We start from the raw sequence: 65155 nt of genomic DNA on the forward strand, positions 1-65155 counted from the left end.
ACAAACACAAATGGTAATCACAACTTTGTTCAAACTAAGACAGCACATCTGTTGATATAGTTAATATGACTGTAAAAGAAGGTTTTCCTACACGAGTGGTCTCAGGCTGACTGTAGGTCTGGTTCTCGTAACTCTTCTGGCTCCTCTGCCAACAATTCTGAAGTGTGAATGTTCACCAGAAGTGTACAGGGGTTAGTTGTTGGAGTGACAGTGACACCAGGTCTTTCTGATGAACCTGAGTGCGGTCAGATTGTAACCTCTTCAGGTGATGGTGCTAGCCTCCCAGTGCTCCTTCTGGTGAGGTTTTCTATCCTGTTAATTGTTTTATTGGCACGTAAAGGTTTTTGTTTTCTGGAAGTTTTCATCAACTTTAACTTTAGACCGTAAATGCTAAAGTCTGTGATTCAGTTATGATTTAACAACTTTTTTTGTGGTCTTTCTGTTGTGTTTGTAAGATTGGTTTTCAATTGGAAAGGTTGAAAACATGAGAAACAACCAAACCTCTTTATGTTTCTGTTTGTGTGTGCAATCAGCCAAAATTTTGCGGGGTCAAAGCACACACGTCGCCGTGAATCAAGCAGCTGGATCTTAGTAGTTTCAGACCAAACTTGGCAGAGAAAAACAGATGAATTTGTGCCTTTGTTTACTACATTCATTTGTTACTCTTAGTTAAAGAATTAATTATATACTGCATGTGCTCCCTGTCACGTACACAACTTTGTTCTGAATCTTATTTTATTTAATTTTTTTAAGTGTATAGGAGTCCGTTGGGAATATACTACATGATGTTTAAATGTGGCATGCTGCCTTTCTTTACCTCAGAAAAAAAAAATCTTTCTTTCCATAAATGTTATTGTTGATGGAGTCAAATGTGAAAATGTCTGGGTGAGAGAGTAGCTAAGAGAAGGAAAAACTTAACTTTTTACAAAACTTAGACACAAATAATATCTTACGTTACTTGGTCAATCTTACAGGTATTATGATATGACGTATAGGTCTAAGTGTATTTAATTTTGGGGCATGTAGGAGTTTACTTGAATTTTGAATATTTGTTTGTTTACCTTAAATGTGATCATGTTATTTCATGAAAATAGGAATCATATTCGTGGGCACGTGGCTTTCTGGGGGATCTTTAGACAAAAAAAATGTATTAGACTTTGCTGCATTTTGATAAAATCCTGCATGTTTCACAGCTAAATGGCAACATATTTACTTCATTACTTCCTTCCAAATCCCATCAATCCAATCCATTTCCATCTGTTTCTATTCATTTATGTGAGTTTCAGTACATGAATACTGTATCAGGTTGTGGATTATGTCTGGTTTCTTTCAGATCTTCTGTCATTACAAGGGATGATACTAAAACTTGCCTGTTTGCTTTATTTATGTCATGCTTATCATAATTTGCCTTGGCTTGTATAGCAGCCACTTTTGCTGATATCCTGATTGTACATGTTGTGATGCTTTTAACAACTCTTTTGGTGACACTAAATGATGTTTCTAAATAATCTTGCAATACACACTGTCCTTTGCTTATTTTCTTTTGAGTCAGAAATGTGTGATGAATACAGGCACCTATTTAGACACTATGAAATGTATAACAAGGACATGTTGAAAAGTGGTTAGGATAACAGGATACAACAACAAAAAAAGAGTAAATTAAAAATGTATTAGTCAAATTATGAAGCAGCTTATATTTTAGCAATAAAGGTGTGCAGAAAAGCCACATTTTCAAATGTATTTCCGGTTTTAAAGCTGCTATTTCGGTGTACTTCTTATTGTTTTAATATGGAGAAGTCCTTTAGTTTACATTTTAACAATAAGGATTGTCAAACCATAGTTTAAAAGATTAACTCTGTTGCAAATATTCACTGAATTGAACATTTTGGAATTAGGAGAATTGAAGGAACATCACAGTCAGGATTGTGGTTGTAGTAACTTGGATTCTAGAATGAGTTCCTTCTTAAGAAATCAGTGTCTAAAATGTTCTTCATTCATTTAACAGTATTTTGTATAAATGTGATGTCCATAAAAATGGTTTGAATGCTGTTTGGCCCTGGTCACAGTACAGCAAAGTAGCAATTGCTGCAACGATATATTTTCTCTTAGTTGTGTATAAGCAGTAGCTAATAGTTTTAACATTTTAATGGGGGATCATTTCTTAGTAGGGTGGGGTTGCATTGGGGAATTTGGACTCATGACCTGAGCATTTCTAAAATGGTGTTCCTTCAGCCCTCCCAATTTAATCAGGATTAGGCAGTGGTGGAAGAAAGGTTAAGGTTAGTATCAAAATACCAATACTACAGTGTTAAAAAAAATACTCTTGTTACAAGTAAAAATCCTGCATTCAAAACATTCCTTAAGTAAAAGTGCAAAAGTATCAAAGTATCAAAATATACTTAAATTACGAAAAGTTAAAGTACTCATTATGCAGAATGGACCATTTCAGAATCACACATAATCCTATTATATTATTGGATTATAATTAGGCTAATGATGCATTGTGGTCATCGCTTTCATTTTGCAGCTGGTAAAGGTGGGGCTAATTTTCATTACTTTATATACTGCTGTGTAGCTTAACCTATAACAATATTTCATAATGTATTAGTTGATTTATATTTTGTATTAATAATATATGCAAAGTAACTAGTAACTAAAGATGTCAGATAAATGTGATGAGTAAAAAGTACAATATCTGCCTTCGTAGTGCAGTAGCTCTAGTAAGTATATATTTGGTATACTATAATAAGTATAAATTAGCATACAATGGAAATACTCGAGTAAAGTACAAGTAGCCTACCAGAAATAATTGAGTAGGGAATATAGACTGATGTCTGGTTACTCTTTGTTTTTGTGCCGCTTCTTCTTCAGTACGGCGGGCGTGGCCTCGAGTGTATGACGTACGTTCATTCCTTTCCAGTGATTGGTTGGATATGACTGATGTTCAGATTTGGCGCCACATTTCCAACACGGAACAGCAAAGAAAGCTCCTTGACAGAAAACCAAAACAACCCGTTGTTCATGCCATTCTAGCGTTATTTTACCCGGTCTGTCCTCATCTTAAAACATTTTAAATTTTGAAAATGTTTATCACGGACATAAGGAAGGAATTTTATGAAGTTGTTGCCAACCAGGTAAGTTGTTATCGAGCTACCGTTAACGTTACCTAACTGTAACATAAGGTTAACTCAACTAGCTAACTTGAACCACGAATGACTGTTTGCTAACGTTACTTAACGTTAGTGGATAGGTACCTTATAGTCAGTTATATTTGAGACGCAAAGTATTTATTTTATATGCTATACTTAACTAACGTTAAACATGTTGTACGTTACTTTGCTTTCAGAGAGTCGCACTCCTGGTGGCGTCAGACATCGACGCTCTTTGCGCCTGTAAGATACTACAGGTAAGACAGCCAGCAGGCAGCTAACGTTAACCGTTAGCAAACATTGGCTCATGCTACCTCTGTTTAGACAGGGCACATACGGAGATCCCCTCAAATGAAATGTACCATATGCCATGCTCTATTAGAAACCACTAGCTTAGTATTTTTGTTTGACGCTATCAATAAGTAGCACTCTTTAGCTATAATGTAGTTGTGTCAGTGAGTTATTTTGTGAAACTATAGCAGCACCTTCCTTGTATAATGTATGTTATGTACAATAACTGATGTGACACAGGACTACAGGATCTGTTGAAGCTTAACATGAGAACATAGTAATGAAATACCTCTAGTCATGTCTCTTACAGTTATGGTCAGCAGATTGTACTTAAATGACGTAAAAGCTGACATTTAAATCATGTGACAATGCTCATTTCCTGAGATAAAACTAATGGCTACACACATTAAATGCTGATAAAAGTATTAATATTATTTATACTATAGATTTGTCTGTAAATTTTCTTACTAGCTTCATTTTCAGTGGCTCAAAATTCACTGTTCCTGTGTGTGTATTTTTTTTAGTGAGCAACTAATGATGAATTAATCAATTCAACAATATTTGCTGAATCTTTTTCTCTTATTACCAGGCACTGTTCCACTGTGACCAGGTCCAGTACACACTTGTGCCAGTTACAGGCTGGCAGGACCTTGGCACTGCCTTCCTTGAACATAAAGAGCAGGTATGATCAAATCAGACCTGAGCTTAGACTTGACTAAATGGCAGAAGGATACACAAAGAAGAACTGTTGATGTTTGCCACACTGTCACTTTACACTAAATGTAATATTTTGGTGTTTGGTGTGTTGTAGTTCCGGTATTTTGTTCTCATCAACTGCGGGGCAAATGTTGACCTTCTTGAGATGCTGCAGCCGGATGATGACTCCATCTTCTTCATCTGTGACACTCACCGGCCCGTAGATGTGGTCAATGTCTACAATGACACCCAGGTGATGGATAATGGTCAATCTAAGTCTTTATTAGCTTGTTCAGAGGTTAAAGTGATGGTTCGGATTATTCACCCTAGGGTCCTTTGCACCATGACCTCGAGCCAAACACCCCCCCAGAAGCTTTTTTCACCTGGGTCTAACATTGGGCGAGTTAGCGTAGTGTAGCGTTAGCCGCTGAATAGCTTAGCGCAGGGGCTAATGGACCCACGTTTGTATCTCGTAAATGACCCCACTAATAATGCCCGAAATGATACCAAAGGTCTACACTAGTACAAATAGGTTATGCACTCATAAAACGATGGATTGGAAAGTTTGTAAGTACACCAGAAATTTATGAACACTTGCCTGCTCTCTGCTCTCTGCTGCTGCTGCTACTGCTGCTGCTACCTGCAGTTAGACGAGTGCTTAGGGCTGTCTACAAATTACTACACCGAAAAGAGATGCAACAAAAATATGTATTAATTTAATGATTAAATAAGGTAATGTCTCTAAACTTACCTCAATTATTACTTGTCTCCTGCTAGTTATATTACAGCACTTACTTTAAAAAGTAAGTTAAATGAAAAAATATTTTTGTTGCATCTCTTTTCGGTGTTGTAATTTGTAGATGTCCCTAAGCACTCGTCTCACAGCAGCAACAACAACAGCAGAGAGCAGAAGCCAGCAGGCAAGTGTTATTTACATAAACTTCTGGTGTACTTACAAACTTTACAATCCATCGTTTTATGTGTGCATAACCTATATATATACTAGTGTAGACCTTTGGTATCATTTCGGCATTATTAGTGGGGTCATTTAAGAGATACAAACGGGTCCATTAGCCCCGCGCTCAGCTATTCAGCGGCTAACGCTACTCTACGCTAACTCGCCCAATGTTAGACCCAGGTGAAAAAAGCTTCTGGGGGGGTGTTTGGCTCGAGGTCATGGTGCAAAGGACCCTAGGGTGAATTACTCCGAACCATCACTTTAAGTACTTTCTCCTGTTTAGCTCTTGAAGTTTGTTAGCAAAACATTAAACCACATCTCAATTGAAACTTTGCTGCCATACGTAAACTTCTGAAACTTAACATTGTATTAACTCCTATCATTTCATCCACAGATAAAGCTGCTAATCAAACAGGATGATGACCTTGGTGTGCCCCCATATGATGATATATTTCGAGATGAAGATGACGAGGAAGGAGGTGACTCTGGAAATGAGAGTGATGAAGGCTCAGAGCCGTCTGGGAAACGGAGAAGATTTGATGAAGTACGTATTGTACAGAATGAGAATACATCACTGAAATTAATCAGAACAGTGTTGTCGTGACTAATGATTGTGTGACTGATCTTGTCATTGCAGGGGGCAGTTGAGAGGAGAATTGAAAGACAGCGAGCGAAGAGGGAGTGGGAGGCACGAAGGTGAAGTGTTTTTTAAGGAGGTGTAGGGGTAAGGTTTGTCATGTAGCGATTACAATTACTAAACCGACACTAATTTTTCACTCTTCTCAGGAGGGAAATCTTGTTTGACTATGAGCAGTATGAATATCATGGGACTTCTGTGAGTAGACAGTTTTTAAATTCATGCGTTTCTTTTCTTTTGATTTCTGGAAACCTTAGATGAGCATGTGGAATTAATTTAATTAAGTCTTAAACTTTCACAAAACTGTTAAATTGTACAGTGTTTTTATATCGTTATACACAATTAAGAGTTAATTATTCATAGCTCTATGTTAACTTTCATTTCACATATTCTGTTATTATTCCTGAATGAATTCTTGAATAATGAACATTTTTAAGTTTCTTCATGTGTCTTTTGTCAGGCATCAATGATGTTTTTTGAGCTGGCATGGGTGTTAACTAAAGACACAAAGGACATGCTCTGGTAAGCTTTGTGATAAAATATTTTTAATGACATTAACTAAACATTGTGGAAATGCACCGCACCCTGTACAGACTTCTAGATGTAGACTCTGAAGGTTTCCTCTTTGCAGGTGGGCCGTCATTGGACTAACAGACCAGTGGGTTCATGATAAAATCACACAGTAAGAATATCTTCAATACTTCAAAACCTAATTCTCAAAAACATCAATTGAGTCCCTTAGAATTAAATAGGGGGACTCGCTGCTGTAGTACAGTCATTACAAGATGTATTTACTTCATGTTGTTTACCCACACTGAATTATTCTTGTCTGCCTTGTTCCTTTTAGTATGAAGTATGTAACCGACATCGCCACAATGCAGCGACACGTTTCCCGGCATAACCACCGAAACGAGGATGAGGAGAACTCTCTCTCTATCGACTGTATGAGGATCTCCTTTGAATACGAGTATCCTTAATTCATATGACATGTTGTCATTGTGGATCTTTTATGTTTTTACCCCCAAAAGTGTCATAGTGGTAGAAATCACTTTCTTTTGAGTTTTCTTAACCCTCGTCTTCAGCCTCCGTCTAACCCTCTACCAGCACTGGTCCCTGTACGAGAGCATCTGTAATTCCTGTTACACGTCGTGCAACTTCAAGCTCTGGACGTTAAATGGCCAAAAGAAACTCCAGGAGTTCCTAGCTGACATGGGGTAAAGACATCAATAAATATCAACAGAAGCACTTATTTCATTAAATGTAATTTAATGTGAGCCTGTCATATGAAATGGAGCTCCCTAACTTGTTTTAATGGCTTGATATTTGCTAATGATCCTTTAACAGGCTACCTCTGAAGCAAGTGAGGCAGAAATTCAACTCAATGGACATGTCGATCAAAGAGAACCTGAGGGACGTGATTGAGGAGTCTTCCAATAAATACGGGTATGAATCCAGAAATGACCTGAACACGCTTAGATGCATTTGTTGACAGACCGCCTGAAATTATTTGTGCCCCCTCCTCTGCCATCAGTCTGAAGGACATCCGCATCCAGACATTTGGTGTTCACTTTGGTTTTAAGAACCGTTTCCTGGCCAGTGACATGGTGCATGCTACTGCTGCCCTGCTGGAGAGCACTGAGAAAGATGAGAGCGACAGTGACAACTTCATCAAGGCTCTGGACTCTCTTTCCAGGTTTGTTGCAGAAACTAAACCAAAATCCTGAACCTCTTAGAGTTCTCATGTGTCGATAAGATCACCAGAACAAGGGGTTTAAAGCTGTGAAATGTCCCCTCTTGGTCTCTCTTTCTGTGTAGGAGTAACCTTGAGCGTCTACATTCAGGCATTGAACTGGCTAAGAGGAAGCTGATGGCCATCCAGCAGACTGTGGCCAGCTGCATCTGTACCAACCTCATCGTGTCACAGGGACCCTTCCTCTACTGCTACCTCATGGAGGTACGAGTGTCTAATTGACCTGCAGGTGTGTGTGGCTGCTTCTCAACAGTATATCCTGCTCAACTCAAAGCCTCCTGCTGCTCTTTCATGTGTAGGGAACACCTGATGTGAAGCTCTTTTCTAAGCCCATTGCCTTGACTCTGCTCTGCAAGTACCTCCTGAAGGCTTTTGTCCATTCTGTAAGTATCTTATTGCCGTCAAACTGGATTCAGACTGTCAGAGAAGAAGCTTTTAATTGCACTGAAAACACACTGTTGTTAGTGTCACTCTTTCAATCGTGGTGTTTTTTGTCTGATAGACGAGAAATAAGCGCTGCAAATTGCTTCCACTCATCATGGCTGCTCCCAAGGACGTGGAGAAGGGAACTGTGATTGTTGTGGGAATCCCACCTGAGTCTGAAACATCTGACAAGAAGAAGTAAGACTAGAGCTGTAACTATTCCAAATTTTGCTGTACATTTCATTGTCTCAGAAATAATTGCGATTAACAATATAATTGTCTCTTTCATTCAAATTTAAAAATATTTATGTACGTATTACTTTTGCAAACAAATTTAATGTTTTGAATGAATCCCAGAATACATATTTTGGTTTATCATGGTTATGTGACCCAGATAATGTAATAACACAGGTACATAGCCTATGAAGTAAACCACGCCTCTTTATTATCATAAAACATTAGATTTTTTCCTTAAGTGAACATAAAACTGTCAGTTACCATCAACAGTCATACCCATTACGACCTTAGCTAATGTTAGCAATTAATTGCGGTTAAACAAAGAATTGGTGATTATGTAAAAAAAAATTGTGATAAGAACATTATGTAATAATTGTTATAACCCCGGAATCCTGAACTTTTTACTATATAGTCAAATATATAATATCAAATAGTCAAAAAAAAACATGACTCTATCTATCTATCTATCTATCTATCTATCTATCTATCTATCTATCTATAGTATAGTTTTTTGCTATTTAATCTTCAGACCTGCTGATGAGTATACGTTTCCACCATGTTATGTGATACTTTGAGAGAAAATAATACTTAGACTTAATAACTGCAAGAAACAATTACTTTTTTTATTTGTTTGTTATAAAGTAAGTGTGTTAAAATAGAGTTCAATGTTATCTCTTCAGACTGCTTTTTTATTTTTTTTATTTGACCAACAGTTCAAAACTCAAAGATATTCAATCAACAATGATATAAAATAGAGAAAAGTCTTCACATTGGAGAAGTCGACACCAGAAAATTGTTTGTTTTACTTGAAAAATGACTTATTAAATGACAATATAGTTGCTGTTTAGTTTTCTGTCGATCGACTAATCAACTAATTATGTGTTGTGAGCTGCCAAAATTGCCTAATTTTCTCAACTGTCCTTTTCTCTGTGCTCTAAAAGTTTCTTTGGTCGAGCATTTGAAAAGGCTGCAGAGAGCACCAGCTCCAGAACCCTTCATGACAACTTCGACACTTCGAGTAAGATTGATGATGTTGTTTTTCTAATGTGCTGTTTTATTCCTCATAAATGTTTTATATCTGGAGCTGTCCAACTCTTCATCAGACACTAGGTGGCAGCCTTGTCTTCATTTCTAGCAGAGCTTCTAGCGCCAAACATCATGAAAAGAATAGGATTTTTGTTCTGTGCATTATTTGAGGTTCTTCTTGTCACTATCGGCAGTGTCACATTAGTCATGTTTCAAATGCAGAATAAAATTTGTTAAATATTTCTGCACCTTCCTGTCCCAAACATTTATCCCAAACTACCTTTTTGCTCCTTACAGATGTGTAAACTGTTTCTTCGAGCATGTATTCATTCTTACCTGTGTTTTGTTTCTCTGCAGTAATTGAACTGAAGACGGATGACAGGAGCAAGTTTCTGGATGCACTCATCACCCTCCTGTCATGAGAGGGATTGGAGCATGAGTTTTGGGTCTTGAACAGTGTAAGTGCTGCTACTGTTCACATCTTTATGTCTGACATGTACAGCTTCACCAGTACAAGAACTTTATCCATGATTTTAATGTTTTTGTTTGTTTTAATCAATTTTGTGTGTATATTGTACAGTCTTTCTGTAAATGTGTGTAAGTCTTAGTTTTGCTTTTAAATTCTTGAAACATTTGTCTTTTATTCCTGAGTGGTTCATCACATTTTTACATTTTAAACCAATTTAATAAACCATAGTAAGTTTCTTGAATGCTTTTGTTTACTTCTTTGTCTTGCATAAATAGGACTTGACCTTTGGTCTTTAGATTCATATTGTTACCAGGTACTCTTATGTTTGTAGACACGCCTTGTATATGTTTTATGTGCTCATGCTGCCAAGTCTCCAAAGGAGAGATCCCATGTTCCATATGGATGACCTGTTTTAATTTATTTCACTTAGCAGGATAGATGTTTGCTGTCAGAGATTTTAGACCGAAGTTAAATCACAGGCTAATTTCAAATACTCCAAATCATGTCCTTTTTCATTTCCTAACCACTAATGAGTGGCCTAGAGACCACACTGCTAAAAGAACAAAAATTAAGTTGAAACTGACATCCTTTTAGAAATTTCTGTAATAAGGAAGTTTGAGATGACCATATGTCCTGCCCTTCAGTTAAAGATGGCCTGGTGTATTACAAGCTAACAGAGATAAGAAAAAAGAAGTACTGAATCATCTTTCCTCAACATTTAGAGGTTGCGCAAAAGTTTTTCTCTGCGGATACCGATTTTGATACCTCACTCAGGGTATCTGCTAGCATAATTAATGGTCAAAAAAGCCCCAAAAAGAATCTATAAAAACAGAAACAAAACATAGAAACACCTGTTTGCAGTTCTGATTAAGAACCACCATTGTTGGTTTGTTGGCTAAAAGACCACAAGGACCTAATCTATTCGTCAAAAGAGAAGTTGAACTTTCTCTTGTGTCATTTAACAAAGATCTGGCAGAGTGTTGGCTGTTGGCAGTCACAGCCGGTGGTGGCAGAGAGTGATCCAAACTGATTACAGTCTTTTCATCTTGATCCAATCTTTTGTTTTTTGCACAACTTGTGGTTCCACAGAAAGTATAACCACTCTTATTGTATTTGTGAGACTTCTAGTAAAAGTATTTTAGATGTAATGAACTTAACTTCTTCAGAACTCAGCCTGCTCATGTGGGGCAAAGGTGAGGGCTGTGGCCTTGGCCCACATTGGAGAATGTAGGCCAGGCCTCTTGGTGGTGATTTAATGCCGGCCCAGAGAGTGACTGGAAAGGTGGAGTCTGGGCTGCTCTCTGCAGAGTGATTAAGATGCTTATCACTCTTGGATCGGGATGCGATCGTGACCTCCACAGTGGAGTTTTTTTTTTTTGCTTTTGCAGGAAAGTCCGGACTGAGTGGCAGCAGTGGGACTGAAACATGCCGTTATCTACATCGAGCTGCAGCAAGGGGATGTTAATGCAAATGGTTTTATTGTCACCAGTTGAGGTTTTGTGCATCATCATCATCATCACTTAATTGTGTATGTATGAATGTGTACATCGCGCTGCTTCCCCTGTGTCAACTGTTTGAGAACTATTTACATTCATAATGATATTGTTTATAGTCACAGCAGAGTGATGTTATCCAGGAGAAATAATCTCCCAAACTTTGTGAAAAAGGAAGACACGTTTATACAATTAACAGGGCGTAGAGACTGGTTAGTTTGAGACATAATTATCATGAATTGCTGATAAATGCCTCTTCAGCGGCCTCTCTGTTTTTCACTTATCTCATTTTAGCTACTTGTTTTTTGTTTGTTTCCGGTGAGTGTGCAAATTTTTAACATATTTAACATTACTGCTTTTCACAAATCATAAGAACCAGCTGCAGACTTATTTCAATGAGACTTGGTAATTTAGCAGCATGAGTTTCTGATTTAGAAGTTTTGATATCTGTATCATGATTGATCATAACAATTTTTGCTATGGGTTAATTTTGCTATGGGTCAAAAACATCTTTTCCCTATGCGTTTACAGATAATGTTGGGGAATATAGAAATCCCACAAGCTGAACATTAAGTAAATATTAACTGACTTTAGTTCTATTAGTCTACGTTTTCAAGCTATCAATTAGGTTTTCTTAAACTATCGGCTAACAAATATGAAAGTAATTTATTCATCTTCTCCAACTGCAACGCATTGTGGGTGACCCACACCTCTGGAAAGGCCGTCGTTCACTCGCTCCCTCAGCCCTCCGAGGGTCGATCTCACCAAGTTGACTTCTGGTTTTCAGATAAATACAACAACACTTACTGTATGATGGCGGCGTGGATTCCCCTGAGTGGAAGGGAACGAGGGCATGTTGAACAACTAATAAAACACGGCCTTAGTTTAGTCTTCTCCCTGTCGGCTGTTGAGAACAGGATCAAGCCTCAACAGCTGTTGTTTTAACTCACCTGACACTTACCTGGTGGATGAGCAGAGACGGTGGTAGCGTCAGTCGGTCTGTTGATAGCCCAGTGAGGAGATCCACCTGTTCAGCCCTTCATTTGGCCTCCTCCTCTCAGCCGTCAATCACTTTGCTCTCCATCCCCCCTCTTGCACCTCTGCTGAAGTGGAGCCACGGCCCTTTCCGCCACTCTGCTTCTGAGGAATGTGGCATGCAACAGACCCAACACACACACACACACAGGCACACACACTGAAGTAAACATACCCCCCCAAAGGCAGGATCATACAGCCAATGTGTAGATGTGCAGAGCGGTATTTTTGAAGGCCTCCCACTCAAAAAGTCATGTTGCCTTTTACTCCTCAAGGGTGAGCTGCTGAGTGGAGCTTTAATAGGAGTAATGATGTGGTGATGGGGTCACTGATACAATATGTTCTGGCTTATATGATGCAGTATTTTACCATATTAATCACATTTCAATCGGTAGAAACTTCGTTAAAAGGTGCAAAAATAAATAAATGTATTCATCACATCACACAATATTGAAATGTACAGAGTCTTTAGCTATTAGATTCTATCTCTATGTAAATCATTTTATAAGGGATAGAGAAGCCAAGAGTAGGCATATCCCCCGATGGAGTCTAGACACTGGTGGTGGTGAAGGAGCCTGAAGACTGGACAGAAGTACAGGAGCGGTCTTCCGAAGGGGGACCTAGGGTGCCGTAGATGACGATGACCGGAGGTGAATGGGGAGGAAGTGGGTTGCACGCTTTGCCTGAAATGACAACTGACAGCAGCAGAGATAAGAACAGATTTAAAGCAGGGATGCTATGATGTGATTGGCTCATGGAATTCATGGCCAATTCTCGTTGGTTTAACTGAAGAGTGAACACACAGAATCAGCTGATCAGTTTAGGAAAGAGAGAGGTGAATGAAAGCTTAGAAGTCTAATTTACGCTGAGATTCATAACTACCTGTACTTAAGCTTTGATGTCGTACATACATACAGTAGCTGTTATACATGCAACTCACCAAGAAGCAACTTGAGATATGAGCATCTTATGATCCTTACTGTTAACTTTGTTTGTATTTCGGCTTTCATATTTTATAATTGCACATTTTATTAATATTTATATTTGAACTGTTTCCTACTCTGTACATACAAATTCTGTCTTTGTCTCTTATTCCTAAGGATTATTTATTGCTTGCAAAAAACATCCTCCATGTACGCCAGGGTAAGATGCACATGAGAGTAAAGGGAAATTGGTTGCATTGCAGCTTTTATTTGAATATCATTCTTTGTTACAAACAGGTGCATATAATCAACAAGGTCAGAACACAGGCTACCGGTCTCCCCTTTCCGGGATACTGTTTTTCATAACACTTTGTTACACTTTGAAGGCCGCTCTCTGCTCCCTCCGCCTTTACATGCTCACAGTCTTCACCTGGCAAAATTGAAATGGACTACTTTTACACAGTGTTTCACAGAAACACAGCAAGAAGCCTAATACTTCTCCTGGCTTTGTTACAGTTTCACAACAGTCCCTCTTATTTAGGCTATACTTCATTATTATTATTATTATTATTATTATTAGTTTTCAAAGCTACAAGCACATGAGCATTTTACCACAAGAATACCAATAACAAAATAAAGTACTATCTTATTTTATTTATGGACCAAAAATGTCTTGACTTCCTTTTCTCTGCTTCCTTCTCGAACAGTTCAGTTCAGTTGTTTTTATCCCTCCTTACTGCCTCTCGTGTCTCTCTGTCTCTAACAATCTCAGATTCCAGATAGGATTAGTTTTACCGGACAGCCGGAGACAAAGAACTACAGCTGACTGTTTCTGCCTGCTGCCTGTCTCCCCATCATGCTGTGAGAGGATGCACACACACACACACACACACACACACACACACACACACATACACACTCATACACACTTACTCACACACTTACACACAGTCACACATATATATACACTACACTCACACACACAAGCTCAGCATACGGGAAACCCCACACAACTTCATAGACAAACATTTCACTAAAAACCTCAAAAATCAGCTTCTCTTCAGACCTCCTGCTACTGGCAGCTTTATGTCAGCCTGTCAGCCTGTCAGCCCACAGATGCCCTTAACGATCCCTAACCCTTGTAACCTTTAACCCCTCGAGACCTCTCACAGTTGGGGGTTATCGCCCGAATCGCTTTCCTCTCTTTCATTGTTTTAAAGTGCTTTCAGCAGGCAAAAGAGATTAGTATTGCCTGGGAAATATTTGCATGAATTTGATACTTATTGACTGAATTCTGTGGCTGAATTGGCTTAATTCAGACATACTGCAAGTTCACTGAAATGAGTTGTGTAGGTGTAATTTATTTCAATACATAATTACATATTAAATATATACTGTACTGTATATCATTTATTTCATTTTTATTCAACTGCATATTCATTTCCACTGTTATGCACCATGCCATGTGACTGGCGTCATATTTTGAAATGTTGTAATTTAGAGACAAGCTAATGATTGAAAAACATGATCCACAGACTTGTGAAAAGGACAAGCCTGCTTCTGCTTAAATACTGTGACGAACATCCTCTCACCCATCTTAGACATAGTAGTGTCATTCTTCTCATCTAACATTTGGCAAGAAAGCAAATAAGCGCATTTCCCAATGTATTGACAAACCTTAAACCTTTATGCTCTCAACCTGCAGGCAATCCAAATGTTTTTTTTGTCTTGCAACATCCTGATGCATTTCACATTAATATCAATAAAATGATTAGTGACATCTTATATCTCCTGCGCAAGTTATCAGTCCTTGTGTGACCAGATGAACGTTTTTCGTAGCATCAATAACCACCCACCCCTCCCTGCCTCTGTAAATAAGATTAGACTCAAGACATAGACATAGAAGGCCTTTATCATGCCAGTTAATATTGTGCTTCTGTGCACAATATTCCCATATTTTCGAACAGAATTATAATTAATTGATGGAGCTTTTTAGGCTCCTGGGGCAGTTGCTGCCTCTGTATTGAAGATGGCATACAGTATGTTTATGTGTAAATATGTTTTCCACAGCTTGCTTTTTAAGCCACAGTGGGGGGAAACCTCAGCTGGCATGTTGTTCACATTTCATTTTACACAGACACTGGGATGCCAGGGAGGAAAACTGAAGGAGGCCAGGCTGAAAACTCAACAGCTTCATTCTGCGGTCGGGTATCTTTTCTTTCACTCTCAGCGGTAGGTGTCTTAGTCATGCTGGACCCCCTTTAGTGGATGACATGCACAACAACTTTCATTCTTGAAAATACACTGCGGTCTCATGCACAAAGACAGAGCTCAGAAAGAGAAAGACAAAAACACTTTAACATGGGTTTGTTTTGTTATGTATGCGAGTTTTTTCACATATCAAGTGTTGACTTATTTAACAGTCCTGAGAATAATAAGCAAGAGTTTTCCTGCAAGATGCAATTAGTGTGGAAACAATACACTTAGTACACCTCGAAATCCTGTTTGTGTGTCTGTGTTTTAGACAGGGTGTTTGTTTACTTAGCCACTGATTGCCATATCCTATGTTAATATGGGACTCCAAATTACCAGAAGAGCCTGAAGCTAAAAGCAACACCACCTGTGCTACTGTGATTGCAAACATGGTGTATAAAGGAAGGGAGTTTTTTTTATTTTGTCCTGACTTGACATCACATACATCTTACTAACCATGCCAAATCAGAAATGTCTCCTAATCCCACCCAGACATTCCTCATGCTGCCAAGCCTCCTCTTCATCTCACCAGAGGGCTGTCATTCACCTCTTTGTCTGCTCCAATTTACCTTTGGGTCTGTATCTGTGTCTGTTTGTGTGTGAGTATCTATTTGAAATTTCCAATGATATACTGTATGGAAACATGATCTCACTCACTCAGGCATGAAAGGAGTTCAGACTCCCTTCTCCTCTCTCATGTTTTTTAGATAAAACCTTCACTGTGCACTCTATTTATTACTCTGTTAAGAATCTGTTGCTTTAAAACTGTTGTTGGCTTGTCTCAAATTACACAATACTTAAATATTGTGTAGTTTTGGGAAAGTGTGATTGAATACTTGGCAGCAGTTTTTATAAATATTAAGGTTATGTTGGGCTGTTTAGGTGTGATGCTACAACTGTATCAATATAAGTGACACTGCATTAAAAAGCAGCACTTTTAACCCCTTACTGTTCGGTTTACAACCTTGAGGTATACCTTTAAATAGTTATAATAGATTTTTTTAGGCCACTTGGGGACATCGGAAAACAAGTTGTGAACACAACATTGACATATAACCTTTGAATTTTTATATGACAAACCTGATAGCAAAGAGATGCTTTTTTTTTACATATCCAGCAGATACGGAGTAAAATAATTTATTTGGAGCCGTGTTTCTTTTCACCTGATGAATGAAGTCCAATATTCACTCTCGTTTTGCTCTGCTTTGGTCTCCATCAACTCCTGAGATCTAAATGCTCCACTATGTTCACCAGATAGTCTCCAACTGTGTCTGTCTGCCATTTGGTGCTGAGCAGTAGTTCCATGTACAGCGGGTTTTTAAGAGGTTTTTAAGAGCTTTTTCCCTTTAGTTAGAAGTTACATACATAATTCCTGTGTGTGTGTGTGTGTGTGTGTCCGTGTGTGTGTCTGCGTCTGTCTTTGGGAGTGCTTTAACCAGCAAACTTCACATGCACCCCTCCTCTCCCACACCCTCCATGTTCCTTCCTGTTTCCTGTTCCGCTGTCCACTCCACAGGAAGCCTGGTCGTGCTGCTTCGACAAAAACCTGTGAGTCATGGAGCCACAAACTTTGCGAACATGCAGGAGAAAAGAAATGTGATGTTTTTTGTTCTGATCTCTTACCTCTAACATTGTTTCTCAAACAAACGGCTCATTGGGGCTTTAACTCTGTATACAAAGCCACTTTTGTTCTTCATGTTTAACCACCTGCTGACTCTTGGCTTTGCTATCTGTTAGTAAGCTCCATCCAGCTGGGACGTCTGTGGACTGTATGCATCTGCTGGCTCTGGTGTAAGTCTGAGTCAATCAATAATAACATTGATCAAGTCTCAATTATCTTATGACTCACTGCTACATTCATGGTTGCTTTGAATAATCTATGTCATATGAAATTAAAACTTCAAATTGGCAAACTTTCCATAAGTTGACCGTGTAGCTGATAGTTTGAGAAGCTCCGGGTTGTAGGTTGTGTTGTATTCTGCTTGGATCTGATCATGCCTGGTCAATAGAGGGGAGTGACTTTCGACTCATCTGACCTGAGGCCAGATTCAGAGTTCAAAGTTCATGTCATGAGAAAAAACTCCCCAGCTCAACCACACCAAACAAAATGCACAACGCTCACTGGCTGCAGCACAAATCTGAAACCAGTACGCAACCTGACCGACTTCTGACATGACCTTAACCATGTGGCCCTCGCTTCGCCGGGCTCAGGGAGGTCAAGTTTACAGGTCTGTTTTGTTATGTCATTTATTTCTGTGAGACGTTTCTGAGATATCAGCAACATTTATTTCTCATTTGTTTATATTCATGTTTTCACTCCTTTTGACCAGTGCTAGAGTTTTTTAATGTGCAAATTTATGGCAACACAAACAACCAACAACATTTGCTCTTAAAATGAAACACAATGTGTTTCTGCTGTCACAGCTCTTTTTGCAGTGACCATTACAAGCTTTGAGTAAATCCCTTCTTCCTCTTCAAGACTGATGTGTGTGTGTGTGTGTGTGTGTGTGTGTGTGTGTGTGTGTGTGTGTGTGTGTGTGTGTGTGTGTGTGTGTGTGTGTGTGTGTGTGTGTGTGTGTGTGTGTGTGTGTGTGTCCATGTGTCCATGTGTCCATGCTTGCAGGAATGTCTTTTATTAGGCTCATCCATACCACCACATTATAGGCCTCCGTAACCAGGCAACTGCAGGTTCTGGCTGGTTACCATGCGGCAGTGAGTGACGTTGTGTGCCCTATTTGCCTCTCTCCTTATTGGAATGAGGGCCTTTTTAAAGGTGCACCCCCTCAACTCTTTCAACACACACATACACTCACTTAACCTCTTGCTCACACACACACACACACACACACACACACACACACACACACACACCCTGCGCTTCGTCACCCTCTGTGTGGTGACTAGAGGAGTGGAACTAACAATCCCACAAAAACATCTCACTGAGGCAGACCAGACTGGACCTTACAGCGAGAGTCTTTGTGTAGAAAAACCCATACAGATCCCAAATTAGGAACGCCTACTGTAGCCAACTGTGCTGAGAGTGCTGAACAGTACTGACAAAATCACATATCCTAGTATTCTTGATAGCATTACTATATGTAGTAATTTCACTCAGTTACAACAATCTAAATAGTTTATAAAACATTATATGTCAGTTGACATAAACATGAAAGTATATAAGCAATTATTTTCATTACCAATTACTCTCAATTAATTGGTTATTTGTTTGCTTATGTCAGATGTTAGAGCCCAAGTTAAAATAATAAAAGAATTTTGTTCTATCAATGACCCCAAACCCCAAAATATTCAGATCAATATCAAATAGGACTAATAAACCAGCAAATATTCACATTTACGAAGCTGGAACCAGTGAATTTTTGCCATTTTGTCTTTATAAAAACACTTAAATGATTGCTGATTAATTTGTTGTTGATATATATTTAATTAATCGCCTAACTGTTTCAGCTCTACATGAAAGATCATTCTTGACCTTGGAAGTATTAGATATGTAGTTTTTAATTATGATATAATTTGACACTTACTACACTTTTTTCAGACCTTTCATCCAAATTCACATGGTAATCAGCGCATGGAGGCCAAAACACGTGAGAAGTCTTAAAAGTGCTGTGGGTGAAATCATGACAGATCCATCTCCATCCACTGCTGAAAGCTGTGTTATATGATTGAAAGCTCTAGAAAATGTTTGCACCATAAAGTGGAGTTAGGATTTTTTGTTAAACCTATATCTTAATTTAACGATATGACATAACAAATGTAAAACAGTAACTGGGCAGTGAGTATTTGTTTTGAACGGGGAGGATATTTTCTGGTAAATAATACAATTAGCCTACAGAAAATAAGAATGACTGATTATTGATTTAATTAGAAATGATCTTGTGAAGTCCACAAGTCACACACTCCCCTGACTGTATTCAGACTTTCTGCACAGCAATGTTTTCAACTTTTAAGAAGGCATATGACCTGCTAAGATTCTTAAGTGACCAGCAAAACAAGTATTATAAGCTTTTGTAATCCAGTCCTTTGTTAAATCAGAGGACTGATACTCATAAAGTGAAATATGTTTTTCTATTGATGTTTTATTGATGTTCCATCTTGTATATGTAATACCTATATCACAATATTGTAAATTATCTCCAGTGTATGGATATATGTGGGGCCCATGAAGCAGCTGTGGATAAACTAATTGCTTCAAAGTGATGGTGTGTAATCTTTAGTGGTAAAGCCAATCTATTTTAGCACCGCCCTGATGGAGGGAGACGGGGTTGTGACGACGAATGAATGGTGACTTGCGGGATGACTATTCCAGCAACTTCTCCATGGCTCTAATTTGAACGCCTTTCATTGACTGCGGACAAGGGGGTGGGGGTGGTGGTCGGGGGTTGTGGAGTATTGTGAGTTGAACAGCAGAGCCCCACTCTAGCTGAATGGGCATTGTCATCTGGATTTCTATGGCTAACCAAAATACTTTCTCCCGCCGTGGGGGTTTATGGATTCACGGTGGGAACGGCATGCATTACGCACAGCCGTGGAGAGTTCTCCTGCTTCTGCAGACTATCACAACTCAGTTGTCAGTTGTTTAGTTTAAAGGACACACTTTGACTAAATATTTCAGACAATATATTCAGTTTAATCTTAATAAAATGACACAATATGGCATCTTCATATACAAGAATAATGAATCATTACATCAAACATCAACAAACCAACAGAAAACAAAATTTATTCCTAGAATTTCTAAAAAGAAAAGACTTCCGACGATGTAAAAACGTTGCAGGTGTTCAGTGCAGACGAATAACGGACTGTAACATTTCAGGTTGTGATCTACAGATCCTAGGCTCTCCGAAAGCTACAGGTCCAAAATTAGACTGCACACTGCACACTTTAAAGTCACCGCCATCAATTTCTGAACAACAAAAAAGCCTGCCCGAGATTTATTGGGACTTTAACATGTCTAGACTTTTCTTTTTCGGTCTTTATTGCTTTTAGACATTGTTGGAGTCCTCAACATGTTGGCGTAGTTCCACTAAAGGAAATAGGTCTTTGAATGTGCGAGAGTGCAATCATTCTCAGTTACTGTACAAGTGTGTGCTCACAATGAACATCAAAGCAAAAGAACAGAACAGAGCTATATATTCGATGGCAAGAGTTCCTCAAGAAAGGAAACACTTTGCAGTTACAACGGTAAAGAATTTAAAATAGCCTATAATAATTTCGAAGACTTACAAAAAGCAGGTACCTAACACAGATACTCCCTTTGTCGTGTGCTGCCTTTTATAGTAGATAGTCTTTTTTTAATCTCCTGTAGATGCAAAAATGATTTTTGAATTTGTGGTCCGAGCGTATTGAAGGGCCAGTGTAAAAACAGCATTTGTGCTTCCATTGATTTTCAGAGTTCATATTTCTAAAAACAAAAACTGCAGGTGCAAAGAAATCCGTCAAAAAACAGTTTTTCAAAAGCTGCAGGTCACTTTTACGCACCGCCTGCTATGAGCACATAGCTACACATAATTCCTCTTATCATAGTCCCCGTTCGGCGTGGCTCTCTTAGTCGGTGCGTACTTTACCGAGTATCCAGAGTTCCCGCTGGAGGGACAGGAGCAGCACAGCAGCGATCCTCCGAGCAGCAGCATCGCTGAGGCCGCCCAGCCGATGTAGAGCGCAGCGCCGATCTCCCTCTTCTTTGATGCGGGTACCTGCGGGTTGTAAAAGTCCGATATGATGCTGTTGGCCATCCAGCAGAGAGGCACCAGCACAAACACACCACTGATGATGTAGATGACCCCTCCGGCGTTCACCACCCGGGCTTTGACGTACTCAGCGCGGATACAGTTGGTGCACTGCGCCCCCGCAATCACAACCATGAGCCCCAACACGCCCATCACCGAGGAGATGATGGTGAGCGCTCTGGCCGCCTGCAGGTCGTGGCTGAGGGAGAGGACGGAATCGTGCACCTTGCACTGCATCTGGCCCGTGCTTTGCACCACACACGTCATCCACAAGCCGTCCCAGATTGTCTGAGCCACCACGATGTTGGCTTCGATGAAAGCCGTCACCTTCCACATGGGCAGCCCGCACGAAACCATCACCAGGAACGAGCCAATTACGCACAGCGATAGTCCCACGATCTCCAGTCCGGCCGACACCATTTTCGCTCTATACGTTTAGTCAAAGCCTGTCTGAAACTTTTCGAACTCTCCCCTTAATGTATCTTCTTGAGAGCAAGGTGTATTTCTACTCTTTATCTCTTCGTTCTCGCCTCGATGTACAGGAGCGTCAATCGTTAGTTGCGCATCACTCACCACATTTACTCGGAGATGTAAGAGACAGCAGCTGAGTCTCTTTGTTAAGAGGTTGTGAAAACAACTGGAATCACAGAAGCACCGTACCACGAATATCTGCGGGGTGGGGGTGTATGGACTAGAGGAGAAACTTTCCTCCAATCAGATGTGGCCGCATCCTCAAGGGACCAATGAAAACGCAGGGAAGTTGTGAGGCTGAATAAAGCGGTCCAGATTGCATTGTGCGTTTGAACAGTTATTTACAATGAATAGAGGGGGCAGGAGAGGGGGTGAAGGCGTACGGGAGTGTTTTAAGGGTATGGAGCAGCTGAAATGCAGTGGCAATCACGGAACTTGTTATTGCTTTTTCAGACATGGAGGCTAGTGCCACTTGTCTGCGGTAGACCTATAGCCCTTAAAAGACCATTTCACACCCACTGTGATGTGTACAATGCTCTTCATTGGCTGTCTTAAAATGCCAGAAAAGAAGAAAGAAAAGAAATTATTTTTTAAATATAGCCTATTCACTTCAGTTTGAAGCAGTTTTTACAGCCCTATCTCAGTGTGTTTACTAAGAAAGCCTGATAATTTCTGTTTGGTCTACAGAAACATGTAAAACAATTTTCCTTTACACATAAGTTATTATTATGCACCACTCACAAGGAAAGAATTTGTGAAATGTAATGACTTGTCAACAAACAATAGGCCTAATTTACACTAGAAATATTCCCTTGATGTGTGCCCTTGATGGTGTTTTTATACAACCTGGCAACATCACAATGTAAAATACTTGTTGTTGCATTTATTTAAAGCTTACTTCAAGAAGTATCAATCAATTCATTTTAATAATTTCAATTAATTGTAAATGCGTTATATGCTATATTTACTGTATATTCATCTCAATTCATCTCGAATATTTTAAAACATCATTAGGCTGTGTTTTGCCTACAAAATCGTAATCTGTAAAGTAGGCCTATGTGCGACTGTCAAATGAATATAGCAGGCTATTTGAATTTAAAGAACATTATCCTCCGAAAGTAGTGAAGTAGAATAAACGGAAATATGGAAATGCCTGGACCTAAAATTGCATATAAGAAAACATAGGCTAACATGACCAATATAAAATTTATTTTCACCAAACCAAATACAGTTTGCCAGCTGCCCGTTTTAAATAAATAGCAAATAGTTCAATATTAGGCTACAATAAACTTTTCCCACGAAGTTTTGAGTCGACAAGGGAAAATACCCGTTACTGGGCGGAAGAAACTGTAACACTCAGGCAGCCATATTGGATCTAATAAGGAATGATGTTTTGCGGGTCAGCCGTCCTGACCGTTGAGCTGTAATGGCGTCAGTGGCGCAGCAAGATAGCTGGTCGTGATGAAAAGCTTCAGGGACGAGGGCGGGGGCGGACTCACAGAGACGGTTTCCGGGTTTCCCTTCCTGGGCTGGGACAGCGGCAAGAGGCAGAAACTCCAGTTGATTAACAATAATTCAAAGTTACGTTCAGGTAAGGCACTGCTCAGTGTTTTTTTTGTTTGTTTTTTAGAGACTTTTTGAATTAGAAAGAGCAGGGGGAAGGAGACCCACTGGAGAGTCGGTTGAAGGCTTGCTGGAAACATGACACCAGCCGCGGTGACAACTGTTGCTTGCTAAAGTTTGACTTGTAACGTTAACAAACTTCCAGTGCTGAATTACACTCAAATTCGGTTTATGAAACGACTTTTAAAAGAGTGAATCACGCTTTTAGGACCTGAGGTATTTAACTGCGTACGTGCAACTTATAACTTAATGTCATTGTCCCAGTTGATATGTTTGATCAGTCAGTGTCAGACTGGGTGTGGTAACGTTAGACATCCACAGACACAGAGGCCTTCACACACGTTTCAATCTCTCATATCCAGTGACTGAAGCATTGATTTATAATCTCCTTAAATATTTGACACAAATGTCCAAGTAAACATTTCGACCTCGGATTTTCATAACAATGATGATAGCCCAATACTTTTTTTGAAAACACTGAGTGCTTTTGAACTGATTTACAGTCCTATTGTCCCAGTTCATTGCAGGGAAACTCTACACTTCAGTGGGCCTTATATTCCTAAATCAGCACCATATAAAATCTGCATCAGACGTGCCTTTGAAAGTATTGACTTCCACACATTTCCTGTAAATCCCTCTTGTGTAACATTCCTGAACTCTGAAATCGCTTTCTAACATCCGACTAATCCTTGACCTTTTGATTGTAAAGGCACATTTGCGCAAAATAAATTTTGTGTTTAGACAACTTCACAATAACAGTGGGAAACAATAACATATTCTTATTATGTGTCTGTCTAAGATGGTGGCGGAGGGCCACTATTGAAGAATTATCATCCATCTTTGCTTGTGTTTTGGCTCAGTGAAAACATGCATATTCCACTTCCTTTCTTGCTGAGTGGTGAACACTATGGGCACGGTGGCAGACTGTGTGAGCTGATATCTCAGGCTAGCAGCTGCCCTGAAACAATTTCGCTTTTCACCCATCTGGACACAGATCAGTTTGCTATCAGAAGGACAACATCTATTACTGAAAGATGTCTCAGGCTTGTGGTCCAGCACCTTCACCGTTCTCTGACCTTTCCCCTTCCTGTGACCTTGTCTCACAAACACTGGCCAGCACAGGAGTTCCAGGGAAGACCTCTGTCTTACACTAACTACAAGGGGATGTTTCCTCCCGTTTTGTCTGTGGTGTAAATGGAAAAACAAAACTTGATTCACAATGACAGACCGAAGTGGACTTGAACTATTGTGTCAGGGGTTTGAATGATGGTGTTACACAGCAAGATACCTTTGTTCACGAGAAATACTGGGTGAAGAAATGCATGTACAAAATTACTTTGATCCCTACAAGTGTTGGATTTATTGTGATAACATTGTCATAATTGACATTTGTTTTACAATGCTGTAGTCAGCCAAGTAAATATGTTTGCCCTCACTAAATGTAGGCGTAATGAGGATGTGATTACCTCAAATTTAGGGCTGCAACTGTTTATTTTCATAATTTATGAATCTGTCATAACAATATTTATTATAATTTTCAAAGAGTACGAAGGTGACATGTTGTACTTCCTTGTTTTGTGTGACCAACAGCCCCAAAACCAAGGATATTAATTTTACCATGATAAAAACAGAAGAGCAGTACTTCCTCACATTAAAGAAAATGAAAATTATCAATTTGTAATTTTCTGTTGATTGATGGTTTCTTACTTGATAATGTATGAGTAATGAATCTAAGTTATAATCAAGTGATTTGTGTTGATATTCAACACTTGTTATCCAAAATAGTCATTTATCAATGCATTCATTTGCAATATTCTCACATTCAAATGTCCATTATCCAAATTATACAGATGGCCAGAAATGAGCATGGAGATTTAATTTAATTTTTACTTGCAACCTTAACTGCACCACATTGTTAGTTTCACAATGAATCATCAATATAGAGCTTTATTTTTTCCACCTAAACTTCATTGTATTGTTCAGCAGCTATTTTGTTGCTGCATGACTCCCACTTGTTCCCCATCATCATAAACGGTCCATCCTGTGCTTTAAACTGTGTGTGTTTGGTTTCCTCATGGTTGAAAGGCTTTTTCATACCGCTTATTGTGGCTTTTTTTCCTTGCTCTGTGCCCATATTATAAAGGGGTTTTAAAACCAAAACCTAAAATACACTATCATATCTTTATTGTTTTTGCCCACCACCACTACCTTTGGTCCACAAGGGCTACTTAATTACTGTCAAGCCCCCCTGTTTGTGTGTGTGTGTGTGTGTGTGTGTGTGTGTGTGTGTGTGTGTGTGTGTGTGTGTGTGTGTGTGTGTGTGTGTGTGTGTGTGTGTGTGTGTGTGTGTGTGTGTGTGTGTGTGTGTGTGTGTGTGTGTGTGTGTGTGTGTGTGTGTGTGTGTGTGTGTACATGCGCCAAACATAGTTTTATTATGCTCAGTCACAGTCAGTAGCGTTGGGGTCCCTGTTGCTGTGATCAGTTGCCAGTAAATTACCATTTTTGTTGTTGTGCCACCGAGTTCACTAAATCTCCATGGTGTGAAATTATTGTTTCAATGTTTCCAATAAAAGCAAAAAGACTTTAATCCACACAGAGTTGGTGTGCGGACCCTTGACACTGCCTGTCAGGAAGGTGAATAGTTCTTTCAGCACTGCTGCCTTTAATGGCTTCACTCCAACCAATAAATCAACTATAAATGCATTACATGCCAAGAACTTTGGCTTTACTAAGGTGGCATTTTTTCCCTTTTGGCCCAAACTGTTTAATCTCCCCTACGTCTGGCCTGTTGATAGCTGTGTCTGTAAGCAGCTCAGCAGCCTTGCCGATTAAATGGCCAGTATTAAGAGAGCATTTTTGAAGTGTGCCTCCCGCCTGTCTGTCCTGTAGTGTTGTCTTTGTGATATTTCAACTGCGATAATGGAACGGTTTAATTAATCTGCTGCCGGACTAATGCTGGTTCCCACAGAGAAATAACACTTGGGGTGTGTGTGATACACATGAATACGCCTGTGTGGGCCGCTACATTAAATGAGTTCATTTACAATGAAAGCACATTTATTATCGTCTTTGTTGTGTTTTTAGGGCTAAAACTAACGATTAACCCACAATAGTGTTGTGGCTCTAGGGAGGGCCAGTCCATCACTTTAATCCAAGCCTGACTTGTTTCTTTAGCGCCACCATGGGACCGACATTTTAGTTGTCTCAACAAATATTAGATGGATTTCTATGAAATGTGATACAACCATGCTGCCCAGAAGATGAATCGCAATGATTTGGTGATCCTGTGACTTTTCCTCTCATGCCACCAGCAGATGAAAGTTTTGTCCTGGGCCTGGCACATATTTTGTACAGAGATTCATGTTCCCCAGAGGATGTATCCTAATGTCTTTGGTGATCTTCTGAATCTTCCTGTAGCATCCCCATGAGGTTGACATTTGTGGTTTTTAAGAGGAATGTCAACTATTGTATGGACTGCCATGAGATTTCATACACACATTCATATTTTCCAGACTTTGGTGATTCCCTGACTTTTCATTCAGCTCCATCATCAAGATCAAATGGTTGTGAAAGACGGTAAACGTGGTAAACATTATACCTGCTAAACCTCAGTATGTTAGCATAACATACGCATTTAGCTCAGTAGAGCCTCACAGAGCTGCTAGTGTGGGTGTAGACGTTTTCATTATTGATTCATCTGCTGATTATTTCCTCAATTAAACAATGAATAATTTGGTCTATAAAATATCAAGAAAATGTCCTAGAGCCCAATTTTACATATTCAAATGTTTTGACTGACCAACTGCTCCAAGATATAAATTCTACTATCATGGAAAACCAGCAAATATTCACATTTGATAAGCTAGAACCAGTTAATCTTTGCTTTAAAAATGACTGAAATTGTTAGTTAATTGCACAATAGTTTCAACTTAAGTTAAATTAGAGTCATAATACTATGTTGTGGTTTTCATAATTTATGTTGGGGGCTCATTCTTAATGTCAGTGCTTTTCTCTTTTTTTCTTTTTTTTCTTTCCATAGCCACTCTCCGTTGGTCTGCCTTGGTTAACCTTTAGACCTCTACGGCCCTAACCTGGCACCCCTCCACCCAATATTATTGGTATCTTTCCTTTCTGTCAAAATATGTGGTCGGAGCTGAATGTAATCAGGGGTGCGGCACGTGTTCTCCCTTCTCCCCATAGCTGAGCTGCCCTGTATAGGAAAGGCTCCAGGAACCAGAGGGATAAACAACCATTGTTCTCCCTGCGGGGTCGGTGAAACCACCCTGTCAGTAAGAGAGATCTTTGCCCACTTTCATATAGATACAAAGGGCCCTCCAACTATCATCTAATAGATTTAACCGTGTTAAATGGTTCCACAAGTCTCCTTAAATGTTTGTCGCATGCCAATGGAGAAAGGGCAATCCAGTTTCCCATGCCACCTCTTTTCACCCTAACTAACATTACATAACCAGAGTGCATCTCTGTTTGGCAGCGCACGACAGCCTTCCTCTTTCTAATGCTTATCACACTCCACCTGTCAAGTGCCAGTGTGTTGGTGATAAAATGGAGCCTGTTCTTCCTGCTCAGTCATTATGTAGCTAATTTATCAAGCAGGCTTGTTGCTCTGTTGTCTGCTCAGGGTCATGGGGCAGGAGCACGGGGTATATAAGACAGTTTAATGGTAGTCTGGGAACACACGTTGCCCAGAGCTTTTAATCTCTGCTCCTTCCTTGCGATAGTGGTAAAGAACATACAGTGTAGTCGTTAGCCTGAATGAACGTCTCAACGTGGACTCAGTGGGTAGAGTTGCTACAATTTACAACATAAATATCCTGAGGTGGAGTTGTCTTTTGTGATTCCTGCTTAAGAAAAATTAGCCTAAGGAAGATTTGCGATGTCAAGATAACTGCGGGCCCTTATCGCCTGTCTAATAGCTATCTTATGGCTATATGGAAGTCTTGCAAAGTAAGATATATGTATGTATATACCAAGAAAATATTTTTTACAACCATCAGAGATTTTGTCATTGTATTTGCGCAGAACAGCTTTATAAACAGCAGTATATAATTTTTTTTTTTTTTAAAGATTTTTTTTATTGGCATTTCCGCCTTTAATGATAGGACAGTTCAGACATGAAAGGGTAGAGATAGGGGGAAGGCATGCAGGAAAACCGTCACAGGTCGGACTCGAAACCTGGACCTTCTCCATCAGGGAATAAACCTCTATATATGTGCACCTGCTCTACCAACTGAACTAACCGGCCACGCAGCATATCATTTTTAATATGATTTTTGTAATAAAGCACCATGATTTGTCAGGTACTTCATTTGCTGGACTTGCCAAAAACTCACATTCCTGTTTATTTATTTTTTTAATCCATAAACAAAGTCTCTGAAGAAATTTGCGGAATCTTGAGATATTAATGTCATGATATAAAATAACATATACTGCGAGAAAGGATTTTATCCATATCACCAACCCCTATCTAATTTCGTTTTACATAGACCTATTTATACCAAAGATTTGATTCAAAGTGCTCATATTATGCTTTTTTTACTTTTTCCCTTTCCTTTATTGTGTTATATATCGTTTTTGTGCATGTTATACGTTTACAAAGTGAAAAAGCCCAAAGTCCACCACAAAGTGACTTACCATCTCCAACAGAAAACACTGTTCACAAACTGCTCCAAACAGCTCTATTGTAGTCCAGCCTTTACTTCAGAGACCAACGTGGTCACTTTGTAACTCACGTTATAATGCTCGCCTAGCTGCTAGCATGGCACGCCCTCATACTCTGCAACTGACTAACTAGTAGTCCTTACCTAGCTACTGCACATGTGCGACTCCCAACAAAGATGGAACAGAAGTGAGATGCCTCACTCTGTAGCTAAAACAGAGAGCTCAACACACAGGGTGAAAAGGGGAGCTGCAGCAATGTGCAGTACAACAAAAATATGGTGTTTTTTGAAAATTAAACCATGTAAACCTATTCTAATATAACCTCTAAATACAATAATGAACCTGAAATTGAGCATAATATGAGCGCTTTAAAGTTTATTTTTACAAAGAGAGCTCCAACAACCAATTCAAAGCAAAATCTCACATTTTCCCGAATATCTTTGTCTAGCTAACACAAGATGTAAACAGGAGGGTTTGCAAGTCACAGCAGCTATAATATTTGAAAATCAAAAGAAAATTGGTTCAAACTGAACAAAGGAAGAAAAGCAAAACCCTCGTGTTGGAAAGCACAAAATAATACATTTTCCTGATTAGCATTATTATTAATGTGGCAGGTCATTTTCCATGGACAAATGTCGCAACCAGGACTTGTCTTTATGGGTGCTTATGGTTTTTTTCTCACATGCTGTATGATTGTTCAAAATCTTATCACTTTTACTTTGGATAGATAAAACATGAGAATTACATTACAAAAGAAGTGTAAGCAACTTTTTTATTTTGAGAAAATCTTGAGTGAATTCTTGAGAACGCTTTTAATCAAGATGCCTGGAAGTAGTGTTTTGCTGCTAGTAGGGGGGAAGTTACTCTCAACTGTTTTTAAGGGGATTTTATTTGATTTCTTTCACAGCTATATCTCTTATTTTTTTCCACCAGCAGGCTCGTCAGCCATCCAGTAAACCGCAGCGATGTCTCAGTCTGGAGAGAAAGGGAAGGTGAGTAATTGTCAATACATTACAGTTTTTAAACTAAACTAGGGCTGTCCCAAACGATTATTTTTTTAAACGATTAATGTAACGATTCATTTTTCGATTAATGTAACGATACATTTTTCAATTAGCGATTATTTGTTTAACATCCAAGCTCTTCTCCCTTAAATACAGTAAAAAAAGTGTAATTTTACCAATAAATCCAACATAAGGCAAGTTGCAGAGTGTCTAATATAACATAACATATAATATAGTCTGTAATTGATTGGGTCACTCATGATGATGGTAAACCAAAAAAATAACACTGCCGACTGACAGCATTTGATGATGCTTAATGTTAAGTCATAGCGGGGCAATAAAACAAATCAACGGACTAACATACTGTTGGGCTACTACTGGGAACACATTCTGTGTCACTATGTTGATAATCGCACATGCTTGGGAGTAAAGCTTAAATCGGGCACAAAAAATCAAGCCCGACCCTACCTGAGCCTGTGCACGTTCTGTCCGAGCCCGACAATATTTTAATAACTGGGCTGGTATAACTGACATTATAAAGGACTCGTGAGATATCTGAAACAATCTGACCTGGTTGCGCAATTATCGAAAACAGTGCTACAGATGGGGGAGACACGATTTAGCACAGTTTACCTCACACTCAAGTCAGTGCAGGACAGACTACGGGAGAAGCTGGAGAGGCATAGCTTTCTCCCCACCCAATTAGGCTAATAAAGTAATGATTAAAAAAACACAAATGCTTGATCAGGGGCCTGGCCCGGGGATAGTGGCTGGAAATATCGCAACCCAGCCCGTGGGTCAAGTTCGGGCTCTGGCAGAGAATCTAAACTCTACTTGGGAGGGAAAGAGACTAAAAGGAGAGCAGAACTTCTAGTGTTTTGCTGCTGTTATCCTGACTCAGTGATGCATTTTACAAAGTCTACAGACTACCACGTTGTTGGCATTAAGAGTAAAATACTCCCACACTTTAGAAGACCGTGTGTGAGCCTTTTTCTTAACGTGTTGTTGAACTTGCGAGGAATCCATGCTTGAGCTGTTGCTGGAGGAAGCTATGTTTTATTTAGATTTCTACCCGTGATGCGTCAACGCACATTTTTTGTGTCGACGCATTATGTTATCGATTACGTTGATGATTCGTCCCAACCCTAAACTAAACTGACAGATTATAGAGTATTCAGCAGGGGTTTCTAAAAAGGCAGGGGTGATTAAGACTCATGGTACTTGTAATCTCATGCACACATGCTTGCACCGGCATCTATAGAGGATATCCTGTATAAAGGAGTGTTTCATGGCTAGGCTTTATTGCCCATTGGAATTTCTCAATGATATGCATCATCATCAATCTCACGCTTATACACTCACTTGCACCTTTACACACCTCATAAACAATGAAAAAACTAATAGTAAAATGTAGTGTAGGAAATCACATAAAATAACATAATTACTGACGCCTTTAATTAGATTTTACATATTGACTAGTGCAATACTTCCTTATGTATAATTTGTATATATGTTATGCTCCACAGTTCCCAGATGCAGCAGGTTATGTAGGGTTTGCCAACCTCCCAAACCAAGTGCACCGAAAATCTGTGAAAAAAGGGTTTGAATTTACCCTTATGGTTGTTGGTGAGTGATCACTTTTTTTCTTTTAATGTAGATAATATGGTTTCTTTAAAGAATAGAGCTGTATTTTCATTCTCTTTGTTTTTCAGGGGAGTCTGGCTTGGGCAAATCGACACTTATAAACAGCCTGTTTCTCACTGATCTCTACCCTGAACGCTACATCCCTGGTGCCGCAGGTATACTCCCCAGTGCGCACAAACACGCACACACAGACAAACACACACACGCATACGCCTGCATACACATACAAAAAAGTGCACACTGTAATAATAAAGAGAAACGTCTCCTGCAATGTCTCCAGCAGCGCATTATTTCAAGAGGAATGTTGGGAATGCCTTAGTCTCAAAATATGACCCTGCCCTTCTTATGACTTGACTTAGGTTAGGACTTGTGCTGGCTTGAAAACAATTATCCAAGCTCTCCCTGGTCCATGGTCTTTGTGCAGATAAAAAAAAGCATAGCTCTTTTAGATGACAAAACCAATGATTTCATCTTTTAAGGTGTATCCACCTTCTTGAAGCCTACGGTTGTGGCAGCTCAGTGTCTTGTGAAAGCAATAGCTCAGGCAGGAATTTGGGATATTAATGTTCCACTTGGCTACTGAGATGACTCCTCTGTTTATGCCAACCATCATTTGTTCGTGTACTTCCACTCTACAGAGAAGATTGAGAGGACGGTGCAGATTGAGGCATCAACTGTGGAGATCGAGGAGAGAGGAGTAAAGCTTCGCCTCACCGTGGTTGACACCCCTGGATACGGCGATGCCATCAATAGCCAGGACTGGTGTGTTTATGTGCTGTGTAGGAGTAGGAAATTATATCTCGGGACAAGTTTCCTGCCCAGAATGCTCTCTCATCCTTCCCTCCTGTTCTCAACAACTCCCTTTCTCAAGTTTTATCCCAAACTCCCTATCCCCTACCTCTCCTCCCTCTGCATTCCCTAGGTCTAGATTTCGTGTGTGTGTGTGTGTGTGTGTGTGTGTGTGTGTGTGTGTGTGTGTGTGTGTGTGTGTGTGTGTGTGTGTGTGTGTGTGTGTGTGTGTGTGTGTGTGTGTGTGTGTGTGTGTGTGTGTGTGTGTGTGTGTGTGTGTGTGTGTGTGTGTGTGTGTGTGTGTGTGTGTGTGTGTGTGTGTGTGTGTGTGTGTGTGTGTGTGTGTGGCTACCAAGAAGGACATAACTGCAAAAGAGATGAAATAACAGAAACCTTTTATTTCTCACAGCAGAATGTGTCTGATGTCACATTCTCAATAATTTGATAAATAATGTTTAAAAGTTAATCTAACTGGACAGAAATCAGTTAAGTTAGGTGCAATAGTAGGGTTTTTAACAAAGAACTATAGTGGGGTTTTTGCTCCAAAATAAAGATATCCTTTCTTACAACTTGATTTTCATACTATGCCGTCTGCCTAGAAGATAATTTAATGTGTTCATTGGTTAAACTTTATCTTTATCAAACCAGCTGAGCAGTCATTAACAGAAGGTGTGAAAATAGCTTATATCCTATTTTTGTTTTGTTTTAAAGCCTATAACAAGATGTCAACTTTTCTGCAACTATACAAACAGCAGCTGTAATTTTACTTCGACCACCTGTATTTTTAAAGTTTGTAGTGTAGAGTTTAAAGAGTTTCTCAGCTCATAGAGGAACATAAACCCCCGCAACAAAAAATTAATTCCATCTAATCCCAAAACTGAGATACAGAATTTTACAACAATAGTGGTATATCGCCTGACATAAAACCACAGTACTGAGTCATTGTTGGAACCCAAAACCATTTGGCTCACAGTTTCTCAATGACAGTAAAGATCCTCCTAGATTTACATCTATTACTCGATAGCCTTCAAAATTATTTTTATGATTTCCTTTCCTTAAACTGACAATATCATAGTCCGTGTAAAATAATAAATAAAATAATGTTTACGTGGTTATTTGGTGTAATTAAGGAGGCTTACATATCTTTCTCTGCCTGTGTCCCTGGTGTTAGCTTCAAGACCATCATCCAGTACATTGACAATCAGTTTGAGCGATACCTCCATGATGAGAGCGGGCTGAACCGAAGACACATAGTGGACAACAGGGTGCACTGCTGCTTCTACTTCATATCTCCATTTGGACATGGGTAAACAGACACACTCTTATACCCCTTTCACACACGCACAGGGGGCGCACAGTCATGCTCATTGGACAACATGGATGTTGTGTAAAGCTCACTGTGCTAAGCGGAAGCTCAGAGGAGACCGTGCCTTTGCTGTGGCAGCTCCTAAATTTTGGAATGATCTGCCTCTGCACGTAAAACAGGTCTCTTCTTTGTCTGTTTTTCTTCTTAAAGTCCATCTTTTCTCTGTGGCCTTAGACACCTAGTAAGATGTTGACTTGTTGTACTTGTTTTAATTATTTAGATTGATTGATTGTTTTTCATTGCGCAGCTATTATTTTGTATTCATGTTATATTGTTATGTATTTTATTTATGATGTCTTATTTATTCTTCTGTACAACACTTTGGTCAACTTTGGTTGTTTTAAAGCGCTTAACAAATAAAGTTGGATTGGATTAGAATGTAACCGCTGGGAAAGAATAGAAAATTTTTATTTTTTCTCATTCACACCACTGCCACTCTTGTCTGCAGCTGGCAGCGAATCTCCCTCTTTCTCTCTCTTTTTTAAAATGAGTCGGGAAGCAAACCGCAAAGCCTAACTTTACTTTTAATGTTATTAAACAAAGAGAAATGTTCTCCCCTAATCCTAAAATGGTCATAAATCAATACTAGAGTAGCTTACTTCCTTGTTTACTGCTGCACCTGCAATTAATAAAATGCAGAGGAGAATTAAATGGAAGAAATCTGTTGAGTGTTTTGTGGTTATTTATTTGTGCTTTAATAAAACGTAACCGCTGTGAAACAATCAGAAAATACCGTTTTATTTCTCTCATTTAATGGTCCGTTCCGCTCTCTTTTTTTCACTCGTCCGAGCTCACAGCCTGCGGTTCAAACTTCAGGCTGCTGAGAGCCTACTGTACAATGAGGAAGTACAAAACAGTAGTTCTGATGGTTACCGCCATTTTCTAGCACTGAGGTAATTGGTATGCATCAAACCCGGGTTGTGACCCAGGTTGCATTTGAATTTTGTCATGACCAGGGATCAGTCCGTGTTGACTGGCTTGGTTTGAATTGACAAAAGAAGGTTGGAACATGGGTCAGATAACCCTGGTCCGACCCTGGTCATTGGTGTTAAAGAGGTATTACACTCTCTGAGTCTATTCCAGTATATTCAAGATTACTTCTGAAACACACTGTAAAGTAAAGTTATATTTGTTGTTTGGCCTTTGGTGTCACCTCTGATTTTTCTCTTTCCCCCTAATTTCTCACTGATCTTTTTCTTTTCTTTTCTCAAAATGGTCCCCTCCTTTGTGTCCGCTATCCTCAGTTTCCCATTGTGTCCTAATTGTTCTTTGTCTTCTTCTTTTTCTTTGCTAGTCTAAAGCCTCTGGATGTGGAGTTCATGAAGGCCATCCACAGCAAAGTCAACATAGTCCCAGTCATTGCCAAGGCTGACACACTGACACTGAGGGAGAGGGATCGCCTGAAGAGGAGGGTGAGTTTGATATCTACACACGCGCACACACAAACAAAACACACACACAATTTTGATCTGTAGCTGTTCTATATACAGGATATGTAATCATCTTTCCCCTAGATTTGATTCTTGGCACAAGGAGAAAGCTGAATTGTCTAAGCACTTATTGTCAGGATGTTGGGGACTTGTGTGGTGTGTTATGTGTTTGTTTTTGTAACATCTACAGTTATATGGTTTAGCCATTAGAAAGTGGATCACTGAATAATACATAGCAAAATCACGTATCCATTTTTATTGGCAACCTGGTATGTCAGACATCCGTGCGTTCATGTGAGAAAGCACACGTCTACTTCCCCCGAGTTAATTGCAGTGATTTATGGCTTACATTTTGTGATCTTGATGATACCGCCAGATTGTTTAAAAGTTAAGGGAGGGACGACATAAGAGAGGAAACATTAGGAGGAACATACATAGGAAAAGAGTGTTGTATATAATGTAGAGGCAGAAAATCTCATCCAGTCTCAACCCATCCCAGATACTTCCTGCTGGAAGTTACCCAAATGTCTGCCTGGCTGTAAGCTCCTAAGCTTCCTGCTGTCCAGAGGGGGAAAGACACAGTAGTGCAATACAACACACATACACCTCACTGCAACATGTGCAGCCGATAACCTCTACTCCAGTGGCGTAGGCAGAAATAGTATTTTGGGCGGGCCAGTACAAAAGTGAGTGGGCCATTTTCAAAAAAATGTAGAAGTAGCAAAAAGGACAATCTGAAAAAAAGAGCAACAATTTTACCTTCCAACATACTGCATTACAAAGGCAATAGCAGTACTGTCTCCAACATGCTCAACCAACAAAACTCAGTCTAAAAAGTTTGTACACAACAATATAGACAAAAACCTGTCGATTTTAACCTATTCAGGCTAAAATATATTTGCACCAGCAGCATTGGCTTATTATAAAATTAACCATTTTATAGCACAAAGTGGCAACTAATCATGAACCCAAACAGCAGAGAAGGCATCTAAATGACATACTGCATGACATAGAATAGCCTACATCAGACAAAAATCGCACATGTAACAATGCAACAGCATTGTTGCTTCAGGACTATGGTTGGATCATGAGCAGCAAATGCGCTACCAGCAGTAAAAGAAAATCAAAGAAATCAAAACTTCCAGCCTAGCATTGTTTGAATTATGAAAGATATTGAAAAGTGGCCAGCAAGGCGCCAAATCTTAGACAGTGTATCGAGTCCACGGCAGTGACAGGATCAAAGAAAACTAAAAACCACGTCACTCACAGATAAGTTCTCTTATTTAATGTGGGCAAAACACAAACGCATTTCAGCTAGAAGCCATCATCAGTGTTCACCATTTCTTACTAAATAGGAAGGTTACTAGGTTACTTAAATAATAACGCAAGAAGCATGAAATACGTTTTACTTAATGTTACCTCTGTGAGTGCCAGCACTCAAACACACTCCTCTCTGGCTGATGGGCTGTCAGCTCCACTGGGGAAATGGCTGCAGAAAAGCTTGTCCTTATTTACACTGTATTCCATCCACGAAAACTGTCCATACCACTTTAAAGAGAAGCCATTGTTTTCGCGGTAACTTTCAACAGTGTATTGCTTAACACATCCATGGTACATTGTCTAAAAAGCCAGCTAGCTAACGTTAGCTGCTGAAGGCAGCCCGGAGAGTCTGCCTGTTGTTACCGTAGCAACCAACTACGTTCCAAGGCTTCCTTTACTTTGATCCTTATTCTATGGTTTAAACAGTTTCGTTTTAATCAGAAGAGAAGACACATTAAACACACACACTATTAGTTATGTTACTATTTCTTTTTCATACATTTGAATATTTTTCAAAACAAAACGTGTTGATCAAACTTGGCTGGGTGGGCCAGTGAGTAAAGTGGGCGGGCCAGTGCACCTGGCCAATTACTGGCTATGCGCCTGCTCTACTCTACTCTGCTCTACTCACCTAAAAACTTTGAAAATTAAATTCCAAAGAAATTCATTGCTTAAAGGTCCCATGACATGGTGCTCTTTGGATGCTTTTATATAGACCTTAGTGGTCCCCTAATACTGTATCTGAAGTCTCTTTCCCGAAATTCAGCCAAGGTGGAGGGTGGGGGTGTGGCCTTGACCAACTACCACTTAGCAGAGAAAGGGGAGGTAACCTTGCTCCTTATGACCTCATAAGGAGCAAGATTCCAGATCGGCCCATCTGAGCTTTCATTTTCTCAAAGGCAGAGCAGGATACCCAGGGTTTCGGTTTACACATCGCCATTTCTAGCTACTGGGGGACCATAGGCAGGCTGGGGGAACTCATATTAATGTTAAAAAACCTCATAAAGTGACATTTTCATGCCATGGGACCTTTTTAAAGTAGAGATTGCCATGCTTGCTCTGGTCTCTATCTTTGATTCAGAATAGAACTGAAACAATTAGTCAATCAGTCGTACAATGGAAGATTAATTGGCAACTATTTTCATATTTTCATATTTTCAAATATTAAGTATTTGAGCCATTTTTCAAGCAAAATGGAAAACGTTCTTTGGCTCCAGCTTAAATTTTCTTTAGTATTTGCTGCTTTTCTCTGATTCATGTCATCCTAAATGGAATATCTTTGGGTTTTAGATGTTGGTTGGACTTCACCATGTGAAACTTGTGTTGGGCATTTTTCACTCTTTTCTGACATTTTATTTTATTTCTTAACGGTTATTGAGAAAATAAGACAATGGAAAATAATCATTTGTTTTAGTTCAGAAAGAAATGTGGGCGTGGTATGGCCTGGTGTTGCAAATTACTTTTTTTTTTCATTACTGTTTTTAATTGGAAGTCAGCCTGTCTCCCCACCTGCTCGTTCATGCCCAGACCTCCCACCTGCCTCTCATTCAGGTTTGGAGCCAGAGGTCTGGCAGGGTGTCAGGCTGACCGGGGTCCAGCTCAGCTCCGTTTCCTTCAGCAGCGAGTCTGCTTTGTTCAAGGCTCCCACAGTCAGATTGACTGAAATTGCTGATGTAGCATCTTAGGCAGACAGGGTCACAGATTCAGGACACACACAGTCTTTCCTTCTGAATTTCCTAAGACAAGATTTCACATGTGCTTCATTAGGACAATACGAGAACTCAGTAGCTCCATTTATTCTGTATTTTCACTAGTATTTCACCAGCATCAAAGGTGAAATTCCTTCACTGCGTTGTCCTTAAGGGGCTTGCCAGTTAAATTGTGCCCTGTAGAGTTGTTTTGTGTTTTGACCTTCCTCAAACCTTCTGAGTGTTCCTCTGGCACTTACGATGAACAAAACCATGTTTCCTGCCACCACCGGCCCCCGCCCTAATCTACAGAAAACCCCCAAGCTTGTTGGCTTTCTGATCCAGCTGGCAGCATGCAGTAGGTCAGCTGTCTTGATTACAGTTATAAACATAACTCTTGTTTAATTTTGTTCATGTTTTGCTTTTAATCCAAATTGCTGATAGACATCCTATACTGTAAACACATAGTCAATAAAAGTGGGGCAGCGGAAATACTTTAACATTATCCCTTTGATCTGACCTCTTTACTGCTGACCTGTCCACAACACCATCTGTCTAACAGTTTTTTCACATGCTCTGCTAAGTGTTCCCTTAACAGACATTTCCCGCTGTACACTATGTACTGTAAACTCACACACATAGGCCCACAAAACACACACACACACACACACACACACACTACCCAAATCCATACGCTTTCCAATTCTAGCAATGAAGAAAAGGTATTCTTTTTACTAACACACACAAAAAGTTAGTTTGACTGTATCTGATGATGAGTTCCTGGACAAGCCATTATTGTCAGGAAATGCAGATGGTTAATTTGCCCCACATTAGAAACGGCACCCTGTGTCCCTAAAGAGGGCACATTATCTCCTGGTTCGGCACATTTTGGGCATACACAATTTTTTATCTTCATCTCAATTTGTAAAAGTAAGTATGCTTCAGTGGTGCTTCTGTGCAGTCTGAATTTGTTTCAGTTTCCGTCCGTGTATTTCAAATCTACACAGTAGCCCTGAATTTAATCAACAGAACTCGCTGCATTTATATGCATTTAATTGATATGATTATTTCTGGCTTTTAAATTCCTGTTTCACTTTAACAGGCAATGGGATTACGAGACACATTTTTAATGCAGCTGAATTCCTGCTGTAGAAACCTGAAAAGTTAACCATGTATATCCTCAAACAGGTTTGTGAATGTTCTTTTACATGCAAATGTTTATAAAACAAATACAAGCACAGGGAGCAATCCATCAGCAGCAGGATAAATAAATTATCATTGCTGTGCGTCTTCCCAAAATGATTCAGTCGAAGCTATGACAGTGTACAAAACTGTACTCATCTTCTTGTTGAGTTCAATAATTAAATAAGTTGTTTTTCACAGCTGAACCGCGAGGCTTGTGTCATATCACTAAATACTAGTAAATAGGTTTCTTATGACATTTTACACTTAATATATGTAATGATTCCAGAGCTTTTACAAAAGATCAGATTCTTCACTAATTTCAGACAATAGTAGCTATCAAAAATGTGCTCTTCCTGCCTTTACTGATTTATCACAGTAGTCTGGTTTCTTGTGTGCTTGTAAACGTAGTCATTGTAAATGGTAAGCGTCATAGTCATGCTCATTTATCTCTTTAAGTGTCTCAGGAGAATAAATGTATCTGGCTCGAGTATTTGTTGGTTCGATCAGATTAGTTGAACTGGCTCTTATGTATACATACCTGAGTCCTTCCCTACAGTTCGGTACAGTGTAGCAGGGCATCAGGCCTTCCTTTAAGATCAGAGCACCAGCAGCCAAGAACCTGCCACAAAGCCGAGTGCTGGAGGATGATTAATAACCCGCGTTTCTCCAACAGTATTTATTAGTTGTTGTTTTTTTACTGGGCACTTTCTCACCGTTCAGAGTTATTTGTCTCTCAGTAAATAGGAACAACCCCCCCACCCCACCTCTCAAAAGCAAGAGCACAGCTTGTACAGAACAATATAAGTTTCCTGCAATGTGTCAAGAGTGTTTTACTGACAAGACACAACCTGCTGCCCTTTGCAGCTCAGGCTCACAAACAAAGTTAACAAACCTCTCATCATGCTTTCATCCCCTTTAGTTCTGCTTGCCTCTCGCTCAGTCCTTCCTCTCCTGGCAGTGCCTCATTCAGCTGCCTCTTACTTTCTTCCTCTGCTTCTTTGTGTCCTCCTTTTATTTATTTTTTAATTTGCTCTAATGCCAATTTCCTTCACCGGGGTCACTTTGGTCTCTAGCTCATAAGTTGCCCTGAGGAGGGTATATTGAGGGACTGATCCTCTCAGTCTGGGACCTTAAAGTCATATCCTGTGCAGAGCTTTAGTCTCAAACTGCTTCACTGGCTGTTTTCTGTTTGAACATAAAGGACCAGATTGATTAATGTTTGGACTGGAATCCTGATGGAAGCAAAAATGTACAAATGGCTACTTTTGCATCTGTTTTTAAAAAACAGAAAACATTGTCTCCATAAAATATGATCCAGTTTAACCTGTATCAGTGGTAGTGCCGTAAAGCGTTAAAGTGCTTCTCCCGGGAGATCGTACACGTGCCAAAGTTACATAGTACAAGAATAGGCGTTCAAGGGCGCACATTGGGAATGACAGAGGCACCATTCTCCCTATTTCAAGTCAGTGTAGCATCAAAATGATTTTGAAACTGTTATTTTTAAGGTAAAATGGTAACATAATATTGCTTTAACTGAATATCTTCAGACAGTTATTCAGACAAAACCTTGAGCTTTACGAAATTGTGACAGAATGTTTATTTGAGAAAAAACTTTATTTCGCAAGGTAAAAATGTGTCCATATATTAGTATTTCTATCAAGTAATCAAGCTGGTGTGCTTTTTTTTTCTTTTTTTGCGGTGCAACAGTGTACAAAAACACTGACGTGCCTTTCTGATATAAAAAACTGAAGTAATTTAAAAAGTGTAATTTGAAAAGTTGAAAGTTGCTTTCAACAATTTAATTATGATCAAAGGTTATCTGAAGACCAGAAGCATTTTTGCCACAGACCTCACTGTCCCAGTTTTCCCCTTATTGTCTGACTCGCTGTCTTCTCCCCCAGCCGCTCCACCATACCCCCGCTGTGTGAAGCAGCTTTACGGCCCCGCTGGGACACATTATGAGTGGTGGACTGCTTGTACCGGCCAATATTGTCACCAGGTTTTTTTTAAATAGCAATAACGGTCAGATCAGTAAAGCTCGAAAGGGAAATTATGAGGCAGGTATAGGCAGCAGATCAATGATGTGAATTTGATGTTCAATTCATTTCTTAATATTCTTTCTTTGCACATGTCTAGGCAGGTGCCCCATGAGTAAAAGTTGAATGGTGATTCACTGCTCCTTTGTGTGTTTGTGTGTTAGTTAGTTTATGAGTCCTTGGTTGGTTTATGCCCGGTCCTTTTCCTGCCACTGTTTCAAACACCCGGGTATATTTATGTTTCTGCCCTCAAGCAGTCATTGTGCCAGGGCATGCTCCATGTCTCTGCAGATTTTAAAACAATAAATATGCATTTTTCCTCATGGAGCAAGCAGCTCTATTACGCACAATCACCTGTTCTCAAGTAAAGAAAGTACAAGCCAGCTACAGTGTGAAAACAACAAGTTTCATTGTTAGAGGGCCAACCTGAAAAGATGGTTTCCGGACTTTGCAGTGCTGCTAATGAGTCACTTTTTGCTGTTGAGTTTGCTGTTGAGAACCCTTTTGATTACCAGACCAAGTTACAAAAACCTGATGTGTGGTTGAAATACTAAACTCGCACTATCCCCTTGTAAATCTCACTTAGACAAGATTACATGAATAGCTTGATTGTTCCTCCCCATGCTCTTTGATCAGAGAGAGAGAGAGAGAGGTGGGTGGTCTTAACTGTACTAATACTTAGCCCAGACAATAGGAGTGCGGGTGTGTTTGTGCATGTGTATGCGTGCAAGTGTGTTGATCACCATAACTTCTATGATGCCTTCGCGTTGCCATGGTTGTGGTGACTTCCTCTGTACTTTCAGTGCCTTAGGACAAATCCAGCTGTTCTTGCCCGGTCTGTTCCAGTCTGGACCGTCCACCCAGTCGCAGACTCGGACTGAATATATCTGGAATGTGTTTCTGTGCATGCAAGTGTCTTTAATCCCGTGAACAAAAAGGTATTGTTTTTCCAGTGCTGCTGTGTGTCAGAGTCTGTGCTGTATGGGTACTTTTAGAAGGAGATGATATTTGAACAGTCAGAGGGATTTGCTCTGTAGATGGTCTGAAGGTCATTCTCCATCTATGGTGATCCACTGGCCTCCTGGAGCTACAAAGCTCCACAAACGTAACGCGTAAACTCCTACTCCCCAGATTATACCTGTGTGTGTGTGTGTGTGTGTGTGTGTGTGTGTGTGTGTGTGTGTGTGTGTGTGTGTGTGTGTGTGTGTGTGTGTGTGTGTGTGTGTGTGTGTGTGTGTGTGTGTGTGTGTGTGTGTGTGCGCGTGTGTGCGTGTGTGCGTGCGGCTGGTATGAGGTCTAAATCCCTCCGAACCCCCCTAGTTCAGGTATGGTTGGGGCTCCCTCTCCCCCTCACACTCCCTGCAGGCAGGAGAGAGCCGGTTAGTTGAAAGGCGTTTCCTGGCAAGGGAGAAGCATTTGTTCTCATGTGTCTTAAGGTTAGCAAATTAAGTTTGGAAACTAAAGAATAGTAGTAGGAAGCAGCTTTGTCTTTTCGTGCTGTATGTGTTGTTTGAAATATTAATTACAGTGACGCACAGCTCACTACTCTTCAGTTAGTCAGTGTAAATATGTATATTTCCTTGCAAATGTACTTAAAAGCCACATTGATGCCTTGTGTAAATTGTAGCCTTTTTTATATAGAGAATTCTTGTCTTGCTTTGTTGGCAGAAGATGGTGGAGATGCCGGTTTTATCAAAAAGTGCTTTGGCCCTTTATTATATTTTACATAGTTTATTGGCTATGGACAGTTGGAATTCATCAGACCCATTGGTCCAGCGTTTAAATACTGCCTGTTGCATATGGTGGTAACATATCACCTCAAGTTAGCTCTTTGCAGAGTCTAAGTGCAGAGATTTCTGTGTCTTTAACTCTCACCATGGCCAGGATTTTCCTTTAATAAACTGCAGTCTTGAAAAAAAGAGGGCCCCTGTCCCTCAATGTGTTTTCTCAGTATGAAAAGGGTTTTAAAGCGGCTGAAAGCTGATCAGATCTACTACTTCTAATGGCAAAGATGCACCGTTTCCTTCCCATGGCCGCTCTGCAGAAGTTGGCAGGCAGCTGTGAGGTTACATAAACATTACCTCTGAATTTGAGATCTTTGCTCTTCTCAATCAGGGTTGATTAGTGTCAAGCCTATGAGTGTGGAGATGCAGTTTGATTGTTTTGCTTTGTGGACTTTTTTTTCTTTCTCTCTGCATTGTTTATTTCCTAAGAATGCTCTGTTACATGTTTTGTACTTCCAAGTATTGTTCCCTGTAAGAGTTTTAGTTGAATGGATACAAACACCATGCCAGGCCAGAGGAGGCTCAGTTCTGTCCTCAACAGTCACACTACAACTGTATTATTGTAAGTGTGCTTGTGCATGCGGTTGCCTGTTGAATATCAGGCCTGCCGTGCTCACCACAATCCCCTCTTTTGTCTCTTTGCTCATTTTCTTCGGCAGGTATTTGTTTTCTGCCAATGTTGTTTGTCCAGGGTCCATTTGTCATTGCGTAGGAGTCATTCATATTTTGTGGGTTTGCTTGTGACAATGAACGAATCATAAAAATATTATTCCCTCGTCAGGTTCATGTGATGAAACGGTTGATCCCCGTAATGATGGGTTTTACACCCTGTTTCTTTATGATTGGAGGTTTTGGTTAAACCTGCTGTGCCATTGCAGAAAAACTGCTTAGTCTCGTCTCCCACGACATCACCCTGTGTAATTATATCTATGTATAGACCTGCGGGGATGCTATATTTGGGCTACACATAACCAGTACAGTATATTTAATACTGCTATTCCTAGAACTGAAATAGCCATGACTTTACACTGGAAATGCATGCTTCACCTGCAATTTGTCTCATATCTAACCCATTTTCTAGCTCGACATCAGCCTCCACCCTCTCACTTATCATAACTGCCTAAAATGACGGAATCATTTCCACAAACAATGCTGCATATTCAGCAATGTGAGCCAGAAACATGAGGCGATAAATCTTCGGCTTCCTTTTCTAATTAATACTGATGCAGAATCTTGTGTGGCATTGTTTGTCCCCTGCCCTGACAGCATTGGGTGGACCTGCACGGCCAACCATAACAGCACAGGGAGGGATGGGGGTGGGAGGAGGTGGGGGCTGTAATATAGCCGCACAGGATGGTCATAAAATCAAAATGGCTTCCACTGCCAACATGTCCGTGCCAATAAAAATACACAACTTTGAGAAGGAGGCTGGCGTAACATTAGGGATTACGGCCTACATTGTGTACAGTAAATCAACAGGAGACTACAGGGATTTGGAGCAGGCAGTGATTTTGACTTCTGATGATCCCTGAAAGTCTTGATTATAGGTGTCAGGCTGTACTAAGCACATGTTACGGAACAGAATAATTCAGGTAAACGGCTATTTTGCAGCTTTTGGCTTACCAAGGTCTGGAAACAGATGATGGCAGACAACGGACTCATGCTTGTGTGATGACCAGATATTGTTTCTGGATGTTTAATGGTGGTTTGGATTCATAAAATATGTTACACTATCTTCGTTGGTTGTTCAGTTAACTGGTTATTTAGTGGTCTTTCAGTTAGATTTTTCCTGTTTTATTGGATTTTTATCTAAGTTTGTCTCTACCTTATCTACTTGTGTGACTGGATTTGTTGTTTGTTTCATTTTTTCCTGCTATTGTGTCACAAATGTTTATTTTACCTAAAAGTTTCCCCAGAGAGTTTCTCAAAATTCTTTATGCTCTGCCCCACCAGAGTGATGTTTATCCAGCCTCCATGTTCGACAGATCTGTAAATCATGTGTGTTTGAGTGAATGAAGGAAGAAGAGGCTCTGCTCCTGAGTCATGCTCTCCTCTGAGTCCTGCAAAGCCTGTTTGTTTTTAGATCTGCCCCACAACAATACCCGAGTCTCCCCGCACACACACTATCTCACATACACTGCGCACAGAGCTCACTAAGAAAACAAGCGACAGCCATAACAAGGGCTCAAACAGGAGCTGCACTCTGTAGGAAAACCTGTGCTCACTTCCCAGGCTCCTGGCTGACTGACCACTGTCCTTTTTATAAACTACAGTACATGAAAGTCCCCCTAAAAGTCAGTAAAACAACAATTGACATTTTTTGGCTCCATAACATAAGAACGCATTGTGGATTTAAAAACTCTGCTCTTGGGAAAACAAAAGAAAAATGCAGCTTTGATGTTTAGAATAATAAATACGGACATCTGTCCCCGAGATAGCAGGGAAGAAAGCGCCTTTGTTTTAACTTGTTTCTTCACCGGTCGGCCTGTGAATAAAGGAGGGTGAGAACTTTGTTTCTGACTCTGAAACACGCACAGACCATTATTATTTTTCACCTGCCTACCCTTTCTGTCTCACCCTTCTTTTCATCCATGGGGGACTTTAATTAAATGTGTAGCTGAAGTCTGTGCCATTCTGGAATTGGATGTAGATTTTATCTTTTATTGTCAAGTATTCTTTAAGATACTATAAGATAAACTACAAGTACAGTACAACTAAAAATAAACTACAGTACAAGAACAGATGCATAGTGTGTGGATATGTACAGGCAGCACGGTGGCTCAGTGGTTAGCACTTCTACCTCACAGTAAGAAGGTTCTGGGTTTGAGTCCCAGTCCTTTCTGTGTGGTATTTGCATGTTCTCCCCGTGCTTGCGTGGGTTTTCTCCGTGTTTTCTCCGTGTGCTCCGGTTTCTTCCCACCATAAAGACATGTAACTAGGACTACAGTTGAAAATTAGCTGACTGGCTAACACTGGCGCATTTACAGAAATGTTGATTAATGTGCATTGTCCTAATCAAATAAATAAATCTTAAGTAACTTAAAAAAACTAGAATACTATATACATTATGAGCATCGAGTACACACAAAATTAAACAAGAATACAAAATTGAAAGGTAAAAAAAAAAGTTTTACAAATGTAGACATTTTTATTAAAAGATATATTTCGTGAGGAGACTGGTCCTTAGTGGTTGTGACGGTGAGGATGTTTTACTGTTTTTCAATCAGGTGCTTTTCTACATCCTTGGTTTCTGCACTGTTTGAGTACAGATTGTTAATAGAATGTCAAGCTGCCCCTCCGGTAGTGTCTGCAGTGACACCTCTGCAGGGTTCAACAGTCGCGTTTTCCCTCTGCAATGGGACGTGTCAGGAGGTCACGACCCTGCCGGCTCACCCTAGGTTTCTCTTGTGTCCAGATCCTGGATGAGATCGCAGAGCATGGGATCAGAATTTATCAGCTACCTGACGCCGACTCTGACGAGGATGAGGAGTTCAAGGAGCAGACCAGAGTCCTGAAGGTATATAGATACTATTTTCTTCCTGTTCATCATTGCTGTGCTTTATTTCACCCCCCTTCTCTCTGATACCTTTATTTTCCAAACCCTTTTTCTGACTTTGTTTCTCTCTGGGGATCCTCTGACATTTATCTTCCACTCCCAGGCGAGCATTCCCTTTGCTGTGATTGGTTCCAACCAGCTGATTGAGGTGAAGGGGAAGAAGATCCGTGGTCGTCTCTACCCCTGGGGAGTTGTTGAAGTGGAGAATCCTGAGCACAATGACTTCCTCAAACTACGCACCATGCTTGTGTGAGTCTCCTTGGCAACAAAACTGCTTAAGTAATAGGATTTTCGGAAAGAACATCTTTTAAAACTTCGACAGAACTTTATCTTCATTAAGTGTGTTTTAAAGGTCGATTTAAAAAAATAAAAATAAAATAATAATAAAACGTTTACATTGAGTCTCTACTGCCTCCCAGTGTGTGAAGAAAGGATTGCATGTCTGTTTGTTGCAGGACCCACATGCAAGACCTCCAGGAGGTAACTCAGGATCTGCATTATGAGAACTTCCGTTCAGAGAGGCTGAAGAGAGTGGGCAGGTGAGACACTGTTTTTATATCACTTAATCAGCACATGTTGCTCTATTTCAACATAGGCTTTTAAACTAAAGTGTTTTGTTTCTGTGCAGGGATGCGGATGAGGATGTGATGGACAAGGACCAGATCCTGCTACAGAAAGAGGCCGAGGTAAGAGCACACAAACACATTAGAGGATAGGTTCAGAGTTTCAAGTTCATATTAACATAATACTCACATGCCATATGTACAGTATCTTATAAGAGTTATTGGTCGGCGTAATAATTCCTCCTCTCGTTAGGGGCTGTGAAATGTGCAACTCTAATTTAGGAAATAGGGGACAAAATCAATAGTTCTTCCATCGTTCTGTCCAACAAGATAAAACAAGTTAAGTTGTAGAACATTTTCTAATGTTTCATACTAGGCAACAGGGTTAAGTTAAAGGACAGTTAACAGCCAAACGACCATGCCACTGCTTTTGTACAGCCAGCCAAGTTAATGTGTGCATACAACTCAATATTACTGACAACTAAACCATTACCCAAATCATGCTCGTGGAGCAGATTGGTTTCAATTCATTTTAGTACACTCAGAATCAACCCATAGACCAGTCCCTCCAGAAAAACGCGATTATGCGATCGCATAATTCGATGCATAATCAGCCAAAGTCCGCATATTTATGCGGGGGGCCGCATTTTTTCAAATACGCCGCATAAATTGCAGATTTCCGCGCAAAATATGCGGGGCTTGCATGATTTCATTATCCCCGCATTTTCATTGCAAAAAAGTCACATAATATATCTTAGCAGAAAGTTGAAAAATGTTGCGTTTATTATACACAAGAGCAGCCATTTTCTCCTGTTGCCATGGGAACGTTATGAAGTGATGTAATTACGCGACATGTTGGGGGAATCACTTTTTTTCTCCCCCGCAATTTCATCGCATAAAATTGCATAAATATCCCGCATATTCCATCACATCTTTTAAGAAAACGTGCCGCATAATCACAAAAAAACGCATTTTTCTGGAAGGACTGATAGACACTTTAAACCTGCTCAACATAGCTAATGCATTATAATTAAACACATCCGCACTGGTTTCCATTAAAGTCACAGAACTACACAGAAGGAATGTAAATCTCCACTTTTTAAATTAGTTCCAGGAGAAAATATTGTTTTATGAGCGAAATCATAATTACAGTGTGTTATGAATTGTAGGTGGTTGTATCACCTGGACATCTCATTTTGAAAACTTAAACAATTAGGCAAAATATTTCAAATGGTTAAATATGGCTGCATGCTTTGGTAAATTGGTACTTATGAAAGGTGTAAATATCTGTGCAATGATCTGTATCTCTATTTTAGTGTACACAAGTATTGTATTAAGACAGATTAAGATCAAACCTTTAAAAACACACGAGTATCTGATCACTTAAACCACAGTAACCCGTGTTAGTAAGTGCCCTGAGCACGGTGTATAATGAAATGTAAATAAAGACTCCGCCAGACTGTATAGAAAAACGGCTTTGTCATCTTTGTTGTACATACAGCATTATAACATTAATGTTATGGCCCTGGTTTTACTGACAGTCAATTATTCAGTGTTATATATTTTAGGAAGAGAAAAAAAAGTTTTATTTATTTTCACCCCACGATCTTCTATTTGTATTGTTTACATTTTGCGTAACGGAGCCTGCATGTCACCAGGCAATAACCTGTTTCCTGATTGCTCTTGATTGGCCTGTTTGTGTTGCTGGTGCAGCGCACCATAGAGAGCGGGCGGGGTCCAATCAGAGCTGTTTGTAAACAATGTGCCCAGGCAGGATATGCCATCACATCCTGTCTGGATGTCCGGGCCCAGTTTTATGGTGGGAATGACCTCCGTTATGTAGGTAGCCCAAAACACAAAGCTGGAGAGACATTTGTTTACGTGTTGTCAGTGTTTGGGGTGGGAGGTAAGATCACAATAAATATATATATACACACACACACACGTCCCTAGGTAAATAAGTAATCTTACCTTATTTTATTTGTATTAAATCTAGGTTGAATATAAACATTTTAAATCAATGTTAAACCTAGAATTAATATTCATTTTCAAGTTTAGCTAGGTGCACATTTTCTCTCTCTCTCTCTCTCTCTCTCTCTCTCTCTCTCCAAACACATAAGACCAGGGGCCTGTTTCACAAAAGCAGAATATATAAATCCAGAATAACTGATAAAGCGAGGCTTGACCTAGTCTAATCGGTGCATCCTGGCTTGGCGCGTTTCACGAGGCCAAGCCAGGCTGAGGAGGAGCGACTAGGGTTGTGCGCCAAGCTAATTCAGATAGATGCGCCGTCCACGGCTTTCCTCAAAAGACCGCGAGGTCAATCACAGATTTACTGATGCCAAAATGGAGAATACGCGTTGTACATACTTTATACAGAGTGAGCAGCAGCTTCTTGTGGAAGTATGATGACGTGAAACACATTATTTGTAAAAAAGAAAAGAAACACGCGCTGTAATGAAACAGCGGAGAAAGCCAGGCAGACGATCACGGACCGACTGAATGCGTAATTGTAGCCTAAATATATACATTAACTGACCACTGCTCTGAACTGAAACCGTCATAATCATTCCATTCAAGGATTAGGCTACTAATCATTTTCACAAATTAACAGTTGTACTCTTTGCCTTAAAAGTAAGCAGAAGATAATGTTACTCGGAAATTTACAATGAAGATCAATTTTCTTCAACGGCTAGAATGTGATGCGTAAATAATCTCTTTCACTCTGTTCCTCCCTCTCTCTCATGGGCTAAAATATAAGTTTCCTAAGTCATTAACTTCCACTGCTCGCTTTTAATGCAAAGTGTACAACTGTTCGTTTTTGCAAATGACAGTGACTCAGTGAATGGTTTCAGTTAAGAGCAGTATTTCATAAATGTATATTTTTAGACTATCATTCAGTCGGTCCGCTATTATCTGCCACGCTTTTTCTCGCGTTTCATTTTTTTATTTTTTATAGAGGCCGAGTTTCCTTCTCTACATATTATATGCCTTGCTCCCTGTATATATGGACATAGAAAATAAAGACACTGAAGAAATTGGACTCTAAAATCTAGAAACTATGAAGATAATTAAGTGATAAATTCCACGCACACTGTAAACATGAATGGAACAGAGTGATATTCATCAGTTATTTCCCCAAATATAAGGTCAAAAATCATTGAGGTGTCCTCTCCCTGTTATTACATGAATGTACAGTAGCCTACATCACCAGATAGGTACTGGTCCAGTGAACTAAGACTATAATTTAGGAGGATTGTACAATTAGGATATGTTCTTAAATTGTACAATCCTCCCAAATTATATTCCCAGTTTACTGGACAACATAAATTGTGTGCTAAGAATGCCAAATACAATGCACATGAAAGTGGAACAAACATGATGCTTATTGTTAAAGAATTTAAAAAAAATGAATCAACGAAAATGATTCAAGGTGCATTGGTCAACTATAGAAATGTACAGCATTGTATGTATTGCCCTTAGTAACAGACTTCATTTAAAACACATTTGAAATGTTATCAGCCTTTTCTAATTATCTCAACAACTGCCATAATATATTCATCAAACTTCTAATATGAACAGCAGTCTTCATACAGCAATATAACAGTAACAATGACTGTCACATGAATAATTATAAATAAAAAAAATAATGGTCACAACTTTAAATAATAACAGTACTTAAATAAACAGCAAAATGCACCTGCTGTATTTTAATCCAGGCTGATAATAACAATAGGGTAAAACCAGTGCTGGGTGATCAGAAAAGGCTCCAGGATTAAATAAATCCTGACTGTTAGCCTGGTCAGGAGCAGGCTAGCTGTACAGAATAAATCTCCATGGTGATTTATGTGCCTCCTCTTTCGTGAAACCGAATCAAGGCTTAATTCATCCAGGATAACTGGGAAATCCCGGCTTAATCCCTTATCTTGGTTTTGTGAAACAGGCCCCAGATGAGAGAGGGCTACATAGGATTGATAATAAAAACTTCTCAGATGAATCGTTTGAATGTCTATTATCAGCCACAAGATGGCGATAGACATCATAGAAAGCTACAGAAAAGTTTATTGTTTAACAGTGGGACTCATGATAGTTTTTAAAGCTTTACATCCTCATTGTCTGTCTCAATAGATCATTCACTTATTGATGGGCCCATTATTTTTACCTTAACATTTCAGCCATTATTAATTTATTGTTTGACATTGATTCTATGCTTTATTTATTTTAAAACACTTTATTCATCTGCTATTACAGTCACTGTGCTGATATAAATATAGATTTTTATCATTACACAATCAACATATTGATTTACTCCTCATTTGATTGAATAATGACCATCTGCAAACCTCTGTTTTGTGTAATGGTAAATAAAATCTCTAGTTACAACACTTTAAACCTATTTCAAGTGGAAGTCCATGAGATGCTTTTTCATGTTGGTGAGGTCTTTTGGTGTTAACTGCTCATCGCCTTGTTTCGGCACCTGCCAATCAGTCAGTGTATGTTCTCTATTGAAGTTTGTCTCTCTGTAGATTGCACTTCCTTTCTTTGTTTGTTCTGTTATTGTGGTTTGCCTTAATACGTGGTTGGACAACATGTTATACAACTTTCAAGCATACTGAACCTTTAAGAACACAAGCATCTGATTGGTTAAACCATGGAGCATACATTTATATTCACCCCAACTGTTGAAGGTTTTCAAGATTTTTGATCATTCAAAATAAGCAAACACTATGTTGAGAAAGAAAAAGAAACATTTTAGACTGTAATTGTTGAAATATGTTAAAACAGAGATATCAAGTGAGGAATAATATTGAAATTTATTGGTGCAAAATTATAATGGTTACATGAAAAAAACGCCATCGTTGTGATTTTAACATTTTTCCTCTTTCTCTGTAGCTGAGACGCATGCAGCAGATGATCGCTCAGATGCAGGCACAGATGAAGATTAAATCAGATGAATGAAAGCATCAGAGCAAAAGGGAAACACGGTGATACCAACCCCCTCAACACACACACACACACACACACACACACACACACACACACACACACACACACACACACACACACACACACACACACACACACACACATATATTGTGACGTCATGAGAGGCTTCACAGCTGTCAGCGGGGTGGCTCAAGTAGTGCAAGGAGACGAGGTTCAAATAATAACAAGGAATTTATTAAAGTTCTTGGAAGTCAATGAAAACATAATAGAATGCAGACATCTTGTTGCTCTTTAAGGGCCAACACTTCAGGGATGTCTCTTCGGCCTCTTGAAATCATAATTCTCTCCCTCAGGAAAATAAACAGTTTTTCTCAGCCTTATGGTAGTCCAGGCTGCAGCTAGTGGCCAAGCCAGCAGTAAGTCACCACAGGTGAACACTTCCAACAGTGAGTCTCCTCCACAGACAAGTCTCTCCAACTCTTCATACTCCTCATGGCAACAGCAGCACAGCGCTCTCGTCCTCCTGGGAGCCCAGCTTGGAGACCATGTCTCCCCACCACACACAGACCTCTCTAAGTGTGTGTCCATCCCTTAAAAACCCTTCAGCTCATCAGCTCCTGATTTGTCACAGCTGTGTGGGAACATTGGCCACAGAGGGGTGGACTTCCCGATTATACCAGCGGATGGAGCCACAGCTGTCTGTGCTTGCAGACATCTCAGGGGGATGTAACGTCCGTCCAGGACACAGCCTCTCGTGACGTCACAATATATATACACACACACACGCACACGCACACATACCTGGTCCTCCTCTGAATCAATCACTGCCTGCTGCCATGCTGCAGGTCCACCAGGAGTCAAGGTATCCAGGATCAAATCATCTTTATCTGCATACCACTTCTTCTTCTTCCCTCCAAACATCCATCCATCAGCTGTTCAGGAGCTTCTTGAACATCTTGTCAAACTCCAGTTACAATCCACATATAGGCCCGCTGATTATCTTATTTTTTTGTATAAGTTACAAGTTTGCCGAGTTGGACTGGGAAAAAAAAAAGTGAACACAACGTTTTGATACTGGATGACTATCATAGACATATCCATTATTTAGTCTTTGATCTTAATTATGACTCCACAGAGCTTCCAGTGATAATGGTACTAAGATGTTTTGCCATCACACTATCTTATTTACAGAAATATATGTATGAATTATGCATTTTGCTCAAGTCCAAGCTTCAGACGGCACCATTTTCCATTTATATTGCTATCAGCTTCTGACCGGTTTTGAACATATTTTAATTTAACGTGTTTTCTGTTAGCTTATGAGCCCATCACCTTTACCTCTGGATGCTGGAATCTTCACTGCGTTAGTCTAATACTGCAATAAATATTATCACAGTTAAATGCAAGTGTGATTGTGAATGATGTAAACTGTCCATGCAGAGAACGAAGAATGCTTTGTACCTAATTGTGCTAAACTAGAAACCTTATTTTGTAGCCAACACTACAAACTTAATTCTAGGCATTTTATTAGGCCTTTAAGCTGAAAAGCTACTATGCAAGTAGTCAAACTAATACTACTTTGTTATAAAGAGACACAACCAGCCTTAGGATCATGTTATAGTTGAATGAAAGTGCCATCTTGTTAATATTTTCTGTATTTATCATCAGGAGCTGCATGATCTCAATGTCAGTGCCATAGTACAACTACAGACTGAAAACTAATCGCACTATTCAGTCCAGTCACTTAATGTGTCCGTATTTGTTTCAGTGATGTCATTTAAAGCTACAGTTGGCAACTTTGATAAAAAATATTTTAATATTTGCTTACACAAATCAGATAATCTGTGGAAAAAAATCCACCTCCCTCTGCCTCCTCCTGGTGTTCCTAATGGCATTAGGAAAACAACCAAACTTTCTCATGTTTCAGCTAAACTGCACACTAAAATATCTTTCTGAAAGAATTTGAGGCAAGAAATAGGCAATGCACTAACAGAATATTGATTCATATTTGATGAGTTTGACAGTTTGACTGCAGTTCACGAGCAGTCATTGACACTGCGTAGAGATTCCTCTGCTCTGATTGGTAGTTAATCTTGGAAACTTAGAAAGGCAGAGGAACATGATTTTTTTCACAGATTGTCTGCGTATGTGCTACCGTTTTCAGCAAATATGACAAAAAGTTGTTTTAAAAAAAAGTTACCTACTGAACCTTTAAAACTGTCTTAACTACATGTGCAGCCTTTTATCATTCTGTATTTGGGTCATTTAGGAATAATATATATTTAACTGTTATAAGCGTAAGTGACCTCCACCCTTCTGTTTAGCAGTGCTATCTAACTGTGCTGTCATTGATGTGTTGTTGGCAATATTTTAGTTTTTCTATATTTTGCTCTTGTATGCACATCTGTCTTTTGAACTTAAGACACACGTTTTTATTATTTCTTAACCATATGACAGTAAAGACTTGTTTTAAGGCGTAAACATTTTTTTGTATTTTTCTCTGAAATAAAATTTGTTTAAAGAAAAGAAAGTTGATGCTTGTGCATCCTGGGCTTACTTTTGAATGACAAACATTTGTAATGCTTATAAGTTAAAAGATGGTGGAACAAGCATTTAATTGTTGACATATTTCTATGGGAAACATTTTTATAAAATTAGCACCATCCACCAGCCAAATGCTGGTAAAACATGCAAGTGGCTGGTAGATTTGCTTCACTTACCAGCCAAAATAACAATGGAAATTGATTGAGTGGCTGGTCAAATTTGAACATCCACTAGCCATTTGGTTGGTGGACAAAAAAGTTAATTTTGCACCCTGCCTGTAAGAGCTTCAACTTGACTCCATGCGTTTTCTTAGCAACACAATTCATAGATATTCAAGATTTTTTTTTATTTATGTTCAGTCTTGTTGAGGAGATGTGGGCCTGAGATACCAAAATATCATCGACCGTATGCTACAATAGAAAGCCTTCAATATGGCGTGTTATGGCAAAAGCCTTCTTCAGCGTGCAATAAAGTAAAAAAAGAAACATTACAATGCTAACTGTTTTGAAGCTAAGTGTTGAAGTTTATTATATGTTTTTTTTATTGTGGGTCCATGATATGTATGAATATTCACCTATAATTGATTGTAAAATATCTCTAAAACAAATGAACATTGCAATCTTTTGGGCTCCTTTTTCAAAACCTAAAATCTATTTCTGACTGGACACTGGAGAGAAGTTATAACGAATATAAAGAGATTGATGTCAATGTGAGGTTGGTTTGGACCCTAACCCCCTCGTGGCATCCTGTAGGACCCCTGCTTGTAGGAAACCGTGCAATGTGACTGGCTGAGTGTAGGAGGAGGAGGAGGGGCTTTCATCTGTCAGATCAGCCCGCCCTCCTGCTGTCTGTCCGGGGTTTGGAGGCGAGGCGAGGGGCCGCTTTCTGTGAGCCGTCGCTTCGGTAAAATCGAGGGAGGAGAGTGGTCAATATGACGACCAACATCAGGTACAAAAGCCGGATCCCGGTGAAAACAGGTGAGCGTGGTTTCTGGATTTTATTTACAGCCATGTGTTTATTGAGAATCCTAGCAATGACTGCTTCATGTTTCTGTCTCCCTGGGCGTCGCTCTGCATCCCTGCACCTGCGCTTCCTCCTCATCCATCCTGCAATGGCCAATAGAGGATAGCGCAGAGGTAAGAGACATATTTTTTATGTATTTATTCAAGTGCTGTTGAGAATACATTTTCAACATAGTGCGTGTTCAGAATATAGCCTCGAACTGGACGGCGTCGGTTGCAGCAGCATCAGCAATATTTACCTTTCAGATCCTACATTTTTCTTCCCCTCCCGATGTGCGCGTTTTTCTGTCAGTTTTATAAACGCAAGATGCTCTCGGGGCAGCCATGCCATCACAGGCTGAGCTGTGATCACCAGACTGACAGGCGGTGGGGGTCAGGTTTCATTTTTAGACGCATATGTGGAGCAGGCCGGCGTCACAAAAGGCGAGCGGCCAACATGGTACCCAAATGGCAGCATCCATCCTCTCCATCCTCTCCTCGCATGAATCATTAGCGATAATCGGTCATTAAGTCGACCGATGGACTGACCTAATTATCAACATTGCATAAGCACGACTCGTGAACACTTTCTGACCATTGTTCAGCTCAGAAATCCAGCTGCCACACGAGCCTGCATGGGAGGTCGCATCTCTGATGACCCTGGGCCTTCCTCCTCCCCCTCTTCCTCATGGCATATAGTGTCTGATGACAGTAGAGTAGTATTTGCACGTGCTGAGTGTGCTTGGATGATTCAGCAAACCTGACTATTAATATATTTAGATTCGAGTGAAGCACCAAAAGTCAACCTTAAAGCTTAAAATGCAGGTGTTGTAATAGCAAATACTCTACTACACAACACATGAACACTTATAGCATATTTTATGTCTATACTGAATAAAAATGCACTCTATAGCTGCCAGTTAGATGCACAAACTAAAATGTAGTCTAATACAACAGTCCTGCATTAAATCCTACCTTCATTAAGGTTATAATGTCCAGGTTTTGCTTTTGCTTTACTGTTTTAGTGCTATTTAGTCCTGCATAGACTAAATATTGAAAAAAATACTCTGTTACAAATAAAAGTCCTGCATTCACAATAATACTTGTTAGTTCAGAAGTATAACAGTAAAATGTAGACTGGGTAAACCCAGCCCGATCTGCCGGCGATTTGATTTTGCCCTACAGCCCAAAAGATTGAGCTTGGTCTGTAAAATGTACTTTAAAGGTCCCATGACATGCTGTTCTTTGGATGCTTTTATATAGACCTTAGTGGTCCCCTAATACTGTATCTGAAGTCTCTTTCCCGAAATTCAGCCTTGGTGCAGAATTACAGCCACTAGAGCCAGTCCCACAATGAACTTTCCTTAGGATGTGCCATTTCTGTCTGTAGCTTTAAATGCTATTGAGGAGGAGAGAGGGGGGGGGAGAGGGTGGGGGCAAGGTGGAGGGTGGGGGTGTGGCCTTGACCAACTGCCATGCCTCGCTTGTTTGCAAGCCATGATGTCTCTCTCTTTCTCATGGGCGGGCCAAATGCTCTGGGTGGGCGAAGCAGAGAAAGGGGAGGTAATCTTGCTCCTTATGACCTCATGAAGGGGAGATTCCAGATCGGCCCATCTGAGCTTTCGTTTTCTCAAAGGCAGAGCAGGATACCCAGGGCTCGGTTTACACCTGTCGCCATTTCTAGCCACTGGGAGACCATAGGCAGCCATGGGACCTTTAAGTATCAAAATTAAAGTTAAATTAAATTAAAAGTACTCATCATGCAGAATCAAACTTTTTAGAATGTTATATTATTTTAACATATTCATTTGTTTTTATTTAGCTATTCCTTTTTTAGATAGCATACAGTACAGGGATGACAGGAAATGAGGGGAGAGAGAACATGCAGCATTGACTGCAGTGGGACACTGAGATTACATGTTTAGCATTTTACTGTAATCCCTTAAGGACACCAGGACACCACAGAGTTGTATATTATTTTTATAATGTATATTGTATCAACAAAGTAAGTAGCTGTAAAATAAATGTAATGGGAGTAGAAAATTACAATATTACCCTTTGAAACTTAGCGGAGTAGAAGTATAAAGTGTACATAGGTCCATTACCGGTATTTGGGTAAAACATATAAGTTGCTTTGCACTAAAGTGTATGCTAAATGCGTGAGATGTAGTTTAATGTTGCAGTTGAAATGATTGTGACCACTACAGTGCATCCTTTTTTTTTATTACTTTATTGTAGTACTTTTCTTAGTGTCAAGTGCAACATGCATTACATTCTTTATCGTACTACTTTTTTTTTTCCCCTTTTTCCCCCATTTTATCATTCAATAGAAACACCAAGGGGGAACAGGGGGAACACATCACACAACAGGAAAACAAAAAAAAACGCATGTGCACACACAAACACACACACACACACACACGCACGCTTATGAGTGGATTGCTGGAAGACCTGGATTAATATGATTGTTGCAGAGTGATATGCTTGCAGATGTAGCATTACAGTTTGTGCAGAAACAGTGAAAATAACCTAAAATTATAATCAAGCTGTTATAAATATTCATCCACTCCAAACGTGCAGTGACTCACTCATGCTCAGTATTTAGATTACTACAGTTTTTATACCTTCTGAGTTTGGTTCTTGGCTTTCATCCACTCTTCACTCCCACATACTATACAGCATCTGACCCTGTTGGGCACTTTAATACCTCATATTCTGGATCATCCAGGCTGCGGAGGAGGACTAAAAAATAATAATAGTGCTCTGCTGAGATCATAATTGCTGAAAGACTCATAACTGATAACCAATCCTAAATCAATATTTTTAGAACATTCCCCTCCCTTCTCCTCTTCCTCTTTCCACGTCTCACTCCCTCACATCGCCCTAAACATTCCCTTCACTTCCTTTGCTGTGATATTACGTTGCCAGGCAACAGTCGTTTTTATCTGTTTTCACCAATTCTCTGATACGAAGTAAGTAGACAATGCCATCTGACCTACCCACAATCCTGTGCTGTGATTATTCTGCGTGTGGGTGATGGGTATTTACTGAGCTTTTTTTTTTTTAAATCACAGATCAGAAACTGAAAGAGAGAAAAAAAATCACAATCACAGTTTTATTATCAACAGTTAGCTGAGATGTGTCACCTAGATATAGTGAAGTATGCAAACACCCAAATGTTCATGTCTTGACATCACTTTCAGATATTTCCAGTGCTGCTACAATCAAAACAAAACAATGTCCATTTAGTAGCTGTTCCACATCTGTTTTTAGATTCAGAGCTAAGACATAAATCATAAAACAGCAGCTTCATTATAGATCATACATACAGAAGAAAACGATTATAGAATATATATATATATATATATATTAATTACAAACCCTTACTAACCCTTTATTATTAACATTTATTTACAGTTGACTTACTAACTTTTGCTGTTTCCTCAGAAAATTAGAAACCTGTTGTTGTGTCTTGACCTGTCTAACATTTAGAACTGCAGACTTGATGGGTAATTACAAAGTAAAACCCCCTTTTTTTAAATGACTTTATCAAAAACTTGACTATTAATGACTCAGCAGACAGAGATATATTTTTTTACTACTTGGCAATCCAAAAGTGAAGAACACTTAACGATTGTCTCTAGTTATTGCACGTTTATCTCTTCACTTTGTAGTATTTACCACTTTTTTGCAACAGAAATGGTTCCGTCTTTATATTTGTCCAGTATTTAGTCAAACAACTCTTTAGAAACAGATCATTATTAGAAAGTGGTGATTTAAAGATAATTATGAGGGAAATATCGCACCGTGTTATCGCACCGCGTTGTCACCTCTATCTGAGATGTCATGAAAAATGAAACAGGTCAGCGGTCACATCACACACGCCGATTTCTCCCTGCAGCAGTGAACAGATGTTGTTTCAGATACATTTGCGTCGGTGCATGTGTGTCACTTTACTTCAGATGCACTCTCCTCTCAATCCCTCAGCTCTCCCTCTCTCTTTTTAAACAAACTCTTGCTGCCACAGATGGGACCCTCACCAGCTCCCAGTGTGGACCAGCTGCAGAGCAGGAATACGCGTATCTCGGGGGGTTGGGTGGGGTATTGAAACAGGGATTTTCACCCGCTGTGGCTCCGGCCTTTCAACAGTAAAGAAAAGTTGTCAGAAAGGAGTGGCTGATCCAAGAAGTTTTGAACTTTCTCTTTGATAAATATTTAAATGAATTAATTTTAAAAAAAATTGTCTTTTGTTCTTCTTTAAGTACTTTAAAAAAAAAAATAAGTCATCTTATTCATCCCATTTTCTGTATCGCTTCATTGAAGCTATGGGATGTTACCAGAGTGAAATATTGAAACCCAAGACATGGAGTCTCTTTATGGCTTCATCATATTCTAGCTGTGTTGTGCACATTTCCCAAAATTTAGCCTGATATTTTTGGGATCCCTGATAAGTGGATGAAGATGGATGATGGACACACTGACACACTACCGCATGCCCAATATACTTTTTACATCAACAACACACACGTAAGAATACACTAAAGCAAGACAGCCACGTAGGATAAAGCAGCTTTTGTCATCTTTGTGTGTGTGAGTTTCTGCCTCTACACGTTTTTTGGAGTGTTTTCCCTCTGGGGTGACAGTCGGTGCAGTTGTTCTTGTTCATGTGTTTGAGGAGTTTCTGCCCTGTGTTCACATGCACATTCTTTCATTTAGCATGCTGCAAACATGCATGTAATAATCCAGTAAAGTGTGCATGTGGTGCTTTGTGTTTTTTGTCTTTGTAACTAAAGCAGATCACCTTTTCTTCTAAGTTTTATATATGCAGTAACACTGCAGTGCTCATCATGTCTCGGCTCTGCATTTCAAGAAGCTTTTTAGAAAGTAACTGGTTGGTGACCCAGATAGAGAATATCTTTGAAAAAATCTTTTCAAGTATTTTGTCAGGCTTGATATGTATGGGATTACAAATTCTTTGGAAATAGGGATCAGGAGTCTGAGCAGTAATCCAATGAAACGTATGAAGAGGATTGAGATTATTTCATAACTGCTCTCAGTGTAACTGCAAATAATCTGAATTATACTTAATCAATCACATTACGTGCTTTTTTTTTTAGACTAGAATATACTGAAATGTTGCATTTAATTCCTATTGAAGCATAAGGGATGATAGGTTGGTGTTATTCTATTTGTCATTGAGTTTGGCAGTTTGGAAACAACAGTTGACAAAACAGTCTCAACTCAAGTCCACCTATTTACCATTCTGAAGCTTTTGACTGTATTACATGGTCTTCAGCATATTGAATTTGCTCAGTTGTAATAGAATTATAGACTTTTTCTAAGACTTCTCAGAGTTCTCAAGACTTTTCATTTTTGACTTTGGAAACATCAGTTGAAAAATAGTGGGTTTAGTTGATCTTAACTTTTAAGACGACATGGATGAGAAGAAGGACTTTAAAGCTGTAATCTGGAAGATTTTCATCTGATTGATAAAAGTAATGATATATATTGATCTATTGATTGATGAAAGTAATGATAGTAAAAGCCAGACATATATATATATATATATATATGTATGTATATGTCTGGCTTGACATCTCTCGGAAATAATCCTGTATTAAATTATTTTTCTTTTATACACACAAAAAATTGAACAATGCACACAATTCTTAAAACTTGAAGCTCATGTTTCAACAATACTCCAGACCTTAGAAATAGAATGAGATTAATTCTAGTTGTATGCTCCAGACTGCTAAACCATTGTTTTTACTCAAATAGAAATTTTTAATCAACCTGGACAAAAATCTTAAGGATTGCCACTTTAAGATTATTTTGACAACATATCTTTCTTATTGTCAACAAATCCCATGAAAAGACCAAAACCAACAATATGTTGGTTAATCTCCCGATACCTTCTGACTATCGTACTCAGCCTGAAGCTCGCTCAATCCCACTGAAGACAGAACAGGTTACAAATATGTATTTTAATTTTCTAAAAGAGCTGGGCACTGTAGTTTTTAACAAAGTAATAAATGGTGCATTTGTTGGGGACTATTTTCAGCTGTGGATTACTACACATCTGATGCTGTAGAGAGTATTTCCGGCCATAGGACGGTGTGTTTTTGTTTTATACAACTTCCAACTTACTTATAAACCTTCTTTCCTGACAACATTTAGCTGATTGAATCCTTCTGCTAAATGTTCAGGGATACTTCATGTTTATAGTACCATTCAATGTTTCAGCTATGCTCCCATAAGTGTCCATTGTCACTGAATGGGCTAATGCTAAAACTGGGCTCCGCTAGTCAAGTGTCCTTCAGTGAAGTAATTTTATTGTTGCCTGAGCAATTACATGCTGTTGGATTAGCATGATAAAGAGCAGAGTGCACGCAGGACTTTGCATCTCTAAGGAGAGAAAACAGAGGAGGAGGGAGGAGGCCGGGGGGCTCAGGGTCCATTTCTGTTGTTTTTGTACCTCTCTCCTTCTTATCTCTCCCTCATGCCCTCTCTTGCCTCACTCGCTGGTGGGCAGGCAACACATTTAGGTGAAGCATTTAGGGTTAATGGTGTGAAAGTGTCAGCTGGACGGCTGGGAGATGCAGAGAAGTCATCAGTAAAGGTCACGCTTTTCACTGCTGCATCACAGACTGTCTAGCTGCTTAAAGCCGGGAACGCATTACACCATTTTAAGCCCAGTTATCACTAGATTTCACTGAGATGACTGAATTTCACGAGCATTGCACTGGTCAGAGCACGGGTGGAAAGTACTCTCATTACTGAAGTTGGATCGATTTTTCATAGTTGTATTTTTTTGACCACCAGTAATTCCTCTTTTACTTAGATTTCGAGAAATTGTTATAGAGTAGCTTACTGTTATGCTGTTACAAATATAATGCACCTTTGCCTAATTCACTACACTCAGCGGTTTTGCTGCTATTGTCTGACTTTGTACCAATAGCTTGGCTAATGTTAGCAAACTTTAGATATTGTTTTATAACTGTCAGGTTGCTGACTATAAACTATACTATCTTCTCTACTTGTGATACTCTGTTATGCTACATTTTAGCATTTACCATAATCCTTAAATAACACCAAAAATGAAAGATTGTCACAAATATAACATTGCACTCTTATGACATTGTTGGACTCACAATGGACAGTTTAAAAATAAACCTGAGATATTGTCTATTTAATTCCAAACATTCTTCTTCGCTGTCAAAACCTCTCGCCTACATTGCCCACAATACAACTTGACTGATGTCTTAAATTGGTGGAGTTCCCCTTTAAGAGAAGACCATTTTGGAGAGCATCATGGAGAGGGACTGACTGGTAAATGTCATGTTAAAATGATTAGCATAGTAAGTAAGTAACTTTTAAATCAACATACTACTCCAAAGAGTCCTTTTATACTTTTGTTTTCAAGTTGTTGTCGTTTTTTTTTAAAGTTTTATGAGACCTCTACTTGAGGAAGATATTTAAGTCCTCATTCGCACACTGTGCTGCACAAAATAGGATATGTCGTCATGGATACTCCACGTGCGTGACCTTGTACAAACATGTTAACCAGTGGATCAATCTGAAGAGATCCTGCAGTTCGAACTGTCATCTAAATGTGTGATGAGTGTTTTTGCGGTCAGTTTAAAAATCTTCTTCAGGCTAACTGTGCGTCTGTGTTGTGACGTCATCACTGCACCTTATTGAAAGTGTTTGGCAGCTGGAAATGATGGGTACGGTGTTAGACCAGAGTTATTTGGATTTGTGCGTGTGATTCTGTGTCTCTGTGTCTGTGTGCGTGTGCGTGTGCATGCGCGTGTGTGTGTGTGTGTGTGTGTGTGTGTGTGTGTGTGTGTGTGTGTACGTGTGCTTGCATGCCCTGGCAGTGGAGTTGACTGCTGGGTCCTTTTGAGAGTCGTTTCCTTAAAGGCCACGACTTTGTATGACTGAGAGGAAGAAGCTGAGCGCTGCCTGCTGGTTGAGTGGCGGATCTCTGGATCTCTGCCGCTGCAGGACCATCCAACACTGACTGACAAACAAACTGACAGAGTCATGGTGCATTTATTATTAATATTCTGACAGTGAAGGAAGCTTTTCTTGCACTTGTTGTAAGGAGCAAAAAATACAGAAAACTTATATAAAGGCACTTTTCAATGCAGTAGATGCAAAGTGCATTGAATGACAAGCTGATTAATTGTTAAATTGATCGACAGAATGTTGATCAGCAACAATTGTGAAAATCTATTAATTATTTAAGTCGCTTATTGGGCAGAAATGCCAAATATTCTCTGGTTTGTGTTTTTAAACATCAAAAAAGATGAAAAGATTTAGCTCTTTTTTCAGTTTTATATGATTGGAAAATAAACATTTTGGGGGTTTAGACGGTTGGTCAGACCAAACAAGCGATTTAAAGACCTCATCTTGAGCTCTGTAGAGTTATGGGGACATTTTTCATGTTTTCTGATCTTTTTAGACTGAAAATTAACGCATTTGACACAGAACATACATCAAAAGTAGTTTTAAAGTGCTTTACGGAAGAGAGAAAATTAAGACAATGTCCTGAAACATGACAAACCATAACATATACAGTTCTACAAATGTAAAAGCCAATGAAAACAAGTAGGTTTGAAGATGTTTTTAAGTTGCCCCTTGACATCCTGCTGCCCTGCTGGCCTTCATTACTCTTGACTCATAGTTTGTCCTTAACATCCCTCTGCACCTGCCGTACACTCTTCCAGCTGAGCAAACAGCAGACAGGGAAGGCAGAGGCCAAAGAGGCGACGCAGAGTCGCAACTTTTACAACTTAGTCACCCTACAACAGCAATAACAAGTCTGTTTTTTTCTTACAATATACAGTATGATTGCATGACAGCAACTATGACCATTTCTTGCAAGTTTTTAGCCTTTTTTTATCCAAATGGTTAGGTAATGATAGACTGAGGTGGATAACTTCGGTGTGTGTGCGTGCGTGCATGCGTGCGTGCGCGTCGTGCGTGAGGATCTGTTTGTTCATTAGTAGTTTTTTGTATATTTTATTTTCCAGGATTTCATTTCCCAAGAAGAAGGAGATAATAAAGTGAAATGGGTTACAGAATAACCAATAATTGTCAGGAATAAGTTTGGTTGTATCTCTTTCTTAAGCCCCTTTAGAATACCATCAGAGTATATTTAGCTAATAAAAACAAATTACTCATTACAGGAGCCCTGTGCAAGTGTTTACCTGAGAGCTGAAAGCAGCAACAAAACATGACATTAAGTGTCTGAAATTAGGGTATGAATGCAAAGGATTATACAAGACACAATTTTTGGGCTTCACTTAGCAATGAGAAATGTTGAATTGAACATAATGTCGAATTTGAAAGTAACAAAATAAGTGTGACTGGCAAAGATTATATTTAGTTTGTCTGGCTGGTGATATATGGGAGAAAGGGACAGCTGGCCAC

General features: G+C 39.5%; 4 protein-coding genes across 5 annotated transcripts in view; 3 read left to right on the forward strand and 1 right to left on the reverse strand.

The window, feature by feature from the left end:
* Positions 1-1541, forward strand: part of plpp5 (phospholipid phosphatase 5) — a 9993-nt gene extending 8452 nt beyond the window's left edge. The window contains exon 8 of the mRNA XM_039803887.1: positions 1-1541. This exon is cut by the window's left edge and continues 2125 nt beyond it. The gene's annotated coding sequence lies outside the window, so the exon portion shown is untranslated.
* Positions 1542-2937: 1396 nt separating this feature from the next.
* Positions 2938-9801, forward strand: cdc45 (CDC45 cell division cycle 45 homolog (S. cerevisiae)). The gene is made up of 18 exons (XM_039802095.1): positions 2938-3134; positions 3347-3406; positions 4030-4122; positions 4252-4389; positions 5489-5638; positions 5732-5790; positions 5881-5929; positions 6192-6253; positions 6363-6413; positions 6579-6698; positions 6814-6945; positions 7076-7174; positions 7263-7424; positions 7547-7685; positions 7781-7864; positions 7984-8102; positions 9083-9159; positions 9525-9801. The coding sequence occupies exons 1-18, from the start codon at positions 3084-3086 to the stop codon at positions 9587-9589; spliced, it is 1710 nt and encodes a 569-aa protein (XP_039658029.1). The 5' UTR covers positions 2938-3083; the 3' UTR covers positions 9590-9801.
* Positions 9802-19967: 10166 nt separating this feature from the next.
* cldn5a (claudin 5a) lies at positions 19968-21767 on the reverse strand. The gene has a single exon (XM_039804493.1). It carries the CDS (start codon positions 21505-21507, stop codon positions 20860-20862), a length of 648 nt encoding a protein of 215 aa, XP_039660427.1. The 5' UTR covers positions 21508-21767; the 3' UTR covers positions 19968-20859.
* Positions 21768-23029: 1262 nt separating this feature from the next.
* On the forward strand, positions 23030-54653 carry zgc:63587 (uncharacterized protein LOC393431 homolog). Of its 2 annotated transcripts, none has more exons than XM_039804403.1 (12): positions 23030-23149; positions 29794-29852; positions 31391-31490; positions 31577-31663; positions 32147-32270; positions 33469-33603; positions 34958-35075; positions 46522-46623; positions 46766-46911; positions 47118-47201; positions 47291-47348; positions 52119-54653. In XM_039804403.1, exons 2-12 carry the CDS (start codon positions 29826-29828, stop codon positions 52182-52184), a joined length of 1047 nt encoding a protein of 348 aa, XP_039660337.1. In that variant the 5' UTR covers positions 23030-23149; positions 29794-29825; the 3' UTR covers positions 52185-54653. The 2 variants fall into 2 exon arrangements, with proteins under 2 accessions (XP_039660337.1, XP_039660338.1); XM_039804404.1 differs by having other exon boundaries at positions 23040-23149; positions 29797-29852.
* The last annotated feature ends 10502 nt before the right edge of the window (positions 54654-65155 follow it).

The sequence above is a fragment of the Perca fluviatilis genome, chromosome 6, assembly GCF_010015445.1.
Source record: "Perca fluviatilis chromosome 6, GENO_Pfluv_1.0, whole genome shotgun sequence".
NCBI classification, from domain to species: Eukaryota; Metazoa; Chordata; class Actinopteri; order Perciformes; family Percidae; genus Perca; species Perca fluviatilis.

Bases quoted from the DNA above. Each gene is read 5' to 3' on its own strand.
- zgc:63587 (XM_039804403.1), top strand. From the start codon at position 29,826: ATGTCTCAGTCTGGAGAGAAAGGGAAG. The intron at 31,491-31,576 runs GTGAGTGATCAC...TTTGTTTTTCAG, and splicing joins ATTTACCCTTATGGTTGTTG to GGGAGTCTGGCTTGGGCAAA. The intron at 33,604-34,957 runs GTAAACAGACAC...TTTCTTTGCTAG, and splicing joins ATATCTCCATTTGGACATGG to TCTAAAGCCTCTGGATGTGG.
- cldn5a (XM_039804493.1), bottom strand. From the start codon at position 21,507: ATGGTGTCGGCCGGACTGGAGATCGTGGGACTATCGCTGTGCGTAATT.
- cdc45 (XM_039802095.1), top strand. From the start codon at position 3,084: ATGTTTATCACGGACATAAGGAAGGAATTTTATGAAGTTGTTGCCAAC. The intron at 5,639-5,731 runs GTACGTATTGTA...TTGTCATTGCAG, and splicing joins AACGGAGAAGATTTGATGAA to GGGGCAGTTGAGAGGAGAAT. The intron at 6,946-7,075 runs GTAAAGACATCA...ATCCTTTAACAG, and splicing joins GAGTTCCTAGCTGACATGGG to GCTACCTCTGAAGCAAGTGA.